General features: G+C 32.7%; 2 protein-coding genes across 2 annotated transcripts in view; one reads left to right on the forward strand and one right to left on the reverse strand.

The window, feature by feature from the left end:
- The first annotated feature begins 2,252 nt into the window (after positions 1-2,252).
- Positions 2,253-41,491, forward strand: LOC129216932 (F-box only protein 28-like). The gene is made up of 8 exons (XM_054851149.1): positions 2,253-2,278; positions 6,643-6,670; positions 15,797-16,094; positions 18,923-19,171; positions 23,834-24,026; positions 28,713-28,848; positions 35,416-36,176; positions 39,223-41,491. Coding segments are annotated over exons 2-7 (1,629 nt in total). The 5' UTR covers positions 2,253-2,278; positions 6,643-6,668; the 3' UTR covers positions 36,167-36,176; positions 39,223-41,491.
- Positions 41,492-54,105: 12,614 nt separating this feature from the next.
- Positions 54,106-72,089, reverse strand: part of LOC129235141 (INO80 complex subunit D-like) — a 31,879-nt gene continuing 13,895 nt past the window's right edge. Inside the window, exons 4-9 of the mRNA XM_054868831.1 lie at positions 71,818-71,918; positions 67,746-67,879; positions 64,280-64,517; positions 60,668-60,802; positions 60,236-60,373; positions 54,106-55,222 (exon numbers count right to left, since the gene is read on the reverse strand). Of these exons, the coding sequence (XP_054724806.1) occupies positions 54,153-55,222; positions 60,236-60,373; positions 60,668-60,802; positions 64,280-64,517; positions 67,746-67,879; positions 71,818-71,918 (1,816 nt within the window). The 3' untranslated portion in view covers positions 54,106-54,152. The remainder of the gene's footprint in view (positions 55,223-60,235; positions 60,374-60,667; positions 60,803-64,279; positions 64,518-67,745; positions 67,880-71,817; positions 71,919-72,089) is intronic.

The raw sequence follows: 72,089 nt of genomic DNA on the forward strand, positions 1-72,089 counted from the left end.
GGGGGCATGGAACAGAGTGTGCCAGTGAAAATTTTAGGGGGTTGTTTTGAGGGGGTTTTTTTTGGAGGGGGGTTTGGTTCGGTGGCGGTCTTTGGCATAGAGAGTTGATGGTTACAGCATAGGATCCCACAGTTGGCAACCACGAGCAGAGACTGATTTACTAAAGTGAAGTCAGTGACTGTGTATGTGGCATCTCTTAAAAAAGGGGCCTTCAAATCTGACAAGTTGTCAAATTTGGAAAAGTTGACCATTTAGAATTTTCTAAGTATTTTTTGTATTTTATGATTTTCTCATATCAGTGCTAAGATTATGAGTTTGTTTCAAAGGTTTGCTCTTTGATAAAATAAAGTGAATTAATTACTATGTTGTCTATTAAAATTAAAAAAAGGGGTTTTAATTTAGTTCATTGTAAACGACAAAAACACGTAGCGTCTAAGCATTTTGTTTTCATGTTAAGTATGCCAGTATGCACTACAAGCCCTCCGTTTCGAATTTTTCTGGGGATAGGTGCTAAGGCTGCATATCTAATGCAAGTTTTACCAGGAAACAGTTTCAGTAAAAACATTAGTTTTTCAAAGCCGAAGGTAGCAATAGCAACAGTTGACAAAAAACGTTAGGCAATCGAACCCTGTTCGAAAATCGCGAAAACGAAACCTTACTCACGCGAGTTTGAAAATTGCTCATTTCCGGTCATTTTAGGTCAATTACATTCGATTTTGATTCATTTTTAGAAATTTTCTTTCCGTCAAAAAAGTGGCGAAAACTTTCCCTTACACATATTTTTTTGTATTTATATGTACTTTTTTAAAAATTATTATTTAATTGAAACTTAATAATTTTATGTTACTCTAGTACAAAAGGTGTTCAGCACATTTGGGTATTATTTATTAGTTTTTTTTTTTTTCTGATAAGAGCCTTGCAATTTCTTAAGAGTGGCATTCGAGGGAATAAATGTTTTCTTTTGTTTTATGAACAAAAATACATCATATAAGATAAAACGTTTTTTGCTTCAGTGCTGGTGGCATTGGCATCGTGCTTCCTGGGAAAACGGCAAGGCTTAGAAACGTAAAATTTGGTGTACTACAGGGGTACTTAATTTTTGCTAATATTGTGCTAGAATAATTGCGTCAGTTTTCTTACCCTATTATAGAAAATCCAATTTTAAACATGACCGGGTAGGGGAAAACATTTAGCAAAAAAGGGCGATTTTTATACATTTTACTAAATTAAAAAAAAAAGATTTTCAGTTTCATTTTTCAATCCAGTTGAAAAGATCATAACCATCCGCATTTTCCAGGGATGTCAATCTCTCCAAGGAGAATAGCGCACCCCCCCCCCCTTCTCTCGTCCTGAAAGAGATCAACAAACCGTATCAAACTATACCTCCTTAAAATTTCCATGACACGGGACTCTAGAGTCCTGTGTACCATAGATATACTAGAAGATACTATTGCAAATCTTTATTACCATCGTGACCGTCAAAAGTGAACATCTTGTCTTTCATGTTATGCTATATGCCTCCATTGTATGGTACACTAAACTTAATTTAGGCCGAGAATGCTGAAGTCAAATAAGCATTCATGGGTTCTGTATGCTCATAATAGTGCGTCCAGAAAGAAACTGACGGTTTTCTTAATCTGGAAAATGCACCACCTGGAGCCAGTATTAAACCAGCGACCAAAGGCGTACTGAAAACGGCATTTTGCATCCTTTTGATATCATCAGAGCTCCAGGGAGTATGAAAAGCTTTTGAGTTCCTTTCGTTCGTACCAATAAGCCATTAAAAACAGGACTAGTGGAGAGTCTAATCTTCAAGATACAGGGTTACTAATGTAAAAATTACTTTAAAAAAGTAGCGATTTTTATTTCCAATGCTCTTGGGCGTCGTTTTAAGATAAGTTTCAAATGAAACAAAAAAAAAAAACAAAAAAAAAAAAACCTTCCAGTCACATAAGTTTCTGAACCCTCTTTCTTTCACTCGAAATAATAAGCTACTAATTTGATTGATCTGTACTTATAAATAGATGAAATTATACATAGGAATGATTTATTACAATCTTTGGAAAGGCGTAAAGGACCGTAAGTAAAACAGTGGCGCTCTCTAGCGGAATCGCACGTGTAGCGCTTTCGGTCAAAGTCACAGTTAGGGAATTCGTGTTATTCGGAGAAATCTAGAGCAAAGGTAAACAATCGCCACTACGCTACTTGAGTTCTATCCTATGTAATTGCCGTTATTTATGTTTATTTATTAGAAAATACAAGCATAACGTCTAATTTGGTGAGTATTAACTCAGTGTTTTTTGTTTTGTTAATTAAATAACTGTAGTGTTGTCAAATCAAAGTTTAACAAGTTCCCTTCATTTAACATTTATTACTACGGGCTTATTTTAGAACACGAAAAAAGTAATTTGTTGACGTATATTCGAAACTGTTTTAGTGGAAATTTTAGATGGTTACTTTTTTCGTTTCAGTGTTTCTTCTACAGTTCTTTTGTATTCTCATATTTCATTCGTGTGCGGGTGTGTTGGTGGGGTTAAAGTAAGAAAATAATTTTTGATTGTTTGTTAATTTTTTTGAACTTCTGTAAAAATTTTCGAATATGTAAGTGATCATGTTAGTTGTCCATAAAGATCTTCAGCATCAACTATTTGGTAAGTACATTTTTTTGAATGAACTTTGTTTAAGTCGACTCTCCTTGCTAACTTACAAATTCTGGCAAGTATTCTTCAACTAGATATGATTATATGTCCAACCCATTGCAATAAATAAGTTCTTCCAGCCAAGTATTTCAAAAGCTTACAACCTCATTAAATTAATTGTTTTTTCTTTTTTTTTCTTGTTTCTAATTTGAGGATAGTACATTGGATCTGAATGGCTTAAAACAATGACTTCCTGTTTGACCTTAAGTCCTTACACCACTCAAATTGACTGGCCCCGATTAGCCTATGAATTTAAGGAAAGCTCAGTCTTATTTTGTTCCTCACTCTTTGTTTAACAAAATTTTCAAAGTAAAAAAAAAAATTAAATTGAAAGAAAACTCGACAAATACTAACACTGCAAATATTATTTCCAAATTGGCCTTGCAGAGTTTAGATAAACATTTATCTCCCCCCCCCCCCTCAACAGACAGAAATGGTGTTCATTGCATATGTTTGCACTCAAATTCTTAATGAATAAAGAGAGTTGAATCTAATTCATCACTTCCCAAAATTAACTATTATGTTTTGACAGTACAGTAACACAGTTGGGCTGCATGCCACATTTAAAAATGCCTTGTGATCACATTTTATGAAATGTCTCTTGTTGCAACACAAAATGTCATGCGAATGAACAAACCAAAGGATAGTGAAGTCAAGGGAATTGAGTAACTTTTTGCTAGAGGTCAAGGTGAAAAGAACAAATGAGTCAGAAGCTCATGATTCTTAGCTATGGATGTGGAATGACTTTAATCACTTTCTATTTAAGCCTTTACCTTTTATGTTCTTTTAAAGCTTTTACCGTTTTATTGTTCCTAAAAAAAATGTTTAAATGTGGATTGTTTCTTGTGATGAATTTTAGAACTTGCACCAACGCGATCACTTCACTGCAGCATAGAACCCACTATAATGGTGACATCGGACGTGATGTGAATGGCAACTTTCGGATCTGGAGTTCGAAGGTGTCCATGATACTCCCTATGTCTCTTTACTCTATAAAATACTTCCAAAATATTTTATTGAACTCAGGGTTGCCTCCCTCCCCCTTTCAAGAACCCCCCCCCCCCCCCAAGGACTCCCCTCAAATACTACAACCTCCCCAAATTGAAAGACCCCAAAAAAATTAAAAATGCCCAGTTAAACAAAAACCCCTAAAAATTTCAATGGCACAGACTGCATAGTTGAGCGCCCCTGTTGAAACAAGTTCCAATGTTTGCAATCTTTAAAAATATATTTAGTACCAGAAGCTAAAAATTTTAATTTTCTGTCATATTTAAGCTTCTGAAAATAGTAAGGCTAGACTCAAGCTTGCTGATACACTTTGCAGGAAACTCATTGGGCGCTGGTGGTATTATAGAATCTGTGGCATGGAGGGGACTCATGAATTATAAGATCTGTTGCAGGGAACCAAAAATTAACCATTACTTTTTAAAAAAGGCAATTTCAAACATGCTATGGGAAGATAAACTAGCTGTGCTACCACTTGGTGATGAAGGTTTATGTCCTTGTTAATTGTGAAATGATTAGTATATAATATGTATAGTATCCTCAACATATATTTCCACCAATGTTCTTATAATCAGGGCTGCAGAATCTGATTTTGATGTAAAGGAGTCAAAGTCTGGAGTCAAGGGTTTAAAACTCTAAGAGTCGGAGTTGGTCATTCCCTCTCAAAGTCCACAACTCTGCTTGTGGAGTCAGATTGATTTTGAGGTAACCGAGTCGGAGTCAAAGGTTCTGAAACTGCTGGAATTGGTCCCCCCCCCCAACTCCGCAGCCCTGTTATAATATGGGTTATTTAAGATAGTAGTTTAGAGTGAGTGGGGACATGATTCATCTATTTGAAATTCATTAAAATGGAGGATGTTGATGGGCTGAATTTCTATACAAATGGTAAAACCAGGGGTCATTGCTTTGAGCTTTTAAATCCCTAAGCTAATCTTAAAATTATGTAAGAGTACTACAGTAGAAGACCTTGGGGCCAGAGTTTTTGCGTTATACAGCTTTTAACGTTATATAGGTCATTTCACAAATTTTTAAACTAATATTCAAAATATATCTATAGATTAGCACTTCAGAATGAGTTTTATCTGTAGTGAGTGTTAAAAAACTAATTATACAATGGGTCATTCACAAATAAATATGTTAATTTATTACAAGAAAGTGAAATATCCTGCACTTCTGCTAGCTTCATGGTTTGCATTTTCAAGAACCATCTGGTATTTTCATTTTACTGTGAATGCTAATTTTCATTTAAGAGCTTTGAATTAAAATGAAAAACTGATTCAAAATTTAATTTTCCCAACAACTTTTGTTTGCAATGCTAAACAGAGGGATTTTTTAAACTTCATAACTTATTGTTTACTTCTGAAAAGTTGTGCAGTTTATAGGGAATTGTGTTATACAGGTCGGCATTATAAAGGTATTCTACTGTATTTCAATCGAATTGTGGCCATTTGGCATACTTTACTAAAAACAGTCTGTTTCTTGATGGGTTGAATTAAGAGTTCTTTAACCTTTGGTGGTAGACTGAGACATTTACTAGGACCAACTTATCTTGTATCTGCTGCTGGTGTTTATTTTGTAATTGTGTTGTATTTTACTGCAAAGAGTTGACAGTGAATCCTTTTGATCCCAGGTTTCAAGAGTAAAAACTAGCAAGTCTGGATCTTTTCGGAGGAAAATGATGCTTCACTAGTAAAAAAGAAAGTTAATAATGTCGTAAAAATGTTATAACATGAGAGCACAGATGAATTTAAAAAGATTTGACTGATTATTTTCACTTCAAAGTGGGTCCTCCGTGGTGCTTGTGATAGGTCTAGAATTTTTTTAATTCATTAAAAAATATTACAAGGAGCATATGTGAACATCTGTTTCTTTCATTAACTTTTGACGATTATTTTGTGAACCATTTGCATTAAAATATCAATGGAAGACTATAAATTATTTTCTTTCGAAAAAGTACCAGGGCGAAGCTTGTCACACAGTATAAGGTACGCAGTAAAGAAATTGTTATGGAAGAAAATGACCCAATATGATTTGGCATTATATCGGACAAAGGAATTATTTTATTTGTGCAGAAAAATTCTCTTTGTAGCAAGGAAGAGTAAAAAATGTATTTTCAAAGCTACAAAGTGTATTTTCTATACCATTAGAAATGAAGTACATTATTTTTTGAAAAAAATACACATCTTTAAAAAAAATTTCTAATTTTTTCTCAACATGAAGGCTCTTGCACGATTTCAAATTTTTAAAATTTTTTTACCCGTTATTAGGATGCCAATGTGCAAGTTTTCTGTGATATTAGAAATTGATTAGGAAAAAAAAATGTTTTTTAACCCACCCTAGTGCCCCCCCCCCCCCCCCAAATATATTTTCTGATTGTACCACTCTTGGACAGTGTAGGAAGCTGTGCTGTGGCCATGTGTAGGACCAATGAATTGATGAATAGGTGAAGAAAACGCTGAAACAACTGCTTTCAATCGTAACCATTAGGGGTGCTGGGCGGGGGGGGGGGGGGGGGGGCAAAGTTTTATTTTTGGAAGGAGGTTTCATGTTAAAAAGAAAGAATTACCAAAATGAAGGGAAACAAACTATATTTGTAAAGAAAAATATGTAATGTTTGAGCTTTTTTTTTTACCATGGGGAGGGGCGGCACTTTGCAGATTTGTCTGGGGCGACGAAACAGCTAGAGCCGGCCCTGTTAGTCACATAACTTAAATCAGTGTTCTTTTCTAAAAAGGAATCCTTTGAAGAACTGATGTTCTTCTAAAAAAAACTTCTTTCATTGGTACTTTTTGATACTCCAGTATACTACTCCAGTGGCATGAATAAGTTATTAGTAAGTGTCCTATAAAAAATTTCAGTGATTTTGTTTGCTACAGGACTTTTAAGATGAATTTTGTTGTTCAAGTAGTAGGATTTTTTATATATTTTATTTTTTCAGGGACTCCTGCATGAAAATGTCTGAAAATGTAAGTTGAAACTTTTAATGTGTCTTGATTCTTCAAGTTAAATTTTTTCGTACTAATAGTGTATGCAAAGTAAGAAATTCCTATGTTTTATTTCCTTGCACATATATTTTACGTAAAGATTTACCACCACGTCTCAAATTTTTATTCTCTACAGAAAGGAAAAAGGTGACTATTGAAATGATATTCTTTTTGTCACACTTTTATATCAAAATTGTAGGAACTGAAAAGGGTTTCTGATGTTTCGAAGCTTGCTGAGTTGCTTACTTCTTATGGTATCATGGTTCTGTTTCTTTCTATTCTTTTTTGGATTGTATTGGCATCCTGTATCCAACTCACAGGTAAATCGAATATTCAAAATAAATTCAAAAGGAAAACTAAACAAAAGAAAGAGAAGAATGTGTTCAGCACAAACTTATTGTAGGAAATAAATGAATGCAAAAGACCTTTTTCTAAGATGATTTCATTTAGTACTTTGCTAAGTACCTACTATTTTATTTCTATTTTTGAAATGAATTCTTTTAAATTTTAGAAAAGTAAAACTCAATGCAATTAAATATTATTACAGTAGGATTTTGATGACAACCTTTCAAACAAAAGTTTAGCAACATATTTTTATTAATAAAATTCGTTGCAATCAATGCTATTTTTTTCTTTTGTAATGGTTTTAAAACTGATAGTATGTATTTTAAAAGTAGGGATAATGCCAGCACCCCATAAGAAATGTTTCACAACTGCATTTGAGTTTTTAACCCGCAGGTTGGGAGCCCATGATCTTTTGAAATGTAATAAATGTAACAGTACAGTGAAACTTCTATGAGCGACCACCTCTATATAGTGACCACCTCCATTAATGACCACTTTTCTGAAGTACCAAATTTCTCCCGTATATAACTAATGTTAAAATACCTCTGGAAAAGACCATTGAAACCTCTCTCAACGACCGGCAAATGTAAACCTCAGCATTCAAAAGTACAGGAATTTTTGTTAGAGAAAACTCAAAAAGAGAGAGACAACAGAAGAAAAGCAATGGAAAATAAAGTTCATATGTACACAGAACACTTTTCTCATACAGTAAAACCTGTAAAGTTGACTATCCTCAGTGGCGTAGCTAGACCCGACTTTCGGGGGGGGGGGGTTACTTCTTTTATTTATATATATATATATATATATATATATATATATGTATAATCGCTTGGAATTTTTTCCTTTTCTTTTTTTTTTCTTTCTCTTCTCTCTTCTTTTTCTCTTTTTTTTTGAGACTAACTTTTCGGGGGGGGGGGGTTTTGTCCCCAAAACCCCCCCCTTAGCTACGCCCCTGACTATCCTTGTAAGTTGACCACCTGTCTATGTTGACCGCTTTTGTCAGGAATGGAATTAGCCCTATCTCATATAATCAGACGTGGCTCCAAGGGAGGGGCAGGGGGGGCAATTGCCCCCCTGTCGGAAACGTCTTGCCCCCCCGTCGGGGAAAATTTAGTATTTCGTCGGGGAATCTGTTTGCTTTGACGTTTATCGTAAATGATAAAAATTTTCTCATATATGAACTCGAAAAAAAAATTAGTAGAAAAAAAGTAGAAGTATCTTATATATATATATATATATATATATATATATATATATATATATATATATATATATATAAAGGAAACAAAAAATAAATCCCCTTTGAGGCAAGGTTAGCCCGAGTCCGTATAACGTCGTCCAGATGGTGACAAAATATAGCTATTGCTTCGGGGGAAATGGTATGTTTTGATCCTTGACATTTCTGTTTGTCGATGCAAGGTGTCGATGAGCTGGTTTTGACCTCAGGGTGTCCACTTAGACTAAAAGACTACCACTTAGACTACCCTCCCCGTCCCTGCAGAATGTAGTGGTGATTACCAGTCAGACCTAAGGCGTCGTCATCGGGTTACGAGATAAATACGTACCGAATGACAATAGCCGAGACGAGAGGAGAGGGGGGGGGGTCATGGGAGAAAAAACATGCTTCGGAGATTTTTGCTTTTCTATTACATTCGCTAAACAGCTCTTCATCAGCATGTCAAGTGTGCAGACCCAGACGCACTCATTGGTACGTTTTAAAGTACTTTATTTTCACTCAGAAGTTACAAGTAAGTTATTACTATAGTTATTTACAGCTTTTCTGATTATTGTTGGATTATTCTGCAACAAAATATATCGATGAGTAAACTATCCTTTTACCTCATACAAGGAAGTGTACTAAAGTAGATTTAATGTTTTAATTTTTTAGTGTAATGATGTCTTGTCGGCAAATGCTAAATGCAGGAAAAAAATTCTTTGGACTAATATAATAAAAGCAAATAGATGTTTAACATTTTAAATACATTTTTCTCAAAAACTTATATTGATCTTGTTTGTAGACTGCATAATAGTTTTGTTGGGAATGAAGAAGAAATGAGAATGATTTACTAAACATTGGGCTTGGCGAATCAACACACCAAACAATCATTGGATTATTAAAGGTCGGGTTGGTGGCATCGGGCGTCGGGTTGGTAACATCGGGTTTGTGTTCTTTTTGAGAAAAATGTCTGGGGGAGGGGGAGGGGCGAACCTTTTGGAAAAGGGAAAATTAAAGAAATAAATAAATCATGTGTTAAAAGCAATTGAAAACATACATTTTGCTTCCAAATTTATTTTCTTCAGATGTTATCATGTAGTCGAAACTCATGTTTCTAACTTTAAAGTAAAAGCTGCGCTTAGCCCAGACCGCTGTAATCATTTGATCGGACCAAGTCCAATTCAAAAGTCAACATTGCTCCTTCGAGATCGATCAAACCATCTTACAGACTGATACCAGACTCAATCTTGTTTAAGTTTTTTTTTTTTTTCAAGCTATATTCTATTTTTTTTATTACGCTTTTTTTTTCCAAGTACTAAAATAGTGTAAAAAAAGCAGTGCTGCGCAGTCAGAGTCGGACAGATTTTGGAGACAAAGAGTCTGAGTCGGCATTTGTAGGTTAAAAATTCCAAGAGTCGGAGTCATTTTCCCTCAATGCCTGTAACACTGCCAGTGATCGCGGGGTCGGAGTGAGAGTTGGAATCGAATTGATTTTAAGGTAAAGGAGTCGGAGTTGAATTGTTTGTCGGTGAGTTGAAGGGGTGATTAAAAACTAATTGTATCGAAAGCCAATGTGAGCAAGAAGCAATGAGTTGTCTTTTCGTTTCCCGCGCTGTATCTCTCTGTCGACTGCTGTCATTGGTTTTTCGAATCAAAAACAATTTTTACTGTGTATTATCTTAATTTTTGAAAGAGTTTATAACTTAAAAAAAGTTTTGTTTGCCAATTTCTGTCCTGATATTTTTGTAGTTCCAACTACATCTTATAAGGCTTCAAAATGCAGAATTTTATATCTATTTTTCAAAATTTCCTCCGGGGAAGAAATCCCCGGGCCCCCTACAATTGGGAATATTTTGTACTCCACTTAAAGGGGAGTCATGTGTCACTTTCTTGATAACATTTCCCCTCTTAAGGTCAATCTAACACAGGACATCAGAAAAAACACATTAAAACACGATCAACAAAAATTAAAGTATTGCTGTATGTATCAGATGAAAGAGACAGACATAGTAAAGGAGAAAAAAAAAATTTTAAAAAAAAAGCCTCTCTCTCTCTTACACCACCGAGAGAAACGTTGTTAAAACTACAAAAGGGGTCCCATACCTAAAATAGCTTAGGGCCCCGTTAAATCCAGCCCTGAGTTTGAGTCGGCTATTTTCCCTCCGACTCCGTAGATCTGCAAAAATGGTCCATGTAGATAAGTTTTGAGGTAAGACTTTGAATTTGCATTTTCGAATTATGAATGCTTCAAAAAATTTGAAAAATAAAAAAGTTAGGTATATAGTTAATTTAAAAAAAAAGAAAAACCTTACACAAGAGAAACTTGTGCAATTAATGTTAATTACTTTGATATTTAATAGGTTTGTTTATGGCGTAATATCGTCGGCACTATGCTGAACTACCGAATGTGAAAATTGGCTCTTTTCAGGAGAGCCGAAACAATATTTTTGTCCACCAGACGCTTTAGTTATTTTCAATGTTTTGATTTTTATAAATAACAGTAAATAAGTGTAAATCTTATTGTTTGAAGTACAGTAAACTCTCGATTATCCACGAGCGGATTATCCGCGAAAGTCTCAGAAAAAGAAAAAAAAATAGTTAACTTAATCCTTGTGGAGAAAATTTTTGTTCTTCAAAAACACGGATCTGAAATCAATTCGTCCCAGATTTTTTTTCCCCTTTCCCATGACAAGTGCTCCTTCTCAAAAAACGTGAAAGTCGTTATGCATTTTCATCAACTTCTCTTTGACACGTGCCTCAAGGGAAAGCGTTCAGCTGATTTCGGTAAAACACATGTGTTTACTGAAGACCCCTAGTTTATCCCCGAAGGAGCGTATGACATTATCCTTATCATCTGTTCCGATTGAGAAAGGTTAGGAAAACGCCTGCAGGTCTTCTGGGAATTCTCTGATGGGGGTGGTCTTTTTTGTTGTGGTCACTGTTTTCACTTCTGGGCTGTTGAATGTTTTAGGTTGACGGAAAGTTTCTACTCATGATTTAAATTTTAATTTATTCTAGTTCTGTAGAGCTTGAAATACAAATATTTTTTAATGCCGCATCTCTTTTAAACGTTTCACGTTTTATTTACAATACAATCATTCTCAAGCAAAAGATAATTTCTGTCTTCTTTACCTCTGGTTTTAAACCTTTTTCGCATTATCCGCGACTTTCGTTATCCGCGGTATCTGGGCCAATAATTCCGCGGATAATGGGGAGTGTACAGTAGTAATAGCCCTTTCTGAATACTACGGCAAACCATTGAATTTGAAAAACGAGATTCGCGATTTTTCACCTTCGTTTGTACCGAGTTTAGCATAGTGCAGATCATATTATCAAGTTTCGTTTTTTTTTTTTTTTTGGATTACACAAAACACACACACACACACACACACACACATTACTTTCGTTTAGTACATTCAAAAACTTAGAACCAACGGTGAGCAGTTGAAGTCGGACTGATTTTGAGGCAAAGAAGTCGGAGTCGGGAGTCGAAGGTTTAAAAATTCAACAGTCGGAGTCGATCATTTTCCCTTAAAATCTGCAACTCTGCCAGTTTGGGTGGAATCAGAGTCGAAGGCTCTAAAATTCCCTGCGGAGTCGGTCATTTTTCTTCCGACTCCGCAGTCCTGCTTAGAACTGCTGGTGTGACTATTCATTTCAATAATTCTCGCTCACTACATTTTAACTTTTATTTTCTATTTCAAACACGCTTCGGCGGCCCACACATTTTCCTCCAAATAGCTGTGATTTGTACGATGATATTTTACCCGTTTCCAATTTCTATTTGTTATCAAATAAAATACTTGTAATGAGTTTTAGCAAACTAGGCTCTTCAAAAGATTTTCAATTTTTTCTCTTGATTCTGCTTTTGCGCTAGCAAAACTTAGTAGTTGTAATCGTTTTCCCTTTTCCATGCTTTCCCAAGTTATCCCGGAAAAATAATATAATGAAAGAAAATATAAATAAATTTAATTTTATACCTGTTCTGATTCGCGAGGTTCATCTAAATATAAAGCTAGGTATCGGACTCAAGTTTCTTCTGAATTTTTTAACTTAATATTAGTTACTCTTCTTTTGTTTACTTAAGATGTGAGTTTCTCTGCTCCCCAATAAATATTTTGAGCTAGTGGATGAGCACCGCTATAACCTTGAGCCCTGGAGTTTCCCTCCGTAGAATTTGTGTGTTTATAAGGTTTGATTACGGAAGGCGGGGGGGGGGGGGGGGGAGGAACCGTCAGTATCTTAATCGATCACTAACCCCATCACCCTAACGTTACCAAACATGACCTACAATTGCGTTTTCGATGCATCAATTTTAAAACTTTTTCGGGGGTGCACCTCGACTCTCACTCCCTATAAAATACCATTACAGATCGACGAAAATTTCGTTTATTGGACTTCAATTTCTTAAAATTCTTTGGGGGTGAGCACCCAAACCCTTCTCTCCATGAAATTACCGAAGATCATCTAAAATTGCGTTTTCAGAGCTACAATTTCGAAAATTTCCCGGGGGAGAACCCTCGGACCCCCCTCATTTCTACACGCACAACTAAATTCCTGTTGTTAAGTTTCTTTCTCTGCATAAAACTCTGTTGAACACACATTTATAATGATTTTACATCATATTCAGATTTTTCGTCAAATTCTAATTCTCAGACAGTTTTAGTTTATTGATCTCGCGATGACCCTGCTCACAAAAGCCTAGTTTCATGTTTTTCATTTTAAATTTAATTTTTTTCCCTACATATTTCATTTTATCTATTTTAAAATTTTTATTTTTTGCTTTTAATTTTTATAGGGAATTCGTGTTATTAGACGCAAAGAATGATTAAATTCTTTGTCATTTGAATTAGAGGGGGCAGAGCCTGATTACCGCTGGTGCATGTGGGGCACAGGCCCCTCCTCTTAGATTTCAGGGGGGCCTAAAATCCCCTTAATTTATCATGTTAATTAAAAATAAATAATGATTTCACTCAGAATCTAGAGTACAATGATATCATTGATAGTTTTGCAAATGCCAAAACAAGGAAAAAATCTATTTGTTGATAAAAATTCGCCTTAAAAGTGTGATCTCTTTGCAAATCAGAAAACCACTCCAAATTTAGTCTGTACTTACTATTAAAAGTTATATGATAGATCATTTTGGTATTTACGGTTTACTGCAACGGGCAAAGTTTAACCACATTTACATATTTATCGTAAACTACTAAATCTCTTCTACTTTTTAAATGTATATATTACAGTGATATGAGGTACCACCAAATTTAGTACGGTTGTGTAAGAACGCAAGTATCGAAATATTTTATTGCTTCAACATATAAAAAAAAAGCTGGAATGGGGGGAGGGAGGGGCGGCACAAAATGAATTTCCTGAAATAGAAATGTGCCTCATGTCTAGTGTCAGGATGATCAGGCTATGGGGGGGGGGGAATCTTGCAAACTAAAATTTGTCTATGCCCCCCTGTCGGGCAAGTTTGCCACCCTGTCGGGGACTTCCTAGCGCCACCACTGCATATAATGAAGGAAAACCTCTGTAACTTGACCACCTCTCTATCTTGACCACCTGTCTATCTTGACCACTAATGTACGCCAAGTTTGGTCTGGAGTATTGTAAAAAACCCTTTGTAAGTTGACCACTTGGTTTATTTTTTAAAACTTTCTTCAGCATATTATTTTATTTTATTATTTATTTATAATAATAACATTTTTTTAAACAGTTTTCAAAGAATGTTTTTAATGTTTTGATTACATACTAGCATTTTACTAACTAAACAGCAGCATCTATTTGAGATAGCTTTTTTTACTGTTTACTGAACTAGGTGTCAGTAGAAAAGTTCAAAGTCTTTTCTTTCAGTTGCAATACGTTGTGGCAACACAGGAATTATGCTAAAAAGAGCAGGCCCGGATCTATACATTTTGGGCCCCCTGCAACAAAATATATAGGGCCTCTCCCTAGTGGCCAGCAGTGTCTATTTGAAAAGTGAATAAGCCTTAGTACTAGTTTTTTTTTTCTATCTTTTCAGCAATATCTAGGGCCGTTAGCCCCTTTAAGGATGCGGGCCCCTCGCACTGCGGGTACGCAGATCTGGGCCTGCTAATGAGTAATGAGTAAAGTTACATGTTTCTGGTGCAAGGGATTAAGAGATAGGACATTTTAATTTTGCCTTTATGAACTGGGAGAGTCGAGCTTGTTGCTCTTTGTGCTATAAGTTTTACATAAAGAAAGTTAGTGGAGCTTGAGATTAATAAAAAGTATGAAATATTAAAAGTAATTAAAAATGGAGAAAGCCAGAGAAAATTAGCTGGCATTTATAGAATTTCTAAAACTACAGTGTCTAATATAGTTAAAAACAAGGGGAAAATAACAAAAGTATTTGAATAGTATTTTTAATTATTGTTTCACTTTCAATAATGCTAAACAATGAAAGTGGAGCTGAGCAGAAAGAGTAAGAGTGAATTCCTCAAAAAATGAATACATGGTGCAAGAAATGACAAAAAAAAAAAATTACCCCCTTTATAAGTTGACCGCCAAAGTACTGCACCGCGAGTGGTCAACTTACACAGGTTTCACTGTATTAACAAAGGTGGAAAGAAACCAGAATAAGGGATTAAAATCTATCCTCCAGTGAGTCTAAATGTGTTCCTTTCTTGCTCTCTCTGCTTGGAACCTCGTTAAAGTCATAAAAAGGAGGGCGTTGTTTTTCAGACCCTAGGGAAGCTAAGGTGGCACATGCAAATCTCAAGGCAAGTCAAGTGTGCACCTTTCATTGAGTGAGGTTGATAAGAATAGAACTTTGTTGAAACGTTGTTTCTTGGAATTTCTTGGTTGCTTACGGGAGAGGAGGGTTAGAAGGGAGCATTCCTACTTCATCAGAGTGGACAAAATCTATTTTTAGTGCCCTTGTAAGCTCAAGAGTTGGTTTCAGTGAATTTGCATTCTGCTTTTCATCACCATACCGTACATCACAGTCAGAATTTCGAAAAACCGAGCGATCTCGCGCTCGAGAAACATGCAGAAGTCTTGAACTTACACAAGAAAAGAAAATTAGAAAGGAAATTAAAAGGAAATTAGCAGTAAAAAAAAAAAGCTGTCACCACAACCACGCTAACGAAAATAGATAATCTTATCTTGCACTAATAATAAGGACGCATTATTAATTTATTTTTGCAGCTGAAGACTAAATTAGAAACTAAAGTTGTTTTAGGAAAAACAAAGAATCTGAAACAGGCAAATTTTAAAGCTATTAGTTTTTAAATAGAAAAATCATGTAAAAGATATGTTTTACATTTAAAATAAAAAAAAGGTTTCTTTATTTAAGTACATTCTTATGATAATGTACTAGGTCAATACACTGCAGGAAGAAGATAAATAACAACTATGGTGCTATATTTGCATGTTCGAAAATGACCTCCAAGAGCGACCAACCTCCATTAACGACCCCTTTTTTCAGGAACGGAGAGTGGTCGCTCTGGAGAAGTTTCGCTGTACTTGTTCTCCCTGTACATTACATGTAAATCAATTGTTAATTGCCAATTTTTTTTCTTCAGGCACAGACTCTTACAACTGGAGAACGATTTCAACTTCTTGTGGTTTAATTCTATGTACAAATCGTGTTCAGATACCATGGAGGATGACGAAATCGATAATGATTTTAATTTTGAGAAGTCTCCCAAGATTGAATCTCCTACCAGAGAGGATTGGAATGCACAGCCTGGGGATAAAAATGACCCTAAGCCTGGTGTTTCTACAGACTCCCAAACTTACCATATCACAAATTTGCCTCCTGAAATAATGCAGCACATTCTGAAATTTGTTTCCTTTGATAATATTGCTAAAATCAGACTTGTGAGTTAAATATGTTTGTTCATTACTAAAACAATTGAGACTTTTTATCAGTGTTCATAAGATTTTTAAGAAGGTCAAAGAACTCGGATTTAAAAAAAAAATCATTTTTTATTTAAATCAGATTTTTTTGACTTCTGAAATATTGACTTCAAGAGTTTTAGATGTTAATTGTGCTTTGTTTATAGAAATACATGATATTTTAAACACAACAAACAACACTACATTTTAAACTAATTTCATGGAAGTAACTATTCTTGAATTATGTGTTGAAAAAAGTAAAAAAAAAAAAAAAAACACAAGGGCATGATTCACAACACATTCAACATTTGAGCTATGAATAATAATACACTCCAAAAAGTACGGAAAAAAAAAAAAATTAAGTTAGAAATCTCTGGTTTTGTAGCAGACTCTTCCAATAACGAATAACGAATGGCAACAATGCTGAGACTATATACCTGTTGATTGGAGCTTAAATATGCTCTTGACTTTAGCTGATCTTTATATATATATATATATATATATATATATATATATATATATATCCAATGGCATTCTCTTGTTTCTTTGCTTGCGAAGCCCCCCCCCCCCAATCCATTGCACTGCAAAATCCTCAGATATTCGCATGAAGAACTTAATCTTATGCCAGAGTTGTAGATCACTTTGCCGTATAAAACATTACCCAGGATACACCACGTGGAGGTAGATTTACAACATTCCCCACTTCAGATGATCTTCACTAACAAAATTTGACTGCAGAATTAAAAAAAAAAACGATTCTATGTTGATTTTGTGAATAGTGATATCAAGTTTCTGGAAGTTTTGAAGCTGGGGAAAAAAGCCATGTTTTTTTTCGGGTTTTTATTGAAATAAAAATAGAAACACTGATTGTTTCCTAATTAAAATGTAGTTTAATAGTTATATTTCTTAAAAACAAAAAAGTTCTAAACAGACTATTTTTGCAGTCTGTATTTTTCCTTCCTAGAAATACCAATAATGCTTTTGTTATTGAGAAAAACTATTCTGTTTTCTAACTTACAGTAGATTTCTAAATTTAAAACACCAAGAATTATCCAAATTCCTCCAATCATCATTCAGTAGTTAAGTTTTGAGTAGGGTGCGATTTTTATAAACTGCTATAAAAAAATTTCGACAGAAATTTCTATATATGTGTGTGTGGTTTTTTTAAAAAATTGGTTAATTTATTTTTTTTAAATGAATTGGGAGATCTTAAAAAATAATTTTTTTTCTTTCTCTATAAAAAAATATTTACATGCATGTGTAGTACACATGCATACTTATTGACACTTCCTGAATGAAAATGTATTAAAATTTTAACTTAAACATTTACAGTAATTAACGTTTGTGGAAACCTGTCCTGTGTTCACATCAATAGTTTTAGGGAGAAATATAAGCAAAGTAACTATGAAGTATTATTATTTTGATGCTCAGTGAAATTAAATCATCTTACAGTTAGTGTGGTCAAAGTTAGTGTTTTCATGAAAGCATAAAAAAATATTTTAACAAACGACATTGGAGCATAAATATTTAAATTTCTAAATCTATTATTTTGTGCAAAAAAAAATCTCAAAGTTTTCAATTTTGCCCTAGTGGATATGATTCCCTCCGAAAAAAACCCCTTTTTTTCTCCCAAAATTTTCCCGACCGTTACCATTTCTAGTTCTTAACAATAGATGAGTCAAAGTAGGAATAACAATTTAAAACTTGTCATTTTTTTATGCTTTAAATTGTATTACAGTAGAGAACCAATTATCCGGGTAATTCGGGACCATCGCTGTCCCGGATATCTGAATTTCCCCGGTTTCTGGATCGCTAAAAAGCGCTATTGGCCGTTTGTTTATGAAACTTAAATTACTATAATAAGTAGTAATACATATTAAAAATAAGAAAAAAACAGTTCAGAAATGCTTATTTTTGAAAGTAATCCATAAGACCTGAGACCCTCACATTCATTTTGAAAAAAGGAGGGGGGGGGGGGAAAACCACTTTTCCATGTTTTAAAATGAAAGAAAATCAAGGGAAGGGTAAGCAACAGGGTTTTGAACATAAATGTGCGATTTTTCTGCTATAGTGTATCAAAGATCAGGAACGCATTTTTTTTTTTTTGGTAAAGGTTTGGTGTTTGCGATTACAGTAGTTATTGATAACTAATGCTTTTGCATTAAGTTCATATCAATAGAAATTTGATTTATGAATCTTGTGCTTAACGATTTCTAGATTCTACCATCAACTATCCAAAAAATTCGCAAATCTGGTTTTCCGTGTTTCCCGCGCTTTTCCGACGTCACTTAAGCTTCAACCGGCTTTAATTAGAGACTATTCAATAAAATATTGTCTAAGAATGTGACAATATTTATTTCTTTAGTATTCAGTTGAAATAAAACACAAAAATTTCAGACTTACGAGTGTACTTTTTAATTCAAGAAAATATTTCGGAAATTTTGCCCCGCGTTAAGGATAACCCTCTGAAGTTCGTTTTTGTAAACATATTCCCGAATTATGGATGAGTAATATGGTATTCACTAAGAAACTGCTCATATTCTTTTAGGTATTTCAAAAAAGTACTTAGTTTTCCAAAAATTGCCGAAAATGCGCATTTTTAAAAAAATGGCGAGAAAATCGGCAAAAGGTTGCCGGTTTTCTGGTTCCCCACTTTTTTGGTTCCCGGATAAAAGATTCAGCACTGTATAAAAAAAATTTCAATGAAGTTTTTTTTTCTTTTTTTGAAAAGTCAATGTATATTATTTTTACTGTATCTATAATGACTAATGCAGAAATCTTAAGCAGTTTATAATTCTATTACTTTACAGGTCTGTAAACACTTTGACAACCTGTGTTCTTCAATACTGAACTCCGAATTTAATCGGCTACGATCCGTGATTCAACAACGTTTGCTCAGCATCAAATCACAGATGCCAAGACGTGAATCAGCACGTAGGAAACATGCTCTGGCTAGGGAACATGATATCATCGAAACTCTTAACATGAGGCTGTCATTGCTTCATATGACTTTAGGAAAACATATCGAAAGAAAGTATTGCTGCTTTTTCCCAGGAGAGGTAATGTTCCTTTTCTGCTGTATTTTTACCCGGTTTGAAATGTAATCAAAAGCGGGGTTGCTATTTTGCCCACTTTTTGTAAAAAGTCCAGGACGTTGGAAGAAACTGGACGAAATGTAAAATGAACTGATTTTACATACATAAATTTATTGTTATGGTGTTATAATTTTGGGGCATTCCACGGTATTTTTGACATTTATGTAGAGTCCATAACGTGACCTTTTTTGCCATAGCTTTTTAATTTACTGTTTGATTAGCATATTATTTTATTTTGATCTAATTCCTACCAAAACACCAGCTCAAAATAAAATAATTTGCAAATCAAACGGTAAATTAAAAAGTTATGGCAATAAAAGGTCACGTTACGTACTCTACATAATGTCAAAAATACCGTGGAATGCCCTTATTAGTATATTATTCTGATATATTTTCTATTATGAATTTGTCATATAATTAAAATAGAATAATTAGCTTTAGAATTTCATAAATCTAAAAAATTTTTAATTACACATTGGTGCAGCTAATTTTAGATCAGAATTTACTTAAAAGTAATGAAATTTAACAATGTGAGTATGCCTTTTGGGCATGATTAGACTATTATATACAATGATAGAAAATAAACTCAATAGGAAAGTCAAATGAAATGCTTGGAGACATACATACAAAACAAAGATGTATAGATTAAAAATATTTTATAACTGTTATATTTTTCGAGTTTTTATTGATGTCACCCCATAGTAAAATATTTATGTACTCGCATATTTTATGGATCTGTTAATGTCATGCAAATTAAGAAAAATTACTACTTTAGTAGTGTTGTGGGTACTCGGAACAGTGTACGGAAAAGGCTATAATAGGCAAGAGGGTAGATAGCTTTAAAAGGGCCATTAATCTTCATTGGAGAATAATAAATTGACTAGGAACAGCCTAGTCGAACCCTGTTGCTGATCATCACATTTGTATTTGTATTGCAAGAGCAGATTTCACTTTATTCCAAAATTTCGTTTATTAATATCAAGTAGTTTTCCTTTTTTTTTAAATACAATTTTTAGAGTTTTGAAACTCCAACCTTTAAAAACTTTTTACTTCTGCTTTTAATTTTATAAATATGCACTTATTATGGGCAATGAACCTCCACATCACAGATAAACATCATAAAATTTGCTGTTGATGTGCTTGTTTTATAAATGCTATTACATGCATTACAATTTATTTTAACGCTCATTTGACTTATTAACACACTTACATAAACTTCAACTACCATCAATTGTTTATATACAGATTTATGTATGCTATTTATTAAAATATTACTCGAATTAGGAAAAATCTATATAATTATTTATTATTTTCAGACTTCAAATTTTTAACTCAAAACTTTAAAGTTTATGATGAAGTGGACAAAATGGCATTTTGTCCGGGACGGTTTTTTCCGAGGTGGGCAAAATAGGACAACCCTGCTCAAGAGTGGTTATGTTTGATGTAGAAAATTAAATTCATCATTCAAAGTGTACCCTTAAAAAATCCAATTCGTCTTAACAAAGCATTGCTAGTATGACATGTGAAAGGATTTTTGGGGAAAAAATAATGCGCTTGACGAAAACATGCTGTGACTCCACTGCAGTTGGTTTTACTAAGATTAAATAATTCATTGTGGACATTTAGCAAAAGATTGCCAGAAACTTCATTACGTTCTAAAATAGATTTTTTTTCCTATGAGGGTCATGCTTGGTTTTTGCTGAATAACTGCAAATTTTGGACAAAATCGATGTTTATTTGATTAATGTATTGCTATATCCAATTTAATTTGCATTGTGAAATACCCTTGTTTCTTAATTTTTTCCTGGTGATTTTACAGTGTTTTTCCTTTTTTTTTTCTTTTTGAAATTTGAAGGAAGTGAATGAACTCTGTGGTTGCGGGCTTTCGAATGGTGCCAAGTTCAAACTGATCGGATAATTATTTCAAGTAGAAAGAGCCATTTATTGTAATTTTCGGGCCCTAAAATAAAAATTTGAATGGTTAGGTTCTTTTTTGGCATTTGACCCCCCCCCCCCCCCCCTCCTCTACGTTCCTTCTCGGTTGTCGAAGTACCCCCCTGCCAAATTTGGTCGAGATCTGAGGAAAACTGGATTTGTATAGGAAACATACACGCATATATATATATATATATATACCGTATTTTCGGGATTAAGCGCCGCACCCAGTATAAGCGCCGCATCGAAAATTATCGTCGCCGGAAAAAAAAATTAATGTACGCGCCGCACCCATTATAAGCGCCGCGCCCGCTATAAGCGCCGCATCCAACTTAACGCAACTTAAAAGCGCAATTTAGACGTTCAGAAACTTGCAATAAAATGAAAATAAAATTTAAAAGAATATAATTAACATAACTATATTATTATTACTATAATTAAAATTTTCGTACTTTGGGAGGAGACATTGGTTGGTTATCCAGAGCGCGGGACGCGGACCCTTCTCCTCATGGCGCTCCACGTTTTTTTAAGTGGTCGGCGCCACTATAAGCACGCTTTTTTCAGTGGGTCGCATCCACTATGGATCGGCGATTCAAAATCCTTCGAAATCGCTGTCCTCGCTGTCGGACGCAAATAGTCCTAGAAAGTCTGCATCGAGCTCCGGGCTGTTTTCCTCGTCATCGGAGCCATCGTCCTCCGCAGCAACATCCGGGACTCGGGGAATGATCTCCGCCTCGGTGAAGCCGGAAATTATGGTGCTCGGCTTTACCGCATTCCAAGCTGCAGCTACCCACTTCGCCACTTCCGCGAACGACGCTTTCTTCAGGTTGCCGCCTTTCGTGTATTCGTGCAGTCCGTTCACCATCCAGGACTCCCATTGTTGACGCATGTGGCTCTTAAAACTGTGATTGGGGGCCAAATCCAAGGGCTGCAACTTTTTTGTAAGCCCACCTGGTATGATGGCCAGGGACGCCAAACATTGCCGCGCCGCTTCCTTCACAGGGTCGGTCTTGTGCGCCGCCATGGAGTCCATAATCAACATTCCACTTGGTTGGAAAAAAGCGCCTTTCCTTTTTCTCCAAACTTCGTTAAACCAGTCTGACATCAGGGCCTCATTCATCCACCCCTTCTCGTTGCAGCGGATGACAACGGTGGACGGGAAAGACTCCTTCGGGACCGTTTTCCGCTTAAAAATCAGCATAGGCTTCAGCTTCTCTCCGCTAGCCGTGCAAGCCAAAACACACGTGAATGATGTTTTTTCATGCCCCGTGGTTGTAATGGCGACGCTCTTCTCACCGGTAGATGTGACAGTCCTGTTGGGAGGGCAGTCGAAAGTCAAAGGGACTTCGTCCATGTTGATAAGCTGATGAGGCTGAAAGTTGTTTTCTTTCTTCAGCTTCTCGACGTAGTCTAAAAACTTTTTTTTCTGCTCCATCCAATCAGCTGGAAGACTCTGCCCCACAGTTGTTCGCTGCCTGACGGACAAATGATTCCGCTTCATGAATCTGAAGCACCAATTCGCGTTGCCTTTGAAGTTGGAAATATTCAAATTAGCAGCGATGCACCTGGCTTCTATTCGAATCCGGACAGTCGAAACGGAAATTCCTTTAGCTCTCTGCTCCACTACCCACTTCTTCAGGTCCCGTTCTAAATCCGGCCAGTGAGCTGATCTTCCTCGTCGGGCACGTTTTGTCTTCGGCATCGCTTCGATCGTTGATTTTTCGGACCTCCAACGCCGAACACATCTTTCATCAATTCCGAATTCCCGGGCAGCAGGACGATTTCCGATCGCTTCAGCCTTAGCGATAACTTCCAACTTGAAAGCTGCAGTGTAACTCTTAAGTCGTTTAGTAGGAGCCATTTCAGATGAAACTCGATGTAAAAACTTTAAGAAAGAAAAGAACGCACGAACGACAGCAAAAGCGACGATGTGAGTGAATAAAATTGGGGATGGGAGACGGAGAAACAAGTTTTCAATTAGTAGGTCACTTGACCACCCCGAGCAACCCACTTTGTTGAAAGGGGTGATTCCCCTTTAGAAAACTGGAAGTTCCACCCCCCTCCCCTGCTAGTCTTGCTAACAAGCTCCTTTCCTTGACCCTCCGTCCCCCTTCGCTTCGATGAGGCTTCCTCGCCGCTCACGTCATTCAGCGCTCACGTGGTTTAGCGTTTCTCTCTATGGTGCAACACCAGCAATCGCTGACTCACCTCCCCTCATGGCTACCCCTCTTTGCTTTGCTTGTCGCTCATTTCGCAAAACGAAAGGGAAAAGTGTGGCGCCATCTATTGGTAAAATGTTCAACTTTTTTGCAAACTCGGATTTTTTTTAAAACTTGATCGGGGAAAAAAAAAAAAAACACTATACCCGCCGCTCCCATTATATGCGCCGCATCCACATTTTTGAAACTTTTTTTCTTGTATGCGCCGCGGCGCTTAATCCCGAAAATACGGTATATATATATATATATACCCACATACACACATATTCTTTGTTTTATTTATATAGATTTAAGTAACAATAGTCAAATTTATTCATGCAAAGGCTCTGTAATTTTATGTGTAAGTCTCCCCTCCCCCTAATTTTCATCTTTCAATGTTGGCAGCTATAATATTATATGTATGAAATGTTTTTCATTATGTATCAGTACTGTTCATTTTCTTTTAAAGCAAAATATTTCTGAAATTTCGTAGATTATAGATGAAGTTTATCGAGTTTTGAGATACATAGAAAATACTCCTTGCTTGAATCATGGATACAAAGTAACTGATGAGCTTTTTGATTTGTCCACTATGGCTATGGAATATTTCAAGGAACATATTGAACCAAGGCTACCAGAAATATCATATTTTGCTCCAGATTTCCTTGATTATTCAATGCTAAGCTGTAAGTTTCGCTTTCACTGTTTCTATGAATGAGAGATTCTTTTATTCTGCCGTGCTAAGCGCAAAAGTGGGTATCTGCAACTGAGTTCAAAATGAGAAATTACCCTTTGAATTTGTGTGCCTCCATGTACAGTCCTCCCTCGCTACTTCGCGCTTCGACTTTCTGTTGGATGGGAAGGTATGATTGAAACTAACTCTTGCCCAAACAACGTAATACATTTAGCAGAGTGAAATTGGAGTTCGTGAATCAGTATAATTGAAGACGAATAGCTCATTAAACATCAATTAATTTATTAAAAGATAAAAAACAAAGTATATGGCTTTGACAAAAAGTAAATAAGGATAAGTATATCATTATTGCAAATACCCCGTTGACCTAGACTAATAAATATTATCAATTGACCCGACTATCGTTCATGAGGAACGAAGTCTTCAATGGACAAACGTCATACTACTTCAATTAAACAAAAAAGGCTAACAGCCTAAGCTTGCCGAACAGACAGCAAGTTGGCTTGCCTGACATGAGCCAACGCGTCTAGGCTGTGCAAGAAGTGAGAGAGCGATCAACTGATAACAGCTTCGCTTATATTCAGAATCTCATTAGCATATCTTCACTTCAATGCTACCTGATCGTGATCTTCAGTGGCCAAGCCCGAAGCGTGTGCACGTGATGTCACCTGTTCTAGAAGAATCGACGTTAAATTAGTCACGTCATGGGCAACGCCCACTACACGTGCCGTTCTCTATTCCAAGACTAGTTATGCCACGGATTCTAGCGTTCGTTAAGAAACAATGATATGAAAACTGCAAATATGTAAAATGTTATCTAACATGATAAAAAATGATAATAAACCTTCACTTAGATTGACATACTATGTCTATCACTTTCGCGGCTTCACTACATCGCAACTTTTTCTGTTTTTTTTTTTTCCTCAAAAATAGTAATTAGCTTTTTTTATGCACTCGTGTAAACTGTTTCCTACATAAGAATAACAAAGTATGTCCTTTGTTCTAGTTGAGGGAATTGAGGTATAAAATCGTCGAAGAAAGAGTTGGGAATCGCTATCTCATTTTAATCGTTAAACACTAACTGAAAAGTAAAAATCACTGTATTATTACATCTGCAATTGTAAATGGTGTTCAAGAATGTACTAGATTTTTAAGTTGTATAGGTAATACCTTAAATGAGGATAAATGTACAGGAAGAATGGGGGTACATACGGTCACTAATTCACGGTCATTAATTCATCATCGAACAAGTTGAGCTATTTTCATAGATTAGTAGTAGTGTGTACGAACTGTGTGTGTGTGTAGTTTCCCAATAGGTTAACAATGTGATGCCTATTACGTCTAATATATCTCATTTTCTCATATTTTGTGCAATTTTTTCAAGTAATGCAAATGTAATGGTGGCTACGTTTCATGTCTAGGGAGCTCTGCCTATGATAAAAAACCTATTTAAATTGTCTTAAGTAAGTTTCATGCACTCCAATTAGAAAAATATACGATTTGTCAATACAGAATCCTACTTCGCGGAAATTCAGTTATCGCAGTAAAGTCGGGAACGAATTAACCACGATTGACTGTATATGATTCAAATGAAACTTTTTCAGAAATTTTTAAAAAATATTACCCATTGACAAATGACCATAAAAATTGTACTTGGGTAAAATATGTAGCCAAGAACCATCTGGTGACAATAACTCAATTTTGACAAAAAGTGTGGATACGACTTTTGTGCTTAGCATCAACAGGTATTATTTAAAACTTATTAAAATAATTGTGTTTTAACTAAACTTTTATTTAAGAAAACAAAAAACTAAAAATATTTTTTAAAATAATTTTTATGAAAAATATTCAAAAATTGGCTTATAAGTAGGTTAGGTTTTCCTAACAGTTTGTTTGAGTGTAATAAAGTCTTTTTGTATCAGTGTGTATTTTAATTATTTAAAAAAAAAATTTTGAATGTCACTGAAATTTTATTCATGAAAATGATAATATTTCTGGAAACATGAAATGTTTTGCTGATGACATCAAAGTTAGGGGATTGTAGAAAACTAAGAAGAGGTAAAATAGCTTCAAAAGGATTCAGATCATATTACTAAGTGGGGAGACAGGTAGGGTATGGCAGTTAATGTTGGGAAATGTCGAATGTTACACTTAGGTCATGGAAATAAGCAAACAAGTAATTATTTACTGGATACATAAAAAGTAGTCGAAAACTTTGTACTTCATAGTGAATAAAATATGACAATGTATATAAAGTACAAATTGAGAATGAAAAAAGGTTAAAAAACCAGCAAACAGCTGTTTACTGTCCTCTGGAGTTCTGACGTAACCTTGACGTCATCGTTTCCAGTACTGCTATCATATCTTTTACAACTCGTCTCTCATTGCATTGTTCGCCTCGACTGTGTTTTAGTCGGGTGAACCTGTCTTCGTTTTTAATGCATTGATGCAGTGGTTGGAAGTAGCGCGCTACAAGTAGCGACGCTACTGTAGTAGCTACATTTTTTAGTAGTTTGTAGTGTAGCGCACTACTTTTTTAAAAAAGTAGAGTAGCGAGTAGTTCGCTACAAAAAAAAGTAGTTTGTAGCGATTTCTGGAAACTACTTTTGAATCAAGTTTTAAAAAAAACGCATTTTCAAACGAATCTGACTGGTGCAAGTCTTACACGAGTAAAAGTTGCACCAATCAGATTCGTAAGACTGAAAAATTCGAGCTGACCTCTAACATATAATTTTGACGTCTTGTGTTGTATCTGTTTGACGCCATTACTTTGTTTGGCATAGAAACTTTCACATTTTCCCAATATTCGCCTTGAATAGAGCATGGCTTAAAAAGAAAGAAACGATTTTTTTCCCGTTTCCTGCAAACTTTGCCCGTTAAGCAAAAAGCTTTCGGTATTAATGCCATTTGCACATGCAGTCGAACTAATATTTAGTACCCAAGAAAGAAGGTGATATAAGCCCTGCGCTTCCGTTAAGAAAATTTTCGTGTAGCGGGTGAGGAATTCGTGTCAGCTGCAAAATTCGTTCCTCGAGTAAAACTCGCTCTATATAGATATTTCGCGTTAGTCGAATTGCGTTGTAGCCCTAGTCCACTGTTGTTTAAAATTGCACATTGAAGTAAAGTAATCATTTTTAGTTATGTTTCATGTTTCGGATAATTAGTAGTGCCGATTGGGATATTTTTCATTTTTCTTTATTTTGTCTTTTTTACTGATTGAGTGTTGATACATTAACATATTAAAAGTCAATTATTAAATGTTGTGAGTTTTTGAGGTTATTGGCAAAATAGAAAAATGCTGTTATTTCATTTTATCAGGGGTGTAAGAAAAGAGATGGTGTCCAGGTCTGGAACCCTAGCTTGAAGCTCAAAAGCAATCAATTCCTATGAAATACCTAATGTTATCCTATGAATCCCTAACTATGAAATATAAGTTCCTTTAAAATTAACTCATATAATGAAAATTTAAGTTTTTCTCTTTTGTTGATGCACTTCATCATCTAAATCAATTTTATGTATATGTATGTCTAGTCTATGTAAAATTTAAATTAAATTACGATTGGATTTATCTCAATTTCAAGTAGCCGAGTTGCTCTTCTTGAATGAAATACTATTTACTGTCAGGAAAGGATTAAAAATTTGAAGGTTGAACTCCTTCCACTTTTAAATCCTTTCTTGCAGGGAATATTCGTGCAATTGGTAAAAAATGTTTCGATTGACTAATCGTTTCAGTAAAGGAGGAAAGAATAAATAATTCATAGCAATATTCCATATTCAAATGAGCCAATATATCAATCTGAAAATTTTGTTAATTTTTTCATTCAATCTCAAACGGTGTGTATGTGTATGTTATTTATTTATTTAATTTTTAAAAAGTAGCGAAGTAGCGACTACATTTCAAAAGTAGTTTGTAGTTGCTACATTTTGAAAAAAGTAGTTGTAGTTGTAGTTAACTACATTTGTGCTAAAGTAGTTGTAGTTGTAGTTCGCTACAAAAAAAATGTAGTTTTTCCAACCACTGCACTGATGATGGCACTTGTATTTTAGAGTGCCGAAACAGCTGTTTGCTTGTTTTTTAACCTTTTTTCATTCTCAATTTGTACTTTATATACGTTGTCATATTTTATTCAATTATTTACTGGGTTTGGTCATTAGTCAGGCAGAAAATGTTCTTGATTTCGATGGCAAAAAAAATCAGGATTTCAAGTTTGGTCTACAGTGCAGCATAGCAAGTGTTTTAACTTTGATTTTATTTTAATTAAAAAAAATTATAATCCAAAATTAAAGAAAACTTAAACTCTTAGGAATTAATCTTGTCTTCTGGTGGCAGATTAAGGATTTCAGAAATTGAAAATATAAAATTAAGTAGATTCAGGGAAAGCAAGTTTCAGGTAGACTTGAGAATAATGCATAGTCATATACAGAAAAATGCTGCATGATTAGTTGCAATTATAGGGGGGGTTGGGGGGGGTTACTACTATTCTGATTCAAATACATTTTGCTAGTCAATATTTGGTTTGTAGTGCAGCTTTTCACTAAAATTTAAATGAAACAGCCAAACAAAATAAGTATTTAAAAAATACTTTAATTAATATAATTAAATATAGGGGAGTTAAATAGGGAAGTTAAATAAAGGGGAACACATTTAGTTTTACTCTAATGATGTATGTTTTTATAGCAACGCATGAGACTCAGCTAGCTATTGAAGAAACCATCGCTAGAGCAAATTCTCGAAGCTCATCTTCCACATTGACTAAGGATCCACTAATACTGTTGAGCCGCCACTTCAGAAAAATCAAAGAAACTGTCAAAAAGTATGTTTTACTTAATATTAAAAGAATTTTTGTGGTGACCATTGATATTATGTAAATTTAGTTTTGTATACTGTACGAGTCCAGTGTGGTTTGAAAGGGCAGGAGAGGAAACTTGATAAACCTGTACTGTGAGCATAATTTATGTACTGAAGCAGGTATCTCCAACCTATGACCCACAAACAAATTGTTTCTGACCCGCGGCAAGCATACAAACTGATTTTTTAAAACATTTAATGATGTCTGGTCTTATTGGTTTACTTTTCTACTTTTCATTTTTTTGTCTCATCAAATAAAAAAAATTAGATATTTGATTTCTTTCTATAAGGTTCATTAAATATTTCTCATTTTCCCAGATTTTTTTTTTTTTTTTTTGAAAATGTTCAATTTATTCTTTTTTTAGATTAATTTCGTAACAACTTTTTGAAGCAGACCATCTTGCCCCAGGCATGGGATACGTTGGTTCGCATTACAAAAAGTTTCTGTTACAAATGTTGTCCAACATTATAAATTTATGTGATTTTGTGCTTCGAATGAAGAAACAAAGTTTAAAGATCAATGTAACCTATTCAATTAAACCAAATATCAAATTAACCAACATCTACTTTTGCACAATTTATGCCAGAACCATCTCCTTTTTCTCAAGAATCAGCACAACATGCATGGGCGGATCCAGGGAGGGGGCCATGGCCCTCTCCGAGAAAATTTCAAGAATAGTTAAAATCCCCTTTTTTTGAGCAAAAATGCAAAGAATTTCTCTTATAATGCATACAAAGTATAACAATAAGGAAAATAATGAGAGGGAGGGGGGCATGGTCACCATGAGGAATTTTGAAAAATAGTTGAAAACCTGTTTTAGAGCTAAATATTAAAAAAATCCTTATCATTTCTCGAAGTCTAACATGAATATAAAATCCATGCCGAGGAGTCATAAACCCGTACTGACGAAGTTCCAAGTAGTTTTTTAAAACCCTCTTTCCTAGCTTAAATTGAAAAAAGTCGAATCATTTTTTTTTTTTTTTGTTCTAAGTGGACCTCCGAAACTCTTCAAACCCTAACCTTACCAAAGATAGTCTAAAATGAGTTTTAAAGTCTATAAATTAGAAAAATTTCCTGGGATGGGCCTTTTAATCTCTCCGCTCCTTAACATCACTGAAAATTGTCTAAAACAGCCTTTTTATAGCTACAGTTTCTAACAATTTCTGGGGAAGTGCTCCAACCCTTTTCTCCCCTACCATTACCAAAGATAATTAGAATGTAGCTTTAAGACTGTAATTTAATTGTAAATTAGAAAAATTTCTTGGTGTGGGCCCTCGAATCTCTCCTTCACGTATCATCACGAAAAGATCGTATTAAAGTGCGTTTTTAGCTTTACAATTGCAAAAAATCAACCGGAGAAACCCAGAACCTCCCTCTGTTTAACAGTTTTGGAGATAATGTTTGCGTTTTTAAAGTTTCAATTTCGAAAAATGGGCGGGGGTATGTAGTCGCACCCGAGTCATTGATATTACGAAAGACAGTTTAAATGAATTTCTAAGATTGCAAATCAGAAAAATTTCCTTAGATGGGCCCTCAAATCTCTCCTCCTTCTAACATTATCTAACATTATTGATCTAAAACTGCATTCTCAGAGCTACAATTTTGAAAAATAGACAGGGGAGCGCCACCAAATCTCTTCTCCCCCTACCATTACCAGAGATCGTCGTAAATGCGTTTTTAAGACTATAAATTCAAAATTTTACGTGAGAGAAACCCCTTGGCCCCCTTTACTTCGGAGTTAATATTATACGTACAGTTGGTTCATATTGGCTTCCTCTTAAATCAAAAGTTCTATACCGTTTGAACAAACTGTACTGATTACAGGAATACCACTTTGAGGCGACAATATATATGCACCTGTTTGTTAAGAAAAAAGGAAAATTATTGGGACGGTTACAGCCTTTATGTTAAACTTGTGTCGCCATGTGAAAATTCTTTAAAAATTGATCTGGTTAAAGGTGGGCTGTATTGATATTATTTGTAATATTCAAAAACTTCCAAAGCATCATATTTTTCCAACTGGCCCCCTCCGAGAATTCTGTCCGGATCCGCCCCTGACAACTTGGTATCAACTTTATTGTTGCTTTTACGGGAATATTGCTTTTCTAATTCTTCTAAAAAATTTTGTTTTTGTGGGTTTTTCTATAAAACTGACCAACATACCAGAGTTCTTGGTCTGAAAAATGCTGTCATAACTTTTCTCTTTATGATAAAAAATATAGAAAATACAAATGATTACGACAAAGTAGCTTAATTTAGGAGATGAATTTCATTTATTGCTCCATTCTTCATGAAAACTAGTTAAAAGAATAAAGTCAGTCTTATAGTTGGAGGAGAAATCTTGAAGAAAAAAAAATGACTAAAATCCATGTCCATTAAATGGATATGATGCAAATGGTCAGAGAAGTACTTGTACAGAATCAGAGAATGATGCTGCTCTCCACTATTATTACAGGCCTGAAGAGTCCGACTGTTTTTGGGGTAAAAGAGTCTGGAGCCGAAGTTTTTCAATTTTAAGAGTCGGAGTCTGTGATTTTCCCTCCAACTCTGCAACCCTGATCATTTGTGAACTAGGAGCTAAAAATGCTCATACTTGCTGCACAAGCAAATAACTTTTTGAACTTATTACACGTTTTGAAAATTGCTGAACAATTTCCTAAGAAAATGTTAATTGCTTGTTACTTTGAAGACTTACTAAATTGTATGTACTGTAGGGTGGTTCTTATTTATATGGGAGAATTTTTTTTTTTTTTTTTTTGAATTCAACAAGTGACACTCCCTAGTTTTGTGACACTATAATAAAAAGTAATCGGTGCAAAATTTGAACTCAATCAGTCACTAACACGTGCCCCTAGGCCGTTGAACTTGAACACTTTTGATAATTTTCCTACAAATCCTTTTTAAAGTTTTACTTCTCAGTACATCGTTTCTCCTAGGTTTGCAAAATATTTTTACAGTGAGTTAGCACTAAAACTAATCTTTTTAATTTCATATAATCTAAAGATTTTACATTAAATAAGAACAAAAAAGTGCTTTAGAAACTTTACCTTAATCTGTACGCTTTTCTCTCTGTATCTCAATCGTGTGCATTTTTTCCTGTGTCTTGTCTCTGTAAAATAAATTGCTTTTGTGACTCATATTTGGTAAATTGATAGTGAAATAATTCGATTAATTGTGCTCCTCTTTCACTTGTATCATTCACAACTTTCAGCATTTTACCGATATCTCTTTCCTTTAAAAAGCTTCCTTCATTTTGCCATGAATCAGGATCAAATAGGAAAACCTCTTTTAGTGTTCGTAACTTATCAAACAGTTTTATTGACTTGTAATTGATTCTATAAAGAGGAAGATGTTTACTAAAAAAAGTATTCCAAATCATCTACTGTTATATGAAATTTTTTATGCAGTCATCAGACACATCTTCCTTATCAGCAAACATTTTTTGGACTAGTTTTTTCCTATCTTCAAAGTTAATTCCTCCATCCAATACGGACAAAGGTACTAGTTCATCCCCTAAATACCATAAATGATTTATGAATTTTCCAATCACTGCTTCTGTTGCATGTTTGTCATCATTTTGTACGCTGCTAGTATTTTTAGACACATTACATTATTTAATGGAGCCTAGATTGGGTTGCTGCAGAAAACCATATCTTCACGCAGCATTTAACTGTAAAACTGCATTTACAAGCTTTCTCTCCATGTAAGATCAATTTATTATGTTTCCTAAATATAGAAATTTTCAAACAATAAATTCCTTTTGCCACCCATCTGGCTCAGGGATAAGCTCCAGGTTGCCGAAAACATATCCCTGTAGGAGGGACTTCACCAGGAAATATTATTACAAGTTATGAGAACTCTGTAATCTTTCTCAATTCCGCATTTTACGACTAGTAATGTGTCGCCAACTTCCTCTATTATAATTTAAGTGGTATGTGTACTTGATTGAAATGATATAAGTTCTGATTGATGGAGATCTTTCCACAAAATTTTGAAGCGCTTAAATAATGGAATATCGGGTCTAAAACTAAGAAAGGCAAGAACTTCTTTAAAGACACACTCTGCAGTTCGATTTCAAGTGCATAATGATGGCAATCCATATGTAATGTATCATCGTTCAGTTTTTGCTCTAAAAATTGCATGCACAATTTATACGGCCCGTATTGCAAGTCGTTGTATTAAACACTACAGCTTGAACAGTTAGCAATAAAGAGCAATCATCTAAGATATCATATACAACTGAAGAAATATCTCAGGAATTCCAATTAGCTGTTCAACATTGGGACCTAAAGCTATCATGGTAGGCCTATCGGGGTTTTTTTTCCCCCCAGTTACATCTGGATGTAGCTTTGTGTCCCAGTGAATAACTAAAAGATCTAAATTTAAATTCATGAAATTTGATTTTACCTCTCGAAGATTTTATCTTGGTCTCTTAAGGGGTTAAAGTACCTCAAAAATGACCAAACGATCAAAAAAAATTTTATTGCTTATTTCGAAACTAAACACTAGTCCAAACACAGGGGAAAAGTTTCATTGCTTTAGTTCAAATATTGAAAAAGTTATGAGTGGTTTTAGGTCATGCTCGCTATGTGTTCTTATGCAAAAAAGGAAACTTGAACTTCTCGATGATCGTTTTTTTGTGTTTTCGTGTCATAAGAATCCCCAAGGATTTTTTTCTATTAAAGATACAGCTTTAAAGTAATACTTTTTGCAATTAGGATAATATATTTCACAAAACTGTGCGTTGGATAAGTATTTTATAAATTACTCAAATGTTTAGAGCATGTTATACCTTTAAAAACCAAATTTTTTTGAAAAAAATTAAGATTTTTTTACATAATTGATCACAGAAAATTTTCTAGTAAACACAAAAGCAAATGAATGCACAGATTTTTAGAGATGATGAGTGTGATCGTTTAGCAAAAAGCTTTTTTTATGTTAGTTTAAAAACAAAAAAGCCTTAAGGATTTTTAAAAATTGAAAATTTCCAAATGTTTTGAATTTTTAAAAAAGTAAGCAATATTTAAAAAATTTAAAAATAAATTATTGATTACAAAGTAAGTAGGCATCCTATGCAAAAATCAGTAATCAAACGTCATTAAGCACAAACATTGCAAAAAAATTGCAGACACGTGTTTCGGTGTTACAAGGAACACCTTTTTCAATGCAAAGAGGTGTGAGCTTCTGGATGAAAAGTCATCCGAGAAAAGCGACTTTTCATCCAGAAGCTCACACCTCTTTGCATTGAAAAAGGTGTTCCTTGTAACACCGAAACACGTGTCTGCAATTTTTTTTTTTGCAATGTTTGTGCTTAATGACGTTGGATTACTGATTTTTTGAATCTTCAGCACAAAGGTATTTATTCGTCATTTAGGCATCTTATGGTTTCAACGAAAAATATTATTTACTTAAATTGAAAAAAATTGCTTGAAATGTACTGTAACCCCTTAAGGGATGTTCGATTGATGACAAGGCCATTTGGATTTAAATTTACTGCATCTACATAGGCTGTTAATAAATGAACAGCATCTTTGTCCCTAATATGGCATTTGTCTAACAGTGATGAAAGGTGAGCAGATACCAATAGTTGTCAAGCTTTTTTGAGTTGTGGTAGACCAGATATAGAAAAAAGGTTTAAAAGTTTAGGATATATACCCATTTTGGTTCCTAAATCTTGTGAATTGCAAGAATTTGATGATAATAAAGGACTATGTACTGAAATAGAAGAAAATTAATTTAAAGTACAGATTTTTACATTATTCCAATCTGGATATTTTTTTAAAATTTATATTTTAGCTATGGAAAATACAGTGTATTTTTATGTTAGGAGTAATCGAGGATTTTTCGAAATTTATATTTTAAAAATTGCATAAGCATTTAGGTATGTTTATAACTAAAGAACCGCATATTAAAATATAAGTGCCGTTACTTATATTTATAGCATTGAAACCTACCGACCCTATTTGCCACACCTATTACATACACAGGAAATTTTGTTAATCAACACCTCCAAAGCCTGGAGGAGGCAATTTGTTGTTGTTAAAGATCATTCATTAATGGCCTAAGCCATTCATTAATGGCTTTTAGAAACCCTTGTATCCATCTTGGTGGAAAGAAATGTTCCCTGCCGCTTGGTGTGAAACGAGCGCTGAATAGCGGTATGCCTGACCGAAGGCCATTGGTGTACATGTACCCTTTGTAACATGTAAAATTTTGCAGAATGAAAGTGAGAGAATGGTTGGTCTGGAAGTAGCAACATCTATTGAGGTTCAAAATTACTTTAAATATAAAACAAGAATATTTTTACATAAAAATGGGAAAATCCGCAATTTTTTCTTCGAAACTCAAAAAAGGGGGCCCTAGGGACACAGGTTCATATTCATGGATTGACTTAAAATTTTTGCAAGGATCATTTATTTGTATAATGGAACAAATTGAGGGTGTCGCATAAAATATCTACTACTTCAAAAATAAGGACCTTTATAAATGTACTGTTTTCATATATTTGAAAATAATAAGATTCTTTTTCAGAAATGGGACAGATATTATGAATGCAAAACACTCTCTGAAGGTGTTTAAGAAAAAAATTAATTCCTTGGAGAAAGAAGTGCAGCAGATAAAGTGGCAGCAAAAAGATTCAGAAAAAGTTATACCTGATGTGTGTAAAATAAATGAAGTCTTATTGGAGGTAAATCGACATAAAGTAGAATTGGAATTACTGAAAGCTGAAGTGTCCAATCAGTCTTGTTCATGCCACAGTTCTCAGTCTACCAATAGCACAGAATTAAAAGATTCCAAGGATTCTGCGTTGCCTGGGAAAGAAAAACATGGTGTCAAACTTGAAATGGCAGATGACACGAATAAAAGCTCCAAAGAAAAAAGTTCTCAGGATGGAGTTTCGACAGAACCAACTGAACGCAAAAAAATAATCAAAAAAGATAAAAAGTTAAGTTCTGTTGCCCAGGTACAAACTGATAAAGATTTCAAAGGTTGTTCAACCCTGGTAAATAACTCTCTAGCGGAGCTTAAATCGCTAGAAGAGGTCTCTGAAGATTTGAGCTTGAAGGATAAAATCTGCAGTGAAAAAATTGTGTTAAGAACACCATCTAATAGGAAGAATACAAGGAATAAAATTTCATGTTCCTCCCCGGTGAAAAGTAATGGGAAACGAAAACTAAATCCTGGTGTTGAATTTAAAACAGAAAATGACTTTAATGCAAAGAAAAAGAAATTAGATTTTAGCGTCAACAGTACTCCATCAGTTTCATTTACTCATAAATAAATCATTATAGGTAAGTTTTTTTCTTTTGATAATTGTCCTTTTGTCTAGGTACATCATTTGTTTTTCTAATTTTACATTTTAATTTTACTCGTAATATTGATTAAATATATTTATTTGGCTGAATATTTTACATTTTAGTGTAGTAGTTAAGGTTGTTTTATTCATTTGGTGAATTATTTTAATGGGGTTTTCCATGTTATTTATTGGCTTATTTTTTTTGGCAGAATTTTTCACTTTTAAGGGCTTAATTCTATTATTTATTGGATTATTTTTCCCTTTAATGAAACTTTTAGTTTTATTTAATGTCTTGTTTTCTTTAAGAGTCTCTTAACAAGACAAAATAATGTGTGTTCCAACATGTGGGTTCGTGCTGATTTGTTTTTGGCACCGATTGGCTTAAAAGGGATTTGCACAGTGAAATTTTTGCATTATATTTTGTTACATAGTAGAAGATTATTCTCACCCTGGGATCAGAGATTCTGTGTCTTATAATTAAGTCTCAGATTTAGAATCTTCTCTGAAATTGTGATAAAAATCATCGAATTTTTTCTATATAAACAAAAAGTACCCTATGCTCCATTCTGCACCCCTCTCAATGTGCACACAAAATTTCATGATTATAGGTTGCATAGTTAAGATGCGAAAAGGTAATAAACAAACAAAGTCACTTTTGCATTTAAAAGTTTAGTAAGGATTTGTCATTTAAAAGCTTTGAATAAAAGTTGAAAAGTAAAAAACTTTCAAAAGTTAATATCCTTGAGCATACTATTAGTTTTCAATGCTTAAATATAAGCTTTTTTAACTGTTTAAGATACTTTTACTTCTGCAAAGTTATGCATTTTATAGAAAACTGTTCTATATAAGTTGGCAATTCAAAGATAGTTTTCTGTTTTTTTTATGAATAAAAAAAAAATTATGAATAAAAAAAATTCTGCGACTTTTGACACATTGTATAAAATGAAAAGTGTTATTCTATATGTGGCTATGGAGATATTTTTAATACCCCTACAAATGTGTTTCGCATATTAAAAATCGGAAATTTGCTTCAAGGATTTGGTAAATTGTATTTTTGCTCTTTGTATATTAAATAAAAATTTAGCATCGTAGAAAATGAGGAGGGAAGGGAGAAGCAATTTTAATTTTTAAAATATTATGTTTTATATGTTTTTTTCCTTAATTTTTTGTTTTTAAATTAAAAAGTTCAAGATATAAAATACAGTGAAGCACTGTTTATACATTTCTGAAGGGACTGTATGAAAAAAGTGTATAATTGAAAAAAAAAAAAAAACGTGTAATAGGTATGCATTAATATGCCTTAGGCTCTGTTGGGACCATATTGAAAAACGTATAATTGATAAAAACGTATAAAAGACTAGAGGACTCGACAGACATTGTTCTGTTCAAACTTTGTAAATTGAAAAGTTAAAACATTTCAATAAACTATCAAGTGTTTGAATCATTTTGTTGAAAAAAAGAAGTAAAAAGAAAATGTTTTAAGCTGCTTGGTGTCAGAATGCGTACATTTATTACAACTTGATTTATCTAATGCCCACTGAGCAGTTGTTAACTATTTTTTCCCTCGTACTTGATGGTTTGTTCCTTCAGCCATACTTAAAGGATAAAAAGGTCCTCAGAAATTAATTGTAAAAAACTAACTACCCATCAAGAAAAAACGGGATCAATAAAAACAATACAATATAAAACAATCTAAAGGATATCGTTTAAAAAAATGATAAAGCTAAAAACAGTTCTCTGAATAAGCAAAAATCACTTATCCCCCCCCCCTTTCCTCCCAGTGTAAAATAAACACATTCTTCTATTAAATCGACTAAAAACTCTTTAAAAACGAAAAGCAATTCTTTGCAATTTGAAATATTTCGCCAACTAAACAAAAAAATACAATAAATTACATTAACAGTAGCTTTAAAATGTAAACAAATGGTGACACAACTCTATTGTTTATAGCCAAAGTTGCCAAGCCACCACGTTACTGCAATCCAGCCGATCAGTGAGCGAAGCCAACTCCGAACAATTAGCGGTCCGATCTTTTGAACGAAAACTTTTTAAACTTCATATATTGCCTAATTTGTTCTTTCCACCAAAGATAAAGATCTTCCACTGCACTGATCTTTTGTGTACAGAACTACCCTGTTGTAATTTATCTGGATGAAAATAAAATTTGTTTCATCTTTAAATTCCATCATCTTTTCCTTTAATGATGCATTGATTAGTTTGATAATCCTTAAAGTATTTTTGACATTGGTACCAAAACTCAGATGATTTCAGCCGAGAAACAAATGTTGCTAGGTACAGTACTTTCTGATCATTAAGTTAGGAAAACCTAAAGCACCGATCCAGTCACATGGTTCAACTACGACGACAGAACACACGTTTTGCGTGAACCTTCCAGTCCTTTACTTTGAAATATATCTCGGGACCTAAAATCGTTGCTTTCAAGAGAGAGAGAGAGAGAAATGAAGGCTTCACTCTCTCTCTCTACGTTTTCATATCACAGTAGGAAATTTCATTATAAAAAGCAGAGCTGGCTTTCTTATTGTCCTTTGGCAATAAGTTAAATATTTATTTCAGTTCTTGCTCAACAGTAGGTTAAAATAAATATTAATCATTTGGAAGATATAACCATTCAATGTTTAAATGAATTAATTAATTAACAAAAACGTTTCCGATTCAATCCATCTATATGCTTCAAAACCATATGCTCGCCACAACTTAATTACAGACAAAAAATTTGATTAAAATCGGTCCAGCCGTTTAAAAGCCTTATGGTAACAAACGTCCGCGCAGAAGATTTTTATATATTAAGATAAGCGTATGAATGGTGCTTCACTGTAATCAAAATAAAAAAGAGTTCACATTTCTTTTTTCCCCTGCCATCTTCCATTTCATCCTTAGAAATTTAGTTTTTATGAAATTGATCACGATTAAATACATTTCACTCCTCCCAAATTAGTTTGTCTCCTCTGAAAAATATTTAAAAAAATTTTAACTTTTTTTTTTAAACTAGCATTTTATATATTTTATTTTTGTACTTGTAGGAAGAAATTGAACCATCTTCTCTGAAGCATTTTATTATTTTTGATGCTCTGTTACAGCAATATCATTTCCTCCAAGCAAGTTAAATATGTGCAATGTTTGTGTGTGTGTGTTATCTAGAGGTTTGTGCTTTTGAAGATAATGAACAGCTGAATGATAATAAATAATGAAATATCAATTTTCAAATGTGAATGGTAATCCTTATATTATTTATATATATATATTCATTTAAATATTAGTTGATTTCAAGTTCCAAGTATGTTTTGTATATAAATGCATATATAGTTAATTTTTGTCAGGTATGTATTATTTGTGTGAGGAACTCTGAAAATAATCATTTGTGTCTGCAGTTATAATTATTATTATTTTTTTTTTTTTGGAATTTCCAAATATCTAAAGCTAAAAATAAGTAATATTGATTTTGTGGTGGTGTTAAATTATATTAATTAGTAAAATAGTCCTTAATGGGCTTCCTTAATCATTTAACTATCCAGAAAGCAGGTCTTGAACTTTTTGAGTCCTAAATATGTTTAGTGCAAATTGTAATTGCTTGATGTGTATCATTGTGCAATAATATATAGTTGCATACATTCAAAAACCTTTTTAAGTACTTTTGGGTTAAAAGTACAGTACAACCTCGATATTTCAAATCTCTCGGGACGGGAAAAAAATTCGAGTTTTCGAGTTATTAAGGTTTTAAAAAAATTACACTACAAACTCTCACAATTACACACACGTACGTTACATGCATTTATATATGTACTTGGGGACCACTTCGGATTAGGATCTATAAAGTAGTCTTCAATATTTTACTAAATTTGAAATTTTATAATTGTTGAAAGTGCACAGGATGAGATTTTGAAATGAACAACAATTTCAACTTGGTTTTTTCACCTAAAAATTTAAAAATTCTAATTTTATCTTCAACCAGTAACCCCAAGTTTAAAAACTTCTCCATTTTGTAGGAGTTGTAAAAAGCAGAATGATGAAAATGAGGAACGCATTTTCCGTTTTCACTTGAAAACTGACAGACGAAAAATCAACCTCTTTTCCTCAAAGTGGACAACATGTTTTTGAAAAATGCACAACGATTCTGAACTCTAGGGGAAACACAGCACCCCTCTCATACCAACACTCCCCTATTATCTTGCACCAATCCCCTGTTCACAAAATTTCCAAGAAAAGGGATGAAAAAATTTAAGCAATTGTCCCTGAAACTTATTTTACTACAAAAATTGCTAAAGAAAAACGAGAATTGAAATTTGCTTCTGTGCAAAAATTTCGACATATCAAGGGTTTCAAAAAATAAATTTCGAGATAACTATAGAAAATACATAGGCGCTTTTATAGAAAATGCTGGGGAATTTTTTTTTTCGAGTCATCAAGGGTTTCTATAAAGAGGTTCGAGATATCAAGGTTTGATTGTGTACCATAAATTCAAAATTTAGTGTTGCCTGTTTCAGAGCGCTGATAACTGAGCTGTTGAGAGTAAAAGTGGCATCAGTCAATAAAACAAGATTTTTGGTTACTTTTTCACAAAACTCTACTGCTGTACAATTTTACAATTAGCCTCTTTTGGCAAATAGTTGAATTTAGACTTAACCACTTTCGTATGAAGTAGAATGAGGTCAAAATTAATTTCTGATGGCATGAATAAATTGTAAAAAATATCGACTAATGCCACTTTTGCTCTCAACTACTAAATTGGTTCTAGTTTTAAATTGTTAGTGATTAAAAAAGGTTTTTTGTTTTTTAAAAAGAAAAGTGAAATTCACTTCATCATTAGTATAACTATAATTATTTATTCTAAAGATACTTTTTTTTTTTGTTTCTGCCTCAACAATTGATGGTATCCTCTTCATTTCAGTATGATATCTTGCTTGGATTTTAGTGACTGTAGTTTATTGTCAAAACGAATTTTGTGCATTATTCAGATGGTTAAGATTTCAACTCGTTATATACACATGCATTACTGTAGCAAATTCATTTTCTTAGATGTATTATTAAATCTAGTTTTTCAGTTTTATCTAAATGACAATGGTGTTGCATTGTACTTTTCTATTTATTTATTATCATCATCATCGTGCATCATATATTCATTGAAATACTATTTTTATTGTAGTCAGTGTAGGGGGAAATGATTAATATATTTATGTAGTAAACTTATCATTGAAAATATATTTTAGACTGAAATCTTATGAATTGTGCTCTTTTGCAAAATATGTTTGTGTGTAACTTTATTTTTAGTGATTAAAGCTCAAAGTATGTCAATGTAGTTTCTCTGTGTCCATAAAACTAATTAACTAATGAATCTAAATAAATCATTTTCTATTGTAGAGTATCAAGAAATCATTTTATTCTAATATAACACAAAGTATTTTTCTTCTAGTACATATACCCTTATTGTTACGTTTAAATTTGGCACGGCTTGTCAAATCTAGTAGTCCATTGTGTGTAGGTGTAGGCTATAAATCATCCTCTAGAAATGTTGGATGAGGATGTTGATAACAATAATTTGATGCAATGAAAATACCATTATTTTTAATATCAAATCAGTAGAATATTATTAAAATATCTTCAAGGATCCTCCTGTGAGAAGCATTCAGATTTAACTCAAGCAATTGAAAAACTATTTTTTAAGCAATGTTTTGAATGACAGCAAAAACGTGACTTGTTAGTTTATTTTTTGCTAGCTTAATATATGCACCCGGTAATAGAAACAGTGCGAGGCATGTCACCGATTCTTGAAAAAGTCGGCTAATGAAGATAAAAAAATTTCAACTAATGAAGATTTATTCCATATTTTCTGGAATATAATTCACTGGAAACATGCATTTCTCCGTACTGGGTACTAATTTAAATTTTAATTAATCTGCCAGGTGTCAGGTTTAACTTGATTTTTTTATCTGCCTCGCAGACCGTTGGGAAAAATTCTGCTATTGGGTATATAGCCTGTTTTGTAGCTCAATTTTATATAATATAAAAAAAAACAGAAAGAAAAAAATCAGCTTCAAGAGCGAGCCCTCACTTTTTTGGTGCACCAGCCACCTATGTTTGTCTGTCATGAAATAAACTGACAGTTGAGCCTCTCAACATAGCAGTGTCACTTATTAGATATGAAATAATGTAAAAATTAGCATTTGTTCTGATTAGTAAAAGTGAAATGACACAAAAAACGAATCTCAATGTCTGATGTTCTGAAATTACTTAGTATTATTATATTAGTGTAGTGCATTGGGAAAAAATCTTCAAGATATTAAAAACAAGTCAGAGTATTATCACACTTTTATTACGAAAACTTATTTATTAATATAATGTATTTTTATATCTTAAATAACTCTTCTTTTGATGATTTATCATACAATACATTCTCACAGAAGTTAACAATAACTAAACAATTTACAAATAATAAAGCAACTTTAGCGAAAAATGGTTATGCTTACAAAATTTCGACTTCTTAAGTCTCACAATAAATTTTCATGCTTAAATGAACAATTAAATGCTTTCGTGAAGAAAGAGCCGATTTCTTTACAACATTCCAGATTTCTTACTCTTTTAAACATCATATTGGATATCTATTGCATTGATTTCTCATTTCTGCAAATTAAAACAATAAAAATACAAAGCAAATTATAGTCATTTTAATTATGGCCTTCTGCAGTTAAAAATCTTGAGTTCAGAATTCCACCTAAAATTTCTCTAATTACACATTTTTTCAATACAGTTTAACCTCGATTTAACGATTGACAAGGGACTGGAAAAAGTTATCGTTTAATCGAGGAGCATGGACATTCAATTCAATCAAATCTGGACCAGTGAAATGTCATTAAATTGAGGAAATTGTTAAATCGAAGTTATAATGAACATATTTCTTTAAAATATTTTATGAAATTTTCAAACAAAGCACACATTTTAATTTTGTATCATTTCTAAGTTAATCAAATTTTCAACGCACAACATGATTTTAAGGGTTTTTTACAATTGTTTGTTGCACAATTTCAGTTAGCAACTTTTAAAACATATTCTAACATTTACATCACAACAATTACTATAGAAAATACTATAGAATGTCTTAATTAAATTAATAAATTCACAGGTTTTGGTTCTCGGCAATAAAGATGAAATCTTTACAATAATTAGTTACTAACATCTCAAAATAATTACAGAAATCAATTTGTATGTTAAAAAAATTCACACAATCACAAAACTCTGAAGATGAATTATGAGATACTTTATTTTCCCAATAAATTAAACACCATAGTATAAGAGGCAGTAATTAATTTCTAACATTAATGAATGTATATACGTATATAGGATGTATTATCTAATATTGCCATATCTGTAATCCAACAAACATCAAAGCACCATATGTTTTGAACACCTAAGTAGTCTTTTAAAATAAACAAATTGTGTTAAATATTAAATGTTTTGCAGACACAATGAAAATGTTGGATTTCTGAAATAAATTTGATTGCATCGAAGTGACAAGATACTAATATGCTGAAAAAAGACTTCAAAACAGGAACTTTTTGTAACTATTCAATCGTAAAACAGGATTTAAAGAGCTCTCAAGTTCTTTATCATAAAATTTATCCCATTGCTTTTAACATATTTTTATTTTTGTTTTATTAAAATTTAAATAACATTTCAAAATTTGTGCAAATTTTTAAATGTGACATTACTTACAATGTTTTAAATAATAACCAACGTACGTAAAAAAAGACCTATTAAAGTCTGTTTTGAATTATTTAGAAAAAGATTTAAGAAATGAATAACTTGAGCAATCTCTGGATAGAGAAGCCTTGAAGAGTTGCAAGCAAATAAGCTGTTCTTTATTTGCTTACAATACTGCCTTAGCTTTAACCATATTTGCTTTGAATGATTATCATTGCTAAGCAATATTTTCCACTCTATTGCTCATCATTACTTATTTCACCGTTGACAAAACTACCCATACACAGTGCAGGTGTTGCAAAAAGGAAAATTTCACATTCCCGTACACTGCTGTGGCAGCTTGGTCTTTTTTTCCACTAATCCACTGATTTGTCTGGGTGTTCTTTTTTTAAAAATATTTTTCAGTTTCTATTATGCAATAATGATCAGAAATATGTTTATTTTTGATCACTATAGCAGAAAAATGAAAGGTAGTTGCTCTTTGCACTCCATCGGGGCTGATCATAAAATTATCGCAATTGTGCTTTGCAAAAAATATATGAATAAAAATAAAATAAGGATGTTTAAGGATTCCATAAAATGCCTCCTACTATTATCGTCAATCAATGGGCAAATCTTATCTAAGTCTGGGTTAGTTTCTGCATTATGTTCAATTCTGAGTTGCTAAAGGTTTTTCTTATTTTACGAGTGTTAAAAATCATTCTAGATAGTTCTATCAAAATTATCCAACTGAGACACTTCTAAGTTAACAAACAAGCCATTACTGAAATACAGGCCCATCATTTTGATATTTTTTTTGGGGGGGGGGGATCAAAGGGTGTATATTCTATGCAAATTATACCGGAAAAACCACGTCCATTTATATGTAAATACACTTATTTCTTAAAGCCATGGTGTCAATTGCCCCCTCCTGACTCCCCTAAACGACGGGGCTGCTGAAATACAATTACTGGTTCAACTATTTAATGTTTTGTCACTTCAATGCAATATTTATGTATATTTAAGATAACAATCTAACAATCATGCAGTTACATTCACAACCATTATTTTAAAAATTAGTGAAGTAAAAATTTTTTGCAAGTTCATTAGCTGTATTAAATATCTTAAAATTACAATAAATACATGGATTATTGATTTTCATCAAAACGTGCATATTGCTTCAAAAGATATAAAAAACTTGTACAGTTTGTTAAAATTCTAATCAGTAGAAAAATGGTCACAAATATTTTTTAAATCGATTCGATTAGGAGAAAAATTTTCCAATTTTAGAAACATCAAGTCTCATGTATAAAAATATTCAAATATCAAGTCCTTGGTGAATGCAAAGCAATTAAAATTGACAGACGTCTGCATCTTGAGTATTTGCAAGGTAAATACTGTAGTATTTATTTAACTAATTTTCCATCCACACTTTTGAGACATCCTGCATGCGATCAGATCATTTCAACTGTAAATTTTAATGTTCAATCTTGATTATTTCAAAAAAATCTTCGTGGAAATGTACCAAGTATATTTTAAAAGTACAACCGCTTGCCTTTACAATGCCAAAAACATAACATTCAACATACTTTTTTTGATTACTAAAAGTCGGTCAGGCAATGAGGCGGGTTTGGAGGTCAACTCCCTCCCCCCAGATCCCTTTGTTGGTTGTAACACTACACACAGTCAACCTTGCTTATAACAAACCTTCATATAAGGAGAACCTCTATTTGACAAAGAAATCAGAAATACTTGGTAGGTACAGTGTTAAGTCTATAATGCATAGCTCAATTTTAACAAACAAAACCCTGGTCAAAGCAAGCAATGCTTAGTGATCAAGCTCAAACACCATCAGCATAACTGATAACTTTCAATGTGCAGAAAATTTCAAACTTTTTCTTACGAGCGATGGGTGCAAATGACGATGTTTTCCGGGCCATTAGTATTTCTCAAAAAGCAATAACAGAACAAAACTATTAGACAGTGCAAAGCAAAAGAACCAACTTCTTTGGTACTGTCGAGATTTGAAAAACCAAGCAAGTGCACATGTTTAAGATGTTTTTCCATGATGCCTTTTTTTAGGATTGCTATAACAAACAAATATTGCGCTGCTCCATATGGGCTTCTAATAAGCAAATTTGACAGTAGACAATAGTTTATAAGGTAAGGACCCCCCCCCCCCCCCCAAGAAGATAAATTCTGGCAGCGCTAGTAGTTTGGATTGATGAATGGATGATTGTGGCACTCACTGTTGAATGGTAATCACATGCTAATCAACACAGCTGATAATCATTTATCAGTTTAGCAATTAAGAGTTTCAATGTTTTTTTGATACACAAGTTTTTCTTTTATATATTTTGTATTTGACAGAAAAGGCAATGACCTGAATATTCTGTTGGACATGGAATGCCTTGAATACTTACTGTATGGAAAAAGTTAAATTCTTTACATCCTAGAAAAACATTACATTACATTACATACAAAGTTCAGAAGAAATATTTTACAATTCTTGGGAGAGAAAAGCATTTTATGAAGTCTTCACATCAAATGAAAGAAAGGCCAGTTTCTAGTCCTATACATTATGCAAAAAAATGAATAAAACAATAAAATTCTGAACCTAATAGCTTTAACAAAATACAAAACAACAGCAAAGCAGTAAGATGGGCAAAAAACCTCCTAGTCCCTGGGCTAAAATATTTGCCTTAAACATAATGCATTGAAAGATAATTAAACTCCTCAACCGTTCAGCTTAACTTTGAAGTATTATGGCACAAGATATTTAAGGTAATGGAAGACATCGAGAATTCGTTTATATCTGCATTAAGCAATTCCATCCTAAATAAATAAGATTCTTTTAATATACAAAGAAATATTATTTCCCTACGTTATTGCACAAGAGCTAACAATAAATCAGTCTAATTTCAAACAATGTGAAAATCTCAACACTTTACAGTAATAAAAAGGAACTTGGAAATCATAGTGGTTTGTGAAGATAAGACAGATTTGAATTGCTGAAATAGTATATATACTTTTTAATGCGAAACGTTTAACTTTGGATACGTACAAACTTAAGAAGATATGGGTATCCATCCAAAACATACACTATTTAAGCATTTCTAAATGATTACAAAACTACTCATTTTGAGAAAACGTAATGAAAATAAATGTTTTCTCTCTGACATCACAGAAATCTCTCCTGTTTTTTATGCAATTAAAAAATCATCAAACTTTGATCGTCAAGAGTATAGTTGAGAGTATTTTCTAGTTTTGCGATCATTTTAGTAGTAAAAATTTAAAAAAGCTTATGACAGTTAAAGGAAAAGAATCAGATTGTTGTTACACCAAGTTTTTAAAAAATAATAAGGCAATTACTCGAGCAAATTTAAATGAGCATTAACGCTTTTGTCAATTATTGTTTTCAGAAGGCTGTTATTTTATAACATTTTTCTTTTAGTACATAATAGGACTTCCCACAATCATGTACAAATGCTAATTGAAACAATTTTTTTTCCATTGCGTTTAAAGTTTTCTTCTATATTCGATTGCTAGACAGAAGGAAGACGTTTCAAGTTAGTTATGAATAATACATAGTATAGTATAAATGAGTGTTTTATTTTTAATTTTAAAACTAATCATTAAAACATTGAACTTCCATTATTTACGTGTAAGAATGAAACTTATTAATTTTGTCCCAGCATTTATCTGATTCCGAGGTAAAAAAAAATTACTCCTACTTTGTTTTTTTTCTCCTGCAATTCTGTTTTGTAAGGCTGGCAAGTCTTCAGTGAAATTATATAAAATTTTATTGAATCATAAGTTTTATTTAAAATTATAAGTAAATTCTATAATAATCCTTTGTTAAAGAATAATTTTGTTATCATACAGATCTCTGGGCCTCATTGAGTGGTGACTCATTCAGTAAACAATCCTATCACTTTACAAGCCAAAATTTTTTTTTTTTTTTTGCAGGTACAAACTACTTTGACATTTATTAATATTATTATTGTTATACTATTTTGCTTTTCACAAACAAAAGCCGTTTGGTTCGACCCTGAAAAGTACGAAGATCATTAAAAAAAAAGTTGCAACCCAAGAGGGAAAAAAGTTTAGTAATGCCTAATTTGAAGCAATTATGTTCTTAATTCATAAGTTCAAGTTAGTAAATAATTCTGTATGTGAGTATACAGTAGCTTATATGAATCACGTTTCTTCTAAACAGTTTTGATTCCGTAAAGCAGCTTATTCAATAAAGCTAGATTTTAATTCTGTTTTTGACAATTTGATTCATTACAGCGGTTGATTCAATTAACCGTCGTCCATTGTATCATGTTATTAATATAACAAGTCTTGTTTGTTTCAGATTTTATATTTTTAGAGTTACCTGGTGTATAAATCTGCTTAAAAAAACTCAAACTTTACAAGTTTCAGTATACATAATTTTCAGAAGAAGTCCTGTGTCTAGCAATTGTATCAAAAACTTCTTGAACTATATGGAGCTCGAACAATAAAACTCAAAAGAGCATATTGTACATACATATTAAACACATAAGTTTTAACATTTAGAAACCTAAGCCTGTAAGAATATGATGCTCTTGTTTTCCTATTAACAGTCTGCAATAATCTTTTCATACTTTGAATTAAGCAATATATATATGCTACTATTGCTTCATAACTTTATTTTCAAAATTGATTTACTCCAACTTAAATTACATTTAATAATAAAGAATCTTAAGGAAATTTTGTACAAAGAACAAAATGCAGTACTAAAATATATTTTGTATATTCTTTAAACAACGCATTAAAATGAATGTACAACCTGACTTTTTCATAAAGAATTTATAAGTTATTATTGAATATACCTTCATTGCTAAATGTAACTGATAAGAAACTTGTCAAAGTGATGAATAATTTGCACACACACACAAGTAATAAGAAAAGAAAATCTTTAATTGATCCCAACTCAAGTATGGGCATCTTGGGCTAAAAGCAGAGAAGTTAACATGCCTGCAGTTGCTTTTACCTAAGGTTGTCCAGGACAACCCTAGGAAACCAGGGCAATCCTGGTTTCAGTCAAAATCCCGATAACCCTGACCCCGTTTACTTCAGGTCTTGGTAAGAGATAAATTTGACTATAGATGACCAAAAAAAGTCTAAAAAGAACTAACTACGAAGGATTATTTATGTGATAACTTCTTTGTCATTTGTAATATTGACGAGGAAAATTAATATTGAATTTACTTGTGAGGATTTTTATTACACGAGTAAAACCAAAAACAGTCCCAACCAATGAGAAGTACGTGTAATTAGTACTGTTCAAATTTTTATTCCTCATTCAAAATGCTTCTTCTTTTTAAAATAACTTATAAATATTAACAAGTAATAAATAAAATGTTCAAATTTATCTAGAATTCTTTTCTTGTGTCATTTATTATTACCCCTGGTTTAGGTTCATAAATAGTAACTATTTATTCATTGCATTCAGAAAGAACTGCCCTCTAGAATATAAAAACCAACCAGGGATGCGTACCTTCTGAATGCTTGAGACGCTAAGGGGGGGGGGGGGATTTTGGTGTCCTGGTTAAACATTTCAGAAATCTGGCAAGCCTACTTTTACCCAAGCTGTTTGGATGGGAATGAATTTTATTCAATTATCCAAATTCTTTCAGTAAGATAAAAAGCCTTCGTACAATTTAACTCCATTAAATGACCGAGCATAAGTGAAGTATATTATTGAATCAAGCAAGAAAGGTTAAGTAGAAGCAACAGAAAAAAGCTACTGCTGCAGTAATCAGCTAATTTTGTGTATCAAAGGAGGTTGTTATTTACTCCTCAGCAAATAGATATTGATTTGTTTCCACAATGGCATTGTTTAAAATTTCTACATCCTCATCAAAGAAAAATAAGAGAAGTTGAAAAAAATGTTGAAGAGTTAGTCAATGAAATAAAAATATAATCTGTGGACTACTTTTACAAATATTTCATCATGATATTCACTCAAGAAAAAGTTAGAAATTCCTTAATACAAGACAAAATAATAAAACTTTTTGCAAGAAGAAATAGCGTACCCCAATCAGTGGTGTTCCCATAGATATACTCCATATACTCTCAAACATTTTTTAGATGTATAGCGTATACCCTCAAACTTCTAAAACTTTCATATTATGACATACAGTAAAATCCCTCTAATGCTGACACAAACAGGACAATTTTTGTCAGCAATAGAGAGATGTCAGCAGGACAGGGGTTTAATAATATTATTTGCATTGGAACTGGTTAATTAAAAACTGTCCGCATAAGAGGGGTGTCAGTTAGGAGGGTTTTTACCGTATTATGTATATGATCACATACGAATATCATGCATAACGGATTAATGGGAGTATATCCTAGAGAAATTGATGGGAACGTCACTGGTGCCAATATCAGATCTGAATGAAAAAGAAAAGATTTTATGAATAGCAAGGATTTGGAATTGGTAATTTTTTTAGCCAAAAGTTGAAATATCACAAATCAAATAGGAACGCAGGCAGCCTCAGCAAATCCTGTTGATCATAAGTTGATCATTGGTGATATTTATTTTTTAAAAAGTTATGCGAGGGTGGGGGAACTCAAAAAAGTTTTATGGGTAGTAAAACAATCAGTTTCTGATCCTATTTTTCCCGTTTTAATTAAATATAAAAAATTATATTAAATGAATCCAATGCTGTAATACTAAAATATAATTTTGATCCCTTAGTTTCATCATTATTGTTGATTGTATTTTGAAGTAATTCTGATTAAGATATATAGACAGTGTAAATTCCTTAATCTCTCTACCTTTACAGACAATAATGATAAAATATAAAATCCCAGAAAGAAAATTATTATAAAAGTTTCTTTGCAAAAACTATGAAAAATCATTTGCTTTATAATAAGACCTAATTACATATTAAAACAAAAGATATCTACTTCATCATAATTAAAATTAAATTATACTAAAATAGCTTGAAAAGCATGAATATTTTATCCATATAAGTTATACTTATTGCATTTCTAATGCAGTGATATCAGGGGAAAAGCATCATAGATTACAAAGTTCTTTGCAGTCACCAAGGTTACAGAACAATTTGTTTCAAATATTTAGCATTAATATGATGATGAGAAAGTAATAAACGAAAAAATTAATCAATAATTTATTGTTTAAGTTGCAAAAATGGAAGAAATGCACAAAATAAACTAAATTAAGTTTTATTAACTTTTTGATAAAATATTGAATCACTTAAAAATAATAAAAGTAACAGTTCACAAATCAAATTTATATCACAGTGGTTTTATTCAATATGAACGATAAAAACAAAAAGCTATGCTTGTTCAAACACTATCACTAGCTTTTGGTTTAAGTTTTTTTTAAAAAAATGACAAATAATACGAAGACATGAACAAACACACAATATTTACAATTATAAATAAATAACAACACATAAAAAGCCTACAAAAAAACACAATGAAGACTTTGATAAAAATTTAATACAGTACAAATTTACAAATTTTGTAACAAAATTATCACGGTTTCATATAGAACAAGAAAAACATAACAAAATGAATAGTGGCAACTATTGTAATAGTTTTGAAAGTTCTCACATTTGAATTTATTTATATGCAGAGCTGTTTATTTACTGTACATAGCTTGAGTCTCAGGTAAAAATGTTTAAAATAAAGAACAGTAGAAAAAATTTCCCCAATAGAGATGTTACTCCTAATTTTAAAATGATGCAATAACACTTGAATTGTTAAAAATTGAAACATTTATATGGTTAAGCATATTAAAATCAAAATATATTTCTGGATATCCAAAGGCATGTTGTGTGAATTCATGTATTTTGTGATGAATAAAAATTATGTATTGAAGAACATGAAATTTCAACAAAAGGTCTTGTAAATATTTATCAGAATCATAAACAAACAAAATACTTCATTTAATTAAACTCAGTTTGACAAAACCCAAAGTAGTCCAAACACCTTTTTGTTTGGAAAAATTAAACATACTGAAAGGGAATAGTTGCACAAGCAAGAGTGGGTCATCTATTAAGCATATATTAATAGTTACACTATTAATATATGCTTAATAGATGGCTATTAAGCATATATTAATAGCTGTTGTTATCTTTCAAATGTAATTTTTACTTTAATGAAGAAAATAGCATAGCTGCCAACATATCAACTTTAAAAATCTTACCATGCATGTTGTGGGTGTATTTGTACACTTTTTTAACCAACACACAACAAACCATTAAAACTCAAAACATTATATTTTCAAATCTTTACTTGTAAATAATCAGCACAGGGGGGAAAAAAACTGGATTAACAAAAGAGAAATATAGAATTACAACAAGCAGTTAGTTTCAAAAAAGCAGGTCTGTGCATTTAAAAATTTAAAAATACAATTGTGCACTTTTGAAATATTGTCTAATGTTTTTCTGTAAGATGCATCATTTAACATTAATCCTTAAAAATATTCTTTTGGAAGAAACTAATAACTTGCTGTATTATCTTACTTTTTCTTTCGTAAACTAATGCAGTCAGCTGCTTTTGCTGAAACTACTTTAACTGGAATTCAAGCTTTCTTATGTTGCTGACTTAGCAACATTCAAAAATTTTATTTCAATAACTTATTCAAAACTTTTTTTTTTTTTTGTAATTTCTTAATGATTAAAATGTTATCCAGGTTATTATCAGACAGAACTGAAAAACTCTGCCCTTGCCTTTCTGACACTACTGAATATTCTTTCGCACTCTGCATTGCTGTGAGGTATGGCTAGAATGGAAAGCATAGAAAAGGAGAGCCTTTTATACTTCAATGAACCATTGACATCAACTAATTTCTTCAAAGAGCAGAATTTTTTATCGATCCTCTCCCTTTTTAGCACAACATCGGGCAAATTATCTATTTGTACAGAGCGAAATTCACTTTGGAGCTTATCTCAGGCTCTTCATCTGCAGTTTCTCTATTCTTCTGAAGCAACATAACAGGAAACTCATTTAAAAAAAAAAAAAAAAAAAGCAATACCAGAGATCTAAAACCTAATTATCTTACAATTATACCATAAGATCTTACAAACTTACAATACCTCCAAAAATCTTACAATGGAAGGCTAAATCTTACAAGTTGGCAGCTATGAAATAGGTGTTTCCTACAGAGAGGGTTTCAACCTTCAAATTATTGCAGGATTACATACTGTAATTAGATATGAAAAATTAACACCGGTCCATGGCTTAGTTGAAAATATCCTTAACGATAAACAAACTGCATTCCCTCTTTGGTTTGATTGATAAGGTTGTACTGTACTTTATTAAAATCATATTTTATAATGTTTTGTATGACACATAAAGTAATAGATGCATAAATTTAATAAATTCAAAAGTAAATCTATGCATTATTATCTGAAATGAAACAGAACCCCTGCTGCTTTTTGGGGAAATAACCTTATTAAAAAACATTCACTTTAAAGTTTCTTTTAAACCCACAATAGCAGTATTTTAATAATAAAATAAACTATTCATTCATTATTGAATTGCTGAAAAATTATTATAAACTTTCCATATTAATAAAGATTTCTTTTTAACAAATAAAACAAATATAACTTTTTTTACACATTAAAGAAAAAAAAAAGGAAGATGAAGAAAATGTTGGGAAATTATTAAAATAAAGATATCTTTAAAAGATAAAATGTTTGGAAATATATATATATGTATATACATATATTAGTTTACAAAAAATGAACACTTTACATTTTTATCTCAAAACATAACAAAATCATATAAAATTTTCACCAGTTATATACCAAGAGGTAGATTTGTTTGTGACTAAAATAAAGGTTAAAAATGTTTAACCTGCTACACAGAAAATTTTCATACCAATAGAAACAGCAAATATTGTCGGATGGTCCAGTAACTCTTATGTAATCAAACATAATTCTTAAAAGCACAAAACACCTGTACAAAATAAAACTGATAATCAGAGTGAGTTTAAGAAGCTACACACAATCTAATAACACACATTCACACTTTTTAATGAGAATCTTTTACACACATTAAGAAAACACATTCCAAGTTGAGCATGATGCTATTATTAAGGTACACATACCCGTCCGAAACCTGCCTCGTGAAGATCGAAAAGCATCGGGCGAGGAGAAGCACCCCGACACTCGTCCGACCTTCCGGACAGAATGATGTGCAAAACGTACACCTAAATGCATTCCTACATGGTACGGCCAGTTTTCTGTACATTAAACATAAGCAACTGCTAGGAAGCTCCTTCCTGAACTATTACTTTTACAGAGTTAGTCTGCTGCAAAGAGGATGCAGGTCTACTGGAAATGTTTAAATTGTGCACTGGTTGCTCAGTTGTACTACATATCACATTTTCTGCACTGCAGCCCGAGGACGCCATCAGAGACGAATCGACCGATTCCAGCGACATCTCTGCACTCAGTTCTTGGAGAGGGTACTTCCCGACAAAGGCATTGGCGTAAGATGCGGCTCCTTGTGAAGTCACTAGGAAACCATTCTGGTAGGCCAGCTGCGAGAGTGCGAGAACTTGATCCGGCGAATTGAGCAACCAGTGGTTGGAGTTAAGGCCCCCCGCATTAGACATGAGACTGACCTCTTCGGAGGCATTGTTCCCGCCCACAGACGATACGGAAAACGTCGTCTGGGGTAGCTGGGGTGCACTGGTGGTGGTGGTTTGACCCAGGTTGTAGAGGACTGCAGACAGCAGGGAGGCGTTTCCGAGAATCCTCGCATCTGCAGTCCCTTGGTTGGTGGCGGCGGAGCTCGAAACGCAGAGCCCGGGAGAAGCATTCATGAGAGAGGATGAAAACGCGGGGTCCAACTGCATGGGATGTAGCCCAGCCAGAATTTCAGAGTGGCCGTTGAGCATGTGCGGGTGAGAAAGATCCGAATTCACGAGAGGTAAATTTACGACGTTGGGAATTGCCGAATTTTCCGACACCGAGGGAAGCTGGCTCTGGTCGAGGGGTTCAGGGACCATGGCAGACAATGCCTGCGTAAATGAGTTCAAATCACTTGTGGTAAAGCTGCTAGAAATAACATTTAAGCTGTCCATATGGCTGTTCGATAATTCAGGGAAAGAACTGTCATCAATTGCACTTGTCAAGTTATCAGCACCCAATAACCCTTCATGAATTTCTATGGAACGTTCTAGTTCTTCCAGATCAGGTCCTGTCGTAGTGTTTGATAATTTGGCTAAAGATTCTTTACATAAGTGGACGTCTTTGGAGACAGCTGCTAATGCTCTTTCTAGTTCCTCAGTTTCTTCTCTCGTAGGAATAAGGTAATCACCATTCCTAGTATCTAAGATGGGGATGATTATAAATTGATAATTAGTAAACAGACATAGGAAATATACAACATATTTCTCAAATGCTTATTTACAAAAGAAATTAATACCTTTGCACAAAAGGAATACACACATCTATATACATACAGTGGTTAAAAAAAAAGTTTCTAAAAAATTGCAGTTGCACATACTTTTCTTTTTCACATGTCGAAAAATTAATGTTTTGTATTACATTGTTTTATTTTATAATAATTAATTTTTTCGAGACCAAAATCCTGTAGCAGAATTTTATTTTACTTTCTGCAACAAATTTTCTAGACCTAATTTCTTTCTGCAAGAATGCTCCGTGAAGTGAAAAATTAATTTATTTATTAACAAATTTTGCACAACTACTTGTTTAAGTAAATTCATATATACAAAAACAAAAAGCATTAAAGCTCAGCATCAGGGCTTCCAACATTTTCAGTTTTCGCTAAAGAAAAAAAAAGGGACCTTGAGCTAAATCTATATGGTTAAAAATATTAACACCATCGTAACAGCAATTGGTAAGTGGAGAAAAAAATCAAAAATGTAGCCAAAAGCAATGTAAATTATTATGCTAATTTATGTAATGCTAATGTAAGTTATTATGTTATAGCAGGAGGTGATTGCTTAAACAGAGATGCCACTCTCATATTTAAGTTTTCAGTCTTAATCTCTTAGCACTTATTTGTAGTTCTTAATACCAGAAAAATACAGAAGCAACATCTACTCAATATTCAAAGAAATAAGATCCAAAGAAAAAATAATTTTAAATTAAAACATGCATTACAGTTCGGGGGAAAAAATCCTTCCCCAAAGAAAAAAACAAACTAAAACATGCATGTGATTTGAAAAAATAAATAAAGATCCCCCCTCTCCTCCCAAAAAAAGACTAAATTAAAATATACATTACAGTTTATAAGAAAAAAAAACATGCTTGTGCTTTTGGGAAAAAATGAATGAATAAAAGTTACCCTCCCATAAAAAAAAAACCCTCATGAATACATGCAATATATAATATTATAAACAAAGTATCCAACTCCTCCAAAAAGGAAAATAAAATTGAAAAACACATTTTAGTCAAAACAAATCGAAAATTCAACCCCCCCCCTATGAAAACACTTAAGCAAAATTTATTGCAAAATTTAAAGCAAAATTAAAGCATTTAAAGTAAAAAGAAATCCCACCCTGCCCTCTCCCTCATGTGAAAAAAAGAATTTAAATTAAGTACTGGAGCAAACAAAAGTTCCCTTTTCATATAAAGAAAAAAGAATTTAATTAGAATATGCATTTAAAAAAAAAATCTATAACTCTTCCAAAGAGAAAAGATTTTCATTCATATAAGCACCCCTACCTGAATAACAATTGGTCAGCCCAAAATACCACACAATCAGGGGCGGAAACAGAAAAATCTTTTGGAGGGGTCCGGGGAAATTGAATACCACCTCCACCATACACTGTTTTTTAACAAGACTTATTTATTATTATTTTTTAAAGATCCCTTCAGTTCAATGAATTCACTTAAAATACATAAATATTATGCACTAATATACTTTGAATGTGGACATAAATTGTCTTTAATGTTTCAAGCGAATTAAATGCTAAACTCAACATAATGTCATCAAGATGCTGATGCTATACAATAAGGGATTTTAATTAGAAACAGTGTCATAATGATTATAACACGAGGCTAAAGTTTTTTTTTTTTTTTAAACCCATACCTCATTTGAGTTTTTACAAATTAATTTCTTTTTTATTACAAAATATTAAGAATGAAGCTATGATTAAGAAAATCATAGCTTCATAATATTTGTTTCATCGAAGAATTCAGAAACTATTTCTGAGTGAGTTTTAAAGCAGTTGCTGATTTGTTCTTAAAATCATAAAACAGTTGAGATAACATATTGATACCACATGCCGTTTCCCTTAATATCATGGTTTTACCAAGAAACTACCATATGATTTCTTTCATTTTGAATTTTTTATAAGATAAGAAAGAAATTAATTTTTTGGAAATAGTTTCCTGGATCAAAATGACTTTTGTAGGCACGTCTATATATTTCTTAAAAAGTGTTAATTTTTTGTTCTGTTCTATAAAAGAAAAATTAATGGACGAACTGTCATATTACTTTTCCTTGAATTCGACACTAGTGAGTTAAATGTATTCTGCCACTCTGGCCTTTGACTCCAATACTACTTCTTTAACAAACAAAAATGTTTTTTTTTTTTTTCAAAACATGCTTTGTGTTTTTAACTAACTATTAAAAAAAATAAATTAAAAAAAATGCTGTATAGAAGTTAATTAATAATAAATAAGATAGTTAATTTAGTTCATCCTTTTAGTTTCCTTTTTAGTTCATCCTTTGGAGGGGCAAGGCGCCGCCCCCCTAAAATCCGCTACTGCACACAATTTATTAAGTATTCCATCTGTTTTCTGTTGTTACAACCTACGACATTGCAAATAAATCATTTTTTAAGGACTTATATCAATTTTTCAACAGAGGTGAAGAAAAGCTCGAAAATAAGTCGGCACACCGGTTAGAACCAGTTTTTATCCATGCCATATCTCCCAAACTCCAATGTTGCAGATTACCACAGTCATCAATGATTGCTTAATTGGTTTATTTTTTGACGTAAATTGTTGCAATTATTTTATTTTTTTCACAGAAAATCAAGCTTTTTCCTTAATTCATAGTCAAGTTACATTTCTTAACCGTGAAACAGCTATCCTTTGGTATTGTTCTTGCAGAATGGTTTCACTGCTGACTTTTTTTTTCTTCCCCTTTCCCCCCCTAGTGCAAAATCTTTCTGCAAACTCTATCCCATTCTGCGACAATGTCGCCGTGTCAGCAGCTTTCTGCAGCGGGGATCAAAATAATTTAATCATTTTAAAATTTAATATTGATTAACTCTAATGATACATTACTAATTACCAAACCAAGAGCTTATTTTACTAGTTGAACTTTAAAAACACACATGGCTGTGAAAAATGATAATTTTGATGCATTTTATCTTTGATATCAAATATATAACTTAATAAAAATTTTCTGACACTAATATCAATAAAAATCAACAGTTGTACTTGGTAAAAGAAAACAAGATAAATTGCTTCCAAAAGCAATAATAAACATACTAAATAACGATGGGAAAAGTATTTTGGAAAAAAAGCAGCAAAACCAATTACATAATGTAATACAAACGAATTCATGATGATTAAAAATCGAACAACAAAAACATAATCAGCACCTAAAATTCTTAGATTGTGTTATCATATACAGACCTCAACTCTTTCATATGTAAAAGATGGTCGAAACCTGTATAAATTACAGAACATTTGGGGCAGGGGTAGTAAGTACTCCTCAAGATGAGTAAAATTTACATTGGAAGAGAGGTACATTCTCAATAAGACTTCAGGCTTGGTATTGGGATTATTCACTCTTAACAAGATCTTTCCCTGAAATGTGTACCTAAGAGCAGTAAAACATTTTGCAGACATGCTGTTTTTATGTTAGGAGAGAAACTACGTTAGAATTGAGGACAGATGCTTAATGAATATGCTTCTTAATTTTTTTTTTTTTTTAGCTCTCTTAAAGGAATTGAATTGTGTTTCTGTTGTAAAGATTGTCCGAAATTATAATGGGAGCTATTTACGCCAGTTTTATTTCTCATCTGTTAATAAACATTGAAAATAAAATAAAATTACTTTTTCCTATGTTCTTCACAGAATCTTGTTAATTTGCAATCCATACTTGCGAATGTGCAAGATTCTGTATAGAACATAGGGAAAAGTATTTTAGTTTGCAATGTTCATTTAATAAATAAAACTTTTCCTCCTTCTTAAACACTAAGGCAGGTATTTTTACTGAAATTTGAGCAAAAGTAAACATTGAACTCTAAAAAAAGTGACACAGGCTCAATGACTAGTGTAGTCAAACACTCTTAATATTTGTCAACATTTTTGCAAAAAGATTTCATTCATTTCAACACTAAAATTATGATTGAAAATGATCTCCACTTTTGTTGTAGTAATCAGATTTCTAATCAACAAACAAAATTTTGCAAAAAAAAAAAAAAAAAAAAAAAAAAGAAAGAAAGACATACTCTGTGTCATGAAGAAAGAAAATATGAAAACAGAAACCAAGCCCATACACATACAGCTATGAGTGAAAAGCCTACAGATGTTTACAAGGGCCAAATGAATTTATGATAATAATTGTATAGAGCAGCCTTTTCACAGAACCTGAAAATCTAACACCCCCTTTGGGGGGGGGCTAAAGATATTTGTCAAATATTACAGCTAAATATCCCCCCCCCCCACATCAGAAAGTTATTCACATTTAGCATGAAAGGTTTTTTCATGAAAGGAAAATCAGAAACGATTCCTAAGTTTGTTTTATTATAAAATAAATATTAAATTGCAAAGTTCCCATATTTTTCTTTTCATAAGATCAAAAGAAATACGTCATACATGAAGATTTTGTCAAACAGTAAAACTTTGGCCATAAATTGAGACTAACAACTACTATCTGGAGGAAGCCAACGTAACAGCAATAAGTATATTTGTGCTTTATTACATTTCCAGATACTTCTCAGCAAACCTTGTGTTGAGAAAACTAGTCGTTGGTAAGAAATAAATAGGTACCTTTGAAAGGTACTTCTTTATTTCTTAACAACCACTTGTTTTGAACTCAAGATGCTGTACTCGAGATGATGCTAAGGTAAAATTTCATCGATGGTTATTGCTTATATCTGAAAATATCTCTTTGCCAATAACCGCAAGAGCGAGTAAAGATATTTCTAAGAGAACATGAGTAAAATGAAACATTAATAATGATGTCATGCTAGTTTTCAAAATGTTACGATTGAGATACATAAAATATAGGTCGGAAATAATTGAATGTGAATAAACTAATGAATTTCAGAAAATTAAACACTCACATACATAATAAAAATGAATGTTGGTGCTACTTTAATATTGACAAAAAAGCAACAGTCAAAACACTTACCTATAAAAAGATCATTAAAAGCATCATCTGGAATTTTATTAAGAACTTCGGTAAAGTCGTGCTCTTCAAGCAACTTTGTAGCTTGATTTGCAAGCTCTGCGGTATCTAGGGGGAGCTCTAATGTTTTTTCAATAGCACCTATAAACATAATTGAAAATTTACTTCACCCTTTTTAATTAACACAGAATCAGTTAAAGGTTTGTAAAAAATATATTTGTTTCAGGAGCACAGCTAACAGATTATAGTGCAAATGACAGATTTATGAGAACTGACAAAGATATCCGCAGTTTCAAATTATGTCTAAATAGTATAAAATAAGTTTACATTTAAATTTTTGACAAATGTGAATTAAAAAAATTAAAAAATCTTATGATGAAGAAGAAAACTGACAGAGAAATCTCATTAAACCACTTTAAAATATAACATACTTACCAGGAGAGAAATCTTCTAAGTCACTTTCTATATCTGCTGGCATTTGACCATTGACATCTTTATTTAAACCGGGTACAGAATGAACAGCTGAGGATTGAATCACATTTGGAGCAACATAACTTATTGTGGGCATTTCTGAAAAGAATTTTTATAAATACATTACTAGATGAACTTTATTTAATGACTGCATGAAACCTCCATACGAGGCAGAGAAGAAAAGGGATGTAAGTGGATTTTTAATAGTTTAGAGTAAAATGTGTTTGAAGTTCATATTCTAAGGGGGGGGGGGGGCAGAGAAAAATATAAGAGGAGGAAATAAAAAAGAGTTCATAATAACTGAAATATAATTGCATGATGACTGAAACATTTAATTTTGTATGGAAAAATAAAACATCTTAATCATTCCTTACTTGAACCTTAAAGATAAAAAATGCACAAGTTAAGCAGAGCAGTAAATATTAGCAACAAATCTCATGCTCTCAAAATTAACTTGAAATAAAATTCAAGATGCATGTGAAATAAAGCAATAAATAATGTTTGCTTTAATGATAGACATTTTAATACTTGGCTTTTAAAAAAACCTTCAAAATTATCATTTTTTATTTAATTTTATTTATGAATTTTATTATTATTAACTAGCTGCGTGCCCAGCGTTGCACGGGCTCCCTAAAAATGAAAGAGATGTTCAGCTCATGTTTTTGTAGCTGACATCAGTCTCTAACGCGTTAAGGAATAAATAAATGCGTGTAATACAGGGTTTGCAAAACACCAGTAAAACATATTTTCGGCAAAAATCTCATTAACACTAATAATAGTTATGAAATATAATGAGTATTTTCAATTAGCACAATAGACGAAAAAATATGCATTATCAACTATAATCTGTGCACATGTTAAACTGAATTATATCTGATCGACTATATCTGAAATATTTCTGTACAATAACAATCAGCTTTCCTTATAAAATGACACACTGCTTGGTTGATTATGTGAAACTAAAGCACCAAGAATTAAAAATACTGACCTGCTTTAATTTAATACCAAGTCATGAGATTCCAACTAAGCTTTAGTTAAAATCATTAAAAGCAAACTTTTTTGTTCAACTCTGTTTCACTTAAAGGAATCCAAACAATCTTAATTTAACGTGTTCTTTTCACTATACGAAATGCAGTTTCTAAAGTAAAACCAGGAAGGAAAAAGAGAGTTATTACAATTCGAAAACTCACCCATGTGAAGGGAAAAAGTCTAAGAAAATAAACATAATTAGTCGCGCATCCTAAATTTACCAAAATATGAGATTTGTAATAACAAAGTTACACTACAATAAATAAACATAACTGAAGAAATAACTTTCATGTGCTGAAAAGAGTCAAGAATGTAGGCTGTAGAAAATAAAAAAGGGCAGACGATAAATAAAGGTTATGTCAGAATACAGATTACGTCAGTCCCACTGAATCAATTGTTAAAATGTTATTTATTAACACAAATGTAAAATGGCAGCTGAAAGAAATAGAAATCATTGCTTAGAATCAAAGGGAACCAAAGCTAATTTTTATAATAAATTTCTAAACAAGAAAATTGCTTTAAAGAGTAACTTCAGGATTTATATATCAGAATGAAAGAGAAATTTAACTAATAAAAAAAAAATTCTAGATGGAAATGTTGTTTTAAGATTTGGACAGCAGCCAAAAAATTCCCTTTTAAAACAACTATTCGAATTTTATTTGCTCACATGCAAAATGGCAACAGGAAAGAAACAAAAATTCCTGACTAACGTAATGTTAATTAATATTTTAATTAATATCTCCGCTAATTAAAGTCGTACAAGTATGAGACTAGTCCTATTGTTTTCCTTGAAAAATTTCGAATTGATTGGTATCTCGTTCGACTATCGATTCGCAGCAATTCTTGAAAAGATTGATCTTCAGATGGACAGACAGACAGCTGGACGCAAACAGGTTTTAATAGCATGGATAGATTTTCCTTTGGTAGTTTACATGTGCAGGAATTCATTTTTATTCTGTCAATTTTTTAAAAAAAATTCTCTGTGTTTTCTAGGTTTTTAAAGAAATTTTCAAAATTCCCTGGTTTTTTGTCAATTTTTGAATTTTCTGCATTTTTCCTGTTTCTTCAAGTTTCCCTGTGGCATGGCAACCCTGTTAGGGATCATTCATTGTCGATGAATTTACATTAATTGTTCATGCTTTATAGTTTGTATAGATATGTTTGGATCTAAAAAAAATGGGGGGGGGGGAGTTATTTTCTTTGAGGTGGGAATTTTTGGTTTTAAAATTTGAGAAATGAATGTAACTTTTATTAAGTGGAAGAAATGCGTGAAAGAGAAGAGCAATATAAATTTGTGTATCAGCAAGCCACTAATTGTTCTAATCAAAATTCTCTCTTTCTTCCAGGTTTCCAAGTCGAATTTCACTGACTGTCGGTGATTAAAAATTGCAGTATGTTTCCAATATAACATAGTAAAAATTCCCAATATCATATTACTTTTTTTTTGATTTTAGAACAAATTAAAAACAAGAAAATACATGTAACTTCAATTCCTTTATGGAAAATAGACTATTTTTTTTTATTTTTTTAATTTACGACTAGCCATTTGGCGGCATCAATCATATTGCTTGGCATGGACAATACCTTTTTGCAACCCATATGTTTTCTTTCAGTTTACTTTTTCCTTGAACTTTTTAGTTCAACCATTTATAAATACAAATCTATGACTGTTTCTATGTTCTATACCTACACTTTAATTGAATGATAATGTAGGCATTAGTTACCAGTTAATTTCATGCATTTAGCCCCCCCCCCCCCCCCCCCGGCCTAACAGCACTTCTTTCCATCCCATGTTTTCTTCTTATGATATTAAGTGAAAAACTGCAAACAGCAATTGCAGATGTAAACTGCAATGACAGTGACTTTTTCACGATTCAAAAGATTGTTAATGAGATTTTATTTTTGCCAATCTAAATACTTAATGTGCATGTCCGAAATTCAGCTTAGAAATTTAACTTGAATCAAAATGCAAAATTTTTTTTCTGGTTTTGATAGTCTACTTTTTGGTATATAACTAATTATGAAAGTTATATTTATTAGCTAAAAATATTTTTGTATGAAAAAGAAAAAGTTGCAGACCACATCTGCATTTCACAACATCTTTTTGACTCACAGACCATGAGGTTTTTAAAAAATTTATTTTACTTATTTATTTTTTAACAAGAAAAATTTTATGATACTACAGAAATGTTATACCAGTTAATTGCAACATTTTTATGATGATTTGCTTTAAGAAATATTTAAATGCCCAAGAAAAAATATTTCTTGCACTTTTTGTGAAAGAGACTTCAGGCGGCAAATCACTTCACTGTCTGAAATATCTTTCACAAACTTTCCAAGTGAACGGAGACGACCGTTTGTGTAAAGTAAAGTGCAGATTTCTGCGAAGTAATCAAGTAAGTGAATCAGACTATGAGAAGCGATATTAGGGTACCTGATCTGTCTGGAAAATGCTTTCTTACATTTTAAAATTCTAAACTGATATTTTTATTTTGCTAAGCAATTGCTTTGGTAGTTTGAGTAGCCATAATAATGAATTTTACAAACCGATTTGAGGATTAGATGGAGGAGAAACAGAAGGAATCGGTGGTGGAGGTGGTGGTGGTAGTGTCGGTGGAGGAAGAGGCTCAGTTGGCAGAGGCAGTGGTGATGGCGAGGTGGGACGGACAACAGCAAGCTTCTTCTTTTTCTTTCCTCTTTTAGGAGGCCTTGTCAAAGCAGATGGCTTTGGTTTCTTTCTAGGTTTCTTTGGCTTTGGCTCAGAGGCCATTTTATTGTAATTATCCTAGAAAAAAATCAGTTAGTTTTCTTTTTGTATTTGATCAAAACAAATACATTATGGTTTTTTGAACAACTAAAATAGAATTTCAGTAATTACTAAATAAGACGGAGCTTAGTGCATTTAATTATCAGAATGACAACTGAGATAGATATAACCATTTGAGAGATGTCATTGATGTTTAAGTAAAAAATTACTTTTTTACATTTTCCAGAACATACAGCATACAGCACCATGAAATAAAGCATAATTAAGCATTTAAAAAACAATGTTACTACCTTATTCTTTTTTAAAAAAGAAAAAAAAAAACCTTAAGTCAAAACAAAACAGAGCTTTAATTTTTAAAATAATTAAAGTAAAAATAAACAAAAATTTTAGAATTTTTTTTAAAATAAAGGATTCTAGAAAAAAATCGGACAACTTTAAGCCGCAAAATAACAAACTTGACCGATTAAAATTGTTTTAATAATACAGTGATATCTTGTTACAACTTGAGAGCAGACTCAATGGAGGGAGCGATTATAATGTCTCCGTGAGTAAAACTTGAGACTAAGATGTGCCCAAGTCACATGACTATTTTGGGAGCATGGTTGTCACTTATTGGCATATTATTGCTCAATTGGCTGTTAGAAACTTATCAGACAACGATGCTCATTACAAAACAGAACTTCAAACTCGTAAGATTTCAATTACTGAGACTTTTAGCAATTTTTACACATGTTGCCAAAGACTATGCATTAACTTTTGGCTTTGTTTTTGTTCGAACCAAAAATGAACGATTATCGTCCGAAATTTGGCGACCGCATTAAAATCTCAGTTATTGAAAAACAGTCTCAAACTTGCAAAACACATTTTGGAAAATTTTCTTAGAGATTTTCCTTTTTTTACCAATTACAAAATCAGAAACAAAACGAGTTCAAAACTTTTGTTAACATGTAAAATAATCCGCCAGAAAAATAAAGCATGCTTTTAAACATGATTAAATGTTTAATTCATTACGATTTAAAAGTTCGCCAAATTTTCATTACGCATTTTGGAAGTGTTTCAGAGGTAGATTTTTTGGTTACAAACTAAAAGTATCTCGGCATTTTTGCAACAATTCTTCTTTGACGATAAATAATTACTGACGGGGGAAAATTTAAGTTTTTTTCCTCAAAGTCGGGAGAGGGAAACATTGTCCCAGGTTTTCTAAAATGATTAGCGCAAATCAGTGTGATAAGATTAGATTTATTTCTATTCAAATAAATAGGCAGTTTCACATTACTACTGACTCTAGCAAAGTTGGGTACTTTTCAAAGTTATAAGTAAATTATGGATACAAAATAAAGATTGAAGTGTTCTGCTATTGATTTTAAATTCATTAATTTTTACATATTTTAAATACTGTTTTAAAATTATTACATAGGAACGCATATTAATTTTAAAGCATAAATGTATCAAATCATTACTTTTAAACCCAAAACTTGTTTTAAATGCGTTTGCTGTTTGCTTGAGCTTGGCAAGTAGATTACTTCCCAAGCAAAAGTGTACAAAATACTTCAGAGCTGTAAAAAAAAAAAAAAAAAATCCCTAGTTAAGTAAAAGTGTATTTATGGAAATAAAATGCTGACTCATGATGCATAATATTTCATTGAAAATGCATCTGTTTGTTACATTTCATTTTTCTTTCAGAAGCAAAAAAATAATACGTACATAACTGTGAAATGTCACTGGACACTTTTTCGTAGCTATTTAATATGCAATAAGAATTTACCATTGATAATACAAGGGACGTTTGAAAAAAAAGTTCTGTTTTGAAATAATAAAAAGAATAAGTAGAGATAGAGCAAAAAAATTTATTGCAAAAAAAATCTACCACCCTTACACTATTTTTCGACATTGTTCCCGCAATTTTCCAAGCATTTGTCATAGCATGGTACAAATTTTTCTACTTGTAGAACGTTGCCACCTGTGAAGTGATCCATGAGGACTTTTATAGGGTTTTAGCTGGGACGCTTTTGATAACCCACTGGACAGCCACGACCCCAATCACAGCAACCTTCATTTATTTTGGCATCTAAAGCCTTTTCTCGGCGGACGGCAGTACAACAGCAGTGATAAGCTCAAAGAACATGTTACCCCGAGGGGGAGTATACAGGCAGCAACATTCTACAAAGGGGGTAAACAAAAACCGTTTTGTTGCACCGTTGGTATTATAAATGCCTGGAAAATCATGGAAGCTATGTCAGAAAATACTGTAAACAGAACTGTACTGATTTTTGTGCAGTACATTTCGTTGCAATATGTAAGCTTGGTCTTTTTTTTATTCAAAAACGGAACTTACTTTCCGAACATCCCTTGTAATATATTTTTTTCCCAAATCAATTAAATAATAATCAACAATCAGCTCGTCAGCAAAGGAAAAACTTGTTCAGCGGTTACGGTCAACTCGAATTTGCTCGCCAAGTCACACGGTACTGTTGCTGCTTCAGGAAAATAAGGTTACACTTTCTCCATGTTTATTTCTTCCAGGGGTGATTGTGAGTTCATCAAAAAATACCTGAAAGTTTCAAAGCGAGACCGGGGGGGGGGGGGGACTTTGACCCTTATTACTTAAGTGCACCTTTGCCATAGTATTAAATAGTTCTGAGTCAAAATATTGTGTGTACATGTGATTAAATTTTTAATGGTTTACAAAGTTACTTTTGAGCTGGTGTTATACAAATTATCTTGACATTTATTTGTCCATCTTAAGGGATAGGTGTCCATCTTAAGGCTCTTGCAGGTATATTTGATGAGTATTATATAATTTAAAAAAATTGCCGAGGTTGGGAGATAAAAGCATAACAAAAAAAAAACATAATTCCGGTATTTTCGGACATGAAAATACCGGAAATACGTCCGAAAATACCGGAAATTCGGTAAAATACCGGAACACAATCACCCCGTTCTTCTCAATGGTTACAACAAATAACAATACAACAAAATATCCAATTCAGCAAAATAAATCTTCAGTCTCGATTTAATTAATTGCTTTAATTTCATTACAATGAATTTCCTGTTTCAACAAACAAAGTTTGAGATGCCTTGGAGTTTGCTGGAATGAGATTTCACTGTACCTACTTAACGCTGGGGGAAAAAAATTATGTCAGAAAAAAATCAAAACCAATACTAATCAGCTAATTAGTACGATTCTGAATTTTTTCTAACATTAGAAGTTAAACAAAACTAATCAAAAACTACAATCATAATTACCCTTTTTTTGGCATGTTCAAAACACAAAGGAAGTTCATGACAAACATCAAATACTGGAACACAACATTGCGTGTTATCTGAAAATTTAGCTGTACAGTGTTCAAATAACAGTTGATCAATGTTGTACATAATATCTGGCGCAGTAGTTAAGGAAAATAATTGTATTCTACATTTATTATTCTTACACTTATTTTATTTTGTGTTTCTATGGTTACACTTTTTAAATCCATCTTTTTCATTTTATTTTAATTTCTTAAAAGTATTTTAATATCTGTCGTCATTGTCACCTTCGGTCGAAAAAGTAACCTTCTATCTCCAAAGAAAAAAAAGTTACAAGCCGTTAAAAATAAAGTTTGAATAAATCTAATCTCCATTAAAATTACTGATATTTTGTTTCGAATTGCCACGGTTACGTCTTTTAGCTTCGCTTCATTTTAATATCTTAAAGGTCCACAAACTCGGCCCCATGGAATTTAAGCAATGTGGAAATGTTTTCGCTAATTCTGCATATTTTACGATCTACGTTATGATAATTCCCGCAGACAATGTAGAAATTGCGGGAAGAGTTTGAAAACTAAGAGTCTTAGCAATTTCCCCAAATTTGTGGAGCCAAAGACCAAGGGCCAAAGTTCTTCGGCCATGGCCTTGCTGATAGTGGCAGAAGCAAACAAAATGGGGTTATTTCCTTCAGTCAAAAGAAGTACTTTTAGTCACTGAAATTTTTTTTAACAGAACGGTTCAAACAATTGATAGTTTATTGAATTTTTTTAACTTTTCAATTTACAATGTTTGAACAGAACAACGTCTGTCGGGTCCTCTAGTAATAAAATAAATAAAAGACACAAAACAATAACAATGTTTTAAAAGGAATCAAAATGTTGATATTAAGTTATTATTAAAATGTTAACATTAATAATAAGTTTTAATATTGAGTTATCATTGGAAAAAAAAAATCTAAGTACATATTTTTTATACCCTATGGTCTAAAATTCGACCTAAGTTGACCTACCAACATCGAGTTTCTTCATAAATTATGCATGAAAATGTAGTTAAAAATATTGTAAACGCAATCATGGGCACCCATATGCAAAATTTAAAGGGGGGGGGGCTCAGATATTTTCCCCATAGAAAAAGTTTTCAGTACAGATTAGAATTATTAAAGTTTGACATTTTTAATAAATTAATCATTAATGGCTAGAGAAGAAATGTTTTTACATTTTTGCAAAGAAAAAAGCACTAAAAGCAAGGGAGTTCTAATTTCTAAGGGGGGGGGCTTGAGCCCCCTCTTGCCCCCCTATATGGGCACCCATGAACGCAATGTTACTGGGTTGAGTAAGCAAAAGTGGTCAAATTATAGGGTTGTCCAGATTTCAATAATCGAGTAATTATGCAATTTTTTTGCAGGTAACTTAAAATTTTTCAGGAATCAACAAATTTTCTGCAGAGTTCAGAGATTATAAGCAGATTTCTGCAAAGTTTCTTCTAGAAGAAAATCTGCAGAATTACACAATTATTGAAATTTTAAATCGCGACAGCCCTATGATTTGCTCACTTTAGCTAACACAACCTTATCCCATCATGTATGCAATATTTTATCTATATATTTTTATATTTTTATTAATTAGGAAACTCAATGAGGGTAGGTCAACCTAAGTTGGATCTTAATCTCAGGAGTTTAAACTCATTTTTTTTAAGTGAAAAGTTCTTTTATTAGAAAGGGAGTCAAATTTTAGAAAGGTGAAGAAGAAATATTGTTCTTGTTATGACTATTACAGCCTTTTGAGTATTCCCACATAGTAAAAGTTTATGATTGATGTGACACAACTTTTTTCCACAACTCTACCAGTTAAAACAGGAATTTCCAAACTTTTTTGATCTGTGAACCCGTTGCTAAGTGCGCCAATTTCTGTATTAGATCGGTCCAAAGCTATACACGCGCTGTAATAGTTAAACTCCAGCGTTCCATCAGATGTGAGCAAGAAATATGGAAATATAATGGTAAGAATAAGAAATTTACCCAACAGTGAGAGGGCTCTTTTACTGTTGAATTTTTAAATACAGTAGCCCCTCGTTATATCGCGCCTCGTTATATCGCTCATTCGGATATATCGCTCTTTTCTTCTGTCTCCCGAAATATTAAAGCCTAAAATAAGAAAAAAAACCATTTCTGAAAACATATGGTATTGCACAGAGAAGTGCAATACCATATAAACTACTTGACATCTTCTTTTGTATAGATACATTGCCTTTACAAGGAGTGAGAGACATCAAGCAAGTGTCATAGTAGCCCATGTAGAAGAGAACATGTGCCCTTCTTTTAGTACAGAAAAGATTTGTACTTGGTTGCACAAACCAGGATTTGCATCAAAGAAGGGAATAATGATCTGGACGGGCGAAATAGTTTCCTGGAAACAATCTGGTTTCTTTTACTTTTCACATCCTTTCTACAGCAAGTAAAACGGAATAGAAAACCTACTCGGAATAAGAGAGTATTGGAATGCTCATTCTTATCTCGCGGTAGCTCAGAAAGATCGTCTTCATTCGCCATTTGATGATTTTAACTTTCTGACGGTGAAAATTTACTTAAATTTCAATCTTGTTTAAATTTCAATAGGTGTGATAGTACCCACATCGAAACCATTAGAAACTAATGTCAAAAAGAACGAATGCCAATTTACTTGTGTATTACACATAACTATTTTTAATGCCCTAAGTTATATCTCGCTTTCGGATATATCGCTCTTTTTCTTTGTCCCCCGAAAAGCGCGATATAACGAGGGGTTACTGTAATGATAAACCACTCAGTTTGAGTGTTTACTGCATACTAGAAAATTAAAATAGAACAGTCCAAGAGAAAAGCTTAACATTTTATTCGTACTTTTTATAATAATGAGGGGGGGGGGAGAGTTTAGTGCAAAACAGACTAAAACAAACAACAAAGGTAGGAAATTTTTAATATTTGCTTTAAATTTGTAAATCATAACCTTAAATTTCCCTGACCAGTGATTTCCAATCTGTTCCTTGTTTTTGTGAGAAGATTGGCCGCCTCACTAAAATCTCTTTCCACAAGGTATGAAGACGGAAAAGCTGCCAAAAATTTTCTTGCAAAATTCCATAAGGTAGGATAAATTATAGGTATGTCTTTCTGGAGCCAGAAATGGTGATATTCTTTCCTAAACTGCACCTTCAGTTCTTCATTAGTGCTTATTCCAACCCGCTCTTCTTGTAGCACGACATTCGATTTTTCAATCCCACCGAAAGGATTGATAATCCATTGAGGCATTTTCATAGATAAAATTTACTCTAACCTGATTTTAAAGTCTGTGTGGATGGCATTTAAATGATGATCGTAAGTTGAAACGCCATCATTCTCGTAGCTTGTCTGTGACAGATTGAAACTAGGCGAATTCATGACGTCCTATGTTTTGTTTCATTAGGCTGATTCTTGCAAACAAGGCCGCAATAATTGACTTGGTTTTTATTAAATTTAGATTGTACCCTTGTAATTATAAATTGACCTCATTAAACATACATCAGTTAAATTAGCAATATCTGGTTTCCATTTAGTCACATTCTGTTTTAAATCGTGATCTTTTACATCCAAAAACAATAAAACAGTATCAAAAATAAAAAACCTTGTCAGGCATGCATATGATGATGCCAATGGATATTGATTGCAGAAATTTTTTTTACTGTGCAGAAAGAGAGAGGAAAAAAGAGGGCTTTATTTTCCACAACTTTAAAATAAAATTTTTAGGTTAAGCTTGCCGAAGATAGTTTTGCAATCTTGGATAATCTTGTCCCATTATTATTTCATACAATTTAGTAATAGGTACGTACAAAAGAGTAAAAACTGTGTTTGGTGCACTATGGAATTTTTGGAGCTATAAAATGTACAAATTTCTGTGGAAATTTGCTTAAATACAATCTTGGCTCATGGAACCCCAACTTTCTCTTTTGTTTGCAAGGGGGTCCCTGTGGACCACTTTGGGAACCACAGAGTTAAGAGTCCAACCGATCACCCTAAATTGTAACACCTTCTTAGAGCATACCAATAAGTAGAAAAGGATACGTTTCTTACAATGCCAAGTGTAAGGTAATGCTGTATTATTGCAAACTTCATCATCTTTTTTATAACTACAGGTTCTTTTCTCTGTTTCCAGAGGTTTGCTTCTAAAAAAATAACACAAAATTTCTAAATACATACATCACAAATTAGATAATTTTTAGATTCTGAAATCTTACTTTTAACTTTCACAGAAGAACAAGAGATCTTATTAGGAGGCATAAAAATAAAATTAGTTTAAAAATTCGTTATATCAACAACTTGCAAACTGTTTTAAT

The sequence above is a fragment of the Uloborus diversus genome, chromosome 2 (assembly GCF_026930045.1).
Source record: "Uloborus diversus isolate 005 chromosome 2, Udiv.v.3.1, whole genome shotgun sequence".
NCBI lineage: Eukaryota > Metazoa > Arthropoda > Arachnida > Araneae > Uloboridae > Uloborus > Uloborus diversus.

Coding starts and splice junctions, on each gene's coding strand:
- LOC129216932 (XM_054851149.1), top strand. Junction 19,172..23,833: donor GCTGCTTTTTCCCAGGAGAG/GTAATGTTCCTT, acceptor GAAATTTCGTAG/ATTATAGATGAAGTTTATCG. Junction 24,027..28,712: donor TGATTATTCAATGCTAAGCT/GTAAGTTTCGCT, acceptor ATGTTTTTATAG/CAACGCATGAGACTCAGCTA.